Here is a 72,089-nt window from a genome sequence, read left to right on the forward strand (position 1 = left end):
TGTTTCTATCTGTGATAAAAAAAAAATTATTTCACTCACGTTGCAGTCAAATGCTGTTCCTGCTGATCCCAGTAAGCATAACAGCACTACAGTCAAAGTGCCTTAACCGGCGGTGTCCAGGCAGGTGAAACACGTCAATGCCCTCAGGACCCTGGCCCTCTTCATCGCTGATTTCAATGCACATGGAAAGTTTGCTGCACAGGAACCATAAAGAAGGATTTTCATGCAGCCAGCCATGACAGAGACCTCAGGGTTGTCCCCGGCAGCAGCCCCAGATAAACGCTCGGTGTGCTTCGCTGCTGCCGAGTCATTCACCCCAGGAACTGAGAAGGCTCTGCAGCCGAGGAAGAGAATGGCCAGTGAGAACTCCTCTACTGCCTGAGCTGCATGATTTATTACTATGGGGCCAAGGCAGGAGCAACGCTCATTTTGAACAAGTGAAGGAGAGAGAACTAAGCATAAAGAAATGCTGTCTTCACTCTCTCGTTGTCTCAGTCAGCATGTCTCTCCAGTGTTTTTGAGAAAGCATAGTTTACAGCTGGGAATAACTCAAAACTCACGACCTCCCTTTGTGCACAGTTGTAGTGGGAAGCTGAGACTTAAAGAGGTTAAGTCACTGCTCACAGGGCCCAGCTGCTGCTGAAACCCCTGCCTCTCAGTGACTTTTTCTTCCATCACCTAAGGTTTTCTCTCCATCATCCATCACCAACTCCATTAAAAAGGTTGCATTTTTAAATCCTTGGCCGAACATGAGTGTGGCTAAGGCTTCAAGTCAGTGCCCCATTTTGCTCATCAGAGAGTTTGACCAGTGAGAGTCACTATGCAAGACTGAAGAGAAGGACCCCTGCCCTTACCTAGGCTTGGGCAAAACCCAGTAGCCCACTCCCCTTTCAGACCATTGCCAGTGCCCCAAACCCCTTATCTCACTGCCATCAGCCTGAGATGTCCTTGTAGCTCAATTCATTTATCCAGTGCCCACACTGCCAGACACTGCTTGGCACTGGGAAACAAAGAAAGAGTTCAGTTTTCAAGACTATGAAGAACTTATGGTTACACAAGACCCACAGACAGCGGCACCGACTTACTGCAGATGCCCAAGGTAACTCTAGTGGGTGCTGAGTAAGGGATGGTCCATGTCTGGGTGTTTGCATGTGTCTCTGCACACGTGTGCATGCATATGTATATGCATGTTCAAGGGGGTTCTGAACCTTAGTTAGGAGCTTCTAATCCACATCCATGTCTCCAGAATGTAGTACAGACTTGGCTATGCATGTTCTCTCTGAGACAGATGTGGACCATCCAACTGTACAGACCCTGAAGATCTGCATCTCACCTAGCCCACCAGCCTGATAGACCCCCTAGAGCAGCACTGATCACATCTGACAAATCATTACTCTGGCTGGCCACTGGAGAGGTCTGTATCCAATGCTTTTATGTCTAAATATAATTTAGGCCAAAGTCTTTTATTTTTTCATTCAATAAGAGAGAAGTTGAAATATACAGCCATGTGGAAAAAACATAAGGTTAGGCTCTGAGAGTCACCATGTGCTGGAACGGGAAGGAGCTATTGATTTTACAGGCAGAACTGTGAGGACCCTGAGGTTCAGTCACTTGTCTGGGTCATATCACACCTGTATTTAGGACCAGAACTCAGTTCTCCTGCTGCTTTCCACACACTAGTCATGTGCTCACATCTGGTAAAACCCCGACTTTGGCCGGGACACTTCAGGGAGGACCTTGTTCTACCTCTCTCCCACTTTCAGAGGAGCCCTGGCCCATGGTGGGATCGAAGCACTCCCTTGAGCCTTGCCCGTACATCTCTATGATCTTCTTCAGCCTCCCAGTGGTGCCCCCTGTGCCCACCTTGGAATGTCAGCTGGCTGCCTGAGGAGGCCCAAGACAGTCAACATCTACTAGGCCAACAGGTCCAAGATGTTTTCTCCAGAAGCCCTCCTGCCAGGAAGTGTAAGCTCTGCGAAGCTGACCACTATGAAGAGAACAGGGTCACTCTCTTTAGCTGTCCTTCTTCTCTCCCTTACATTTTCCTCTTGCCCTCAGAACCAGGTCAACCAAACCCAGAAGTCTCTCTCATCTGCTATGCTAAGCCAGCTGGGGTCTCCCACATAGCACTTCATTCATGTTTAATAGAATGCTTTAACTCCAGATTTCAGCATAAGAAAGCATTGCAAGAATTTCCTCAGCCCCTACCTCTGCTTTTAGCAGAAATCAGGACTGAAGCTCCTCTTCAGTTGACTTTTTTCTTTTGGGGAAAGATAATTTATCCTTGGGTTAACATCAGGCAAAAGTTATGGCCTTTTACTGTGTTCAGCCTACATATGTTTATTATCTATATCTGGCTCATGTTTTACTGAATGTTGACTTTTTTGTTAACAGTGGGTGATGGAGCAGCTTCCTCTGTCCAAAATCCAGGCTGATTTCCATCTGTGTTCTCTGGTCTTCTCTTCCCTCCCCGCAACTTCCCTCCCACTCACCACCACAGTATAAACTGTCACATTCATGAAGTTTCGTGCTCTCACACCAAAGCGTCAGGGCAAAAAATAAATAAATAAAATCATATCATAGGAGCCAGATGAGATTTATCCTCTGCTTTTTATTACTGACCTCACTTCAGGTCTCTCCAAAACTTTCTACTCACAAGAAGCCTACTATCAGCATAGGACAACTGGGGTGACACAATTGCAAGCAGACATTGGGTTCAAATCTAGCTCCACCTCTTTCTAGATATGCAACTTTGGGAAAATTCCTCAGTCTCTTCATGACTCAGTTTCCACATCTGAAAAGTGGGCCTGATGATAGTAACTACCTGGGGTGGGGGAGTGGGCGGTGCTGTGAGGATCCATCACGTTGGTGCACATGCCATAACTGGGAGAGCACCTGGCTATGGGCAGCTCTCAGTAATCATCAGCCTTCCTAGGTATTTCTTTTTCTACCCTTCTCTGGGTGGCCTTATCTTCTCTGGATGATAAGACTAAGGAGGAGATCTTACTGCCCCCGCCTGGCCCCATACTGCCTGACGTTCCACTGGCTGCCTTTAGAGGGCAAAGGGTAAAAGGGGATGATGTAGGCCATTGACAACCCACTCTGAATTATTATCATTGCTTTTGTTGCTAGCTGTACGTAAGTTTCTACTGGCAGTCTTTTCATATCTAATTTGTATTTAAAATAATTCCGAGATAAATGGGAAAAACATTTTTATCCTAACTTTGTAGAAATGACTAAAACAGAGCAAGCTTTGCTGATACAGACTGACCTCTTTTGTGCCTTGACTCACACTTTGATAAGTTATGATAAGTTATGCTCAAACCAGATTCTTTTGGGAATAAAAGAAGCTCTATTAATAGTTATGTTGAGATACAGTGTAACCCCTGACTCTTCCAGCAAACTAGGACATCCTTTAAATAGGGGAGACTCTCCATTTTAATTTTATGCATTACCATCTTAAGTGTCAGGAAAAAATTAAGGCACTTGGTTAACTTCTAAGGGGCTGTCACTCTTCTCCCTAGAACATCATCCAGAAAAATTTTTGTAGTGGTAAAGTTGAGGCGTGCATTTCACTGACGATAGGAACTACTAGAGATTATACTGAAATGTCCTGTATGTCCAAGGCCCAGAGCAGAGAATTATACTATTTTCAAAAATACCCTCCCAAGACTTTTATGTTTAGGGAGGAATCAGAAAAGCATTTGGGATGCAGACCATTCAAGCAACAGTGGATTCTCCAGGGCGTGAGCAATCCAGCTGCATAACTCCCTCCTGAGATAGATGCAGAGGGGGACACTTGCCTCTGGGTGAGGCTTGCCTCATCCTGAGGACACTCTTCTGCTTGTCCCATCTCTCTACTTCATTCTCAAGTTCCATATGTCAAACTCCAAGCTGGGTCAGGAGTGGGGTATAGGGTTGGTAAAATATCTTAGCTTTTAAAACTTACTAAAATAAGAAAAACAAATTTGAGTGGATACCAAGTATCACTGCTCTCAACACAGTATCATCATAATGACAAAACCTTATGCAATGAAGAACAGAAAGTTGGGAAGTTCAAGGCTGATAGATTCTTCCCCAAAGTCAAGGAATAATCATGAGGCTGAGTCGCTAGGAGTTTTGATTAGCTGACAGTGTGGGACTTGATTTTTGAACACCAGGCCATTTTGGGAGGCAGCATAGCATAATGTGGCCGCCTTGGTCTGAAACCCAGTTCTACTTCTCACCATCTCTAGGACCGTGGGCAAGTTACTTAACCTCTCTGTGCCTTTACTTCCTCCCCTGTAAAGTGGCATCAATCCTAGCCCTGTTGCAGATGGACTGTTATGTGGGCTAAATAAGTTGACATGTGAAACAGAACAATGTTTGTCACTGATAAGCACTATATGTGTTTATTACTATTAACACTCCCAATCAGAGTCTCTGATGCTTGGCAGCTGAGAGCTCCTGGATGCATCTGTATTTGCTCCAAGCACACTGACATTAAGTAGCAGACCCCCTTTGTCAGAGCTGATGAGCTGGAAGAAGCAGGTGTCAGTCCTGGAATGTGTGTGTTGCTGGGATGTGAGAGGCTGGGCACAGATCCTGCTAAGGCTGCTATAGAAGAGGAGGTCCCAGCCCTCAATGGGGCCAGGACAGGGGGTCTAACACAGCTTTAGCTTCCAGGCACTTGAGGGCCAGGTGCCCTCTGCAGGTAGCGTGTTGTTCCCACTAAGGAAATTCATAAACACTGATTTCTGTCTCCATACACTCTGTTACTTGGTCTGGAGGGGGACCCAGGCATCAGAATATTTTGAAAGCTCTTCAGATAATTCTAAAGGGTACTGATGCGACATTTAATTAAATAGAATTATAGAGAGGCGGGCAACCTTGGGGCCACAGTGTGTAGAAATTGCTGTGCCACCAGGACACTGGAAAGAGAGGCCAGGAGAAACATGCAGGAAACAAAACAGAGACCCCTCTGTTCAGAGGAGCTAAAAGCTCTAGAACAGTGAAGGGCAGTCTGGGGTCCCCAGGCAGAGAAGTTAGAGTGGCTTGGCCCCCAGGGCGCTAAGTACGCACCTGAAGGGGGACCAGCCACCACGTTTCTCCACTGGGAGAGAAAACCTAGTGAAACATATGTGATAAGTAGAAGCGGTGGGAGATGAAGTTCATTTATAAGATCTTTTTAGTTCATCTGTATCTTTGCTGTGGGATATACACACTGGGCCCTATTTTGGGTCTATTGATTAAAATGTCTGGCATCAGGCTCAAATTGCTCCCCTTATCACACAATTACAAGCTTTGTAGAACTGGTGCTGGGGAGGGTCAGAGGGACCTTCTCCTCCAGGTGGTGAGAGGATCACTCATGGGTATAGCTGGTCCCAGCTGCCAGGGGGCTCACGGAGCTTCCTAGGCTGAATGATGGACAGAGGGTGGAGCAGGGGCCTCAGCCCCTCCTCAAGCCAGAAGGAGTAGTTCCTTTGTTGGAAATGTGAATACCTCCCCTCTTTCCACACTTCCAGTGTGCTCCCCAGACTAGGAGTCTCCTGGCCTGGAAGCATCTGGACCACAGGTCTTGGGGAGATAGCAGCTTCTGCAAATAGTATACGAGGGAGAAGCTAGGCTCTCAGTGAAGAGACCAGTTGAGAGCTGCGTCTGTCATCTGTCGCCTGCTGATTAGAAAATCATCTCAACTGCTCTCAGCACTCAGTTTGGCTTTGATGACTTCTGCTACCAAGCATATTAAAGGCATAATTTACCCAGCGATGAGTATCTAACCTTGTCAGAGTGAGTTACGTAATCATTTCTTCTTTAGATTCCCGCCTAAACTCTGATGATATAGGTGATGGTAGACAATGAGATGAGAAAGCAATCCTCTCTGCCCTAGAGACCCAGCTATCACATTCAATATAAGGGTGAGGGTTTCCTTGAAGAATGTATCACTTATTAAATAATTTACTCAAAAGAAACTAAACTTAAAATCATATGAGATAAACAAAAATTCAGCAGGAGAAAGGCACAGGTCTGGGAGAGGTACAATGGAGGTACAATGGCATCCAAAATATGTAGATTCTGCTGTCAGCCCTTCAGAGAGAGTACATTGAGTGCCATTCTACTCTTTGGGAGTTGTCTTCAGATTGCCTCAGCATACTGGCCTCATCATTCTGTGCATAGAAGAGAATGGACTGGAAGACAGGAAACAAGGGATTTATTCTGCTTACAAGGGGTGTGATGAAAGAGAAAGCAGTTGAATTCTGGAAAACAATGTCCATCTCAACAGAACCCACTGACCGAAAGCTGTCCTTCAAGGCCGTTCCCTGCCCTATTTTGCTGACTGTAAATGGAGAAGTCAGAATGGGTAAGTCGGGTCCTCTTCATGGCCTTTCTTCTCATCTGCATCAGTGGAATCCTTCTAGTTTTCTAATTGCTGGCTTCTCAGAAAACAAGAGGCTCTGAGCTTGTGAATGTGTCTTTCAGCATTGAGTGGCTTTTCATTCTGTATGATACTGCATTGATTTATCTACATTTTAATTATTCTTTCATAATGAAATGAAAGACAGTCAAAAGGGAAAACCTGACTAAAGTTTGTTCAAGACAAAGCAGATGGTAAGGAAGGGGCAGTTGTACACACTTGGTCAGCATTAATCTGTAGTTTAGAAAATGTCAAAAACTACATTCAATGGGGAAGTTTGGGGTGAGGAGAGTGGGGCCAATTTCTTCTGCCTTCGGAAGTACTTGAATCCACCTGGCTCCCTGCCCTGCATTTCATAACTGGAGAAGCCTGCTCACCAAATAACCATTTTCCAGGCTTTGGGACTAGTTGTCCTCAAGATGTCCTGCCTCACACACTGAGCACCAAGTCGCCTTTCTCAAACACACACAGAATGGACTGTTACTTTGCACTTGTACTCCAGACCCCACCACACTGCCTGTGGCTTTCCTCTCTTCCCTGCCTTCTTGCCTTGGGCCCTACAACTTGGCTGCTCAGACAGCGGCTTTCTACTTGTATTATTACCATTATCTTTCTAGGGCTAGTGTCCTTGGATAAGTTGTTCGTTCATTCATTCATCTAGGTTTTTGCCAGCTCCAGACATTTGACTAAGCATTTTAAGAGATACAGGGATGAAAACAAAACCTGGTATTCTCTGGAGAGCTCACAATCCACTGTGGGTGGGAGATAGGCAGGTAAACAAAAAGGTCTTTCAATGCATGAGAGCAAGACAAGAGGCTGGATAAGGGTTCAAGGAGCATGGAGGAGACACCTGGGCAGACAACTTGAAGACTTACTCAGACTTCTTTACAACAGAGGAGTGGCAGAGTTGGAGCCAGGAGGGTGGTGGGTGGGTGGGCAATTCAAGGACCTCAAGGCTAGAGCAGAGGGCTCCGCTCTCATGTCTGTTTCAGTCCTCAATGCACTTTGGTGAATTTTATCTCATAGAGAACATTTCTCTTCATCACTTTGACAGTTAGAATTAGATTCGGGCGGTGCCTGCGTTGGAGGACGTCTGAATGTTGACACTATCTGAATAGTATAATATGACTAGAAAAGCTTGCCTGGGGAGGTGTATTTAAGGTTCACATGTGTGCTCTTCTCTTCTCTGCTGGCCCTCTAGAAGCTGGGTGGAGGTCTCTTCAAAGGAAGCATCTGGAACAGCCCTGGGAAATGTGTTTTCAAAGCATTAGGAACAATTACATTAGCAAGTTACAATTCTTCTGTTTTACTAACACGATTCATGCTGAAAATAAATATTTGTTGAGTGATGACTCGACCCTCATCTTTAGAGCCCTAAGACTGGAGCTATCACATTCCTCTAGAACAGTGCTTCTCAGAATCACTTAGCGCATGTGGTCAACTGCAGGCCCCAGGGCCACCGCTGACTTAAGACCTCTCGGGTGGGAGGGAAAGTTGTGGTCTGGGGTCTGCATTTTTAACATACTACTCAGAAGATTCTAATGAACACTGAAATTAGAGCCTTGTTCTGTAAAATGGATAAAAGGCTCTAAAGGAGACTAGGAATTGTCACAGTTAATCTTTGTGCAGGCTGCTGGGAGTGTTTATAACAGATTTCTCAAAGTCTAAAGTGCCTTTTTCTGGTTAAACTGTAGATTCTTGGAAACCCTAGCTCCAAGAGCCATGACAAGGGAAAAATTCTGAGAGAAAGAGACAGGAATATTAATCAGTTAGTAGCTCTGGGCCAGCTGACAAAAGACTGCTCACATTCCTGTTTGCATGTTAGAGCGTTGACTCAACCTCCAGGTGTCTATTAACTGACCATGAGATGGCAACTGCATCCTTCATACACACATACTTTCAGGACTGTTGCCTGTAACTTTTCAAAAACAGTAAATATTTCTTCCTCACAGACTGTGCTCCTATCACAGAACTGTCCCTGCTTTACTTTTCTGGCTCCAATTATCTGAAGCCAACGTAAATTCTCTTAAAACAACTTACATCTTTCTTCCCCTAGTCAACTCCAGGACAAAGGATATGTGACCTTTTGCACCTGGTGCTGCTGATGGTAGTTTGGACTTCATGCCCCAGGATCTGGTCCTTTTTCTGGCTAGCAGTAGCTCAATAAACACTTCCTTTTAAGAAGACTTTCAGCCTTGGAATTTTGTTTTTTTGTTTTGTTGTTGTTTGTTTGTTTAATAGCCAGAACTCTGGAGCTGGAGCTCTAGGGTCTGCATATTTTATAAACTCTTTGGTTATTTATGAACGTGGAAGAAATAATTTTGGAGCAAGCAGCTGGAACGGATTTTCAATTTTCTTAACATCATAATTTTTTTCAGTCTGAGCTCCATGTTTTAAGTTAGGTAATTTTTATAGCTAATAACAAACAGAAGAGATGTGAGGAGCTGAAGTTTGATGAACTTTGAGATGGTGGCCAGAGACTTTCAGGTGAGCCTGAGGGACAGAGTAACAGCCAGAGAAATGGGTACCCTGTCAGGACAAGACACTGCCAGCTGTCATTATTCTAAAGAAGTCTAGACCAGTGGTCCTGAAAGTGGCACTCCTGGAACAGCAGCATAAGCATCACCTTGGACCTGGCTAGAAATGCAAACTCTGGGCCCCACTGCACTTGCTCTGAATGATAAACTTAGTGCCTAGGAATCTATGTTTTCATGAGCCCTCTGGAGGTTTCCAGTTGTGTTCAAGTTTGAGAACCAGTGCTCTCAACTTTGGTGGATAGTTGGAGACTGCCTGGTGAGCATACTGTCTTCAGGTATGTTCCCTCTTCACAGTTGCGTGATCTGATAGAAGCTGGAGAATCAAGACCTCTCCTCCCGCTGCTCTATGGAGACACTGCAGCAAGCCTCTCAGTCTCAGTGTCTACACTCTCTTGACTGCTACCTTTCATTATTGGAGGATTTAAGCAAAGTTCTTTGTCTTTTGTGGAATAAAGATGCTTTCTAAAATCTAAGTAACATTGTTGATTGACGTAAGATAAAAAAGACTAAGACTTTTGCTTTTCAAAAGTGGTATATAAAAGGGGAAAATAGTAACTGTACAGTGGAGAGACCTGGAGAACACCACCTTAAACCAAGGGTTGGAAACTCAAATCAAACCAACATCACAGAACACCTGAGATGATGCCCTGATAAGAACACCGAGCACATCTGTGGCCTTACTGGCCAGAATGCATAACCTGAATTAATTCACTACGAACATCAGGCAAACCCACACCTAAGAACGTTCTACAAATAACTGAAATACATTTTCTGAAACATCAAGATCAAGGACCCAATGAGGGGCTGAGGGGCCATTTTCAATCAAGGAGACTAAAGAGAACTGACAACTGAATGCACGTGTGATTATGGAGCGGATGCTGGGCAAAGCGGAAAGAGCTATCAAGGGCATGATTGAGACAATTAACGACATTTAACTGTGGCCTGCAGGTTTGATAATAGTATTATTTAATGTTAAATGTTCTGATTTTGATTATTGTATTGCGATTATGTAAGAGAATGTCCTTGTTCTTAAGAAAACCCAACTGGAATGTTTTTAGTAAGTATGCAGGATGTCTCTAACTTACTCTCAAGTGGTTTCGAAAGAGAAACAGAGTCTTAGAAAATAATGGGACAAAATGTAAACAATTGATGAATCTATGTAAAGGATGTATAAAAGTTCTTTAAACTATTCTTACAACGTTTCTGTGGAAATTTAATTTTTAAAAGTGTGTATAGGTATACAGAGAGAATGTTCAAGTTACTGTCATGGTTATTTTCAGTAGTGAGATTATGGGTGGTATTTCTTTTTCTTTTTTAAAACCTGTTTTTTTCCAAATATTCTGTAATAGACACACTAGAAATCAGAACAGAACAAATGAAATGATAAAAATGATTCTTTTAATACATTCTCCAACTGTCTTTTTTTTTTTTTTTTTTTGCTGGCTAATGGTATCCATGTCTATGTCTCTAAAGGATTTGAGATAGCTTAGAGACAGAAACACACAAAACTGAACAAATAAAACCTAAACCATATACACAAGTAGGTGGGGGGAAAGAATTTAACTTTTTCCACTGTTAATGAAACTGTTTCTTCTTTTGCCCTCCCCTTATTCTTGGAAGCTGGCATTTTTCCAGACTCTATTCTGCTGGTTGTGTCTATTCTACATGCATATTAGTATGTTTCCAGTAGACTTACTATCAGAAGGACACTCTTTCTTCTTTTCCTGTTATGGCTGTGGTAACCAGGTCTTTAGAGGGGTACTAAAATATCTTCCTTTTGCTTTTTCTGATTTGCTCAGCATCTCAACAGCATTATGAAGATAATCTTCTTTTCTGGTAATTTTAGCATTGTTACCATGTAAAGATTTAGACAATACTTGGCAGATGCCAAATATCTGAGATAATGACTGTTAATTTAAGAATCTTCCTTCTCTTCAAACACGGTTACTAAGATAACATGTACAGATCAGAGACGGCTGCACTACAATGAGCTTGGTTTCTGAACATGTAAACAGTACAGTAGATGAGTCTCTGGATTGGCCTGCAAGGATGTGGAATAAAGTCAGAACTGCAGATCTTTGCCAGCAGTGGCAAATATGCTTGGGTTTCCCTTCCAGACAATGGGTGGTGACCCTGAAGGGAATGCCTCAAGCAAAGCCACTGCTGAGCCAGAACACCCTGTCGTTGTCTTAAAGGGCAGCAGTGAGGTTGTCCCAGTCCACATATGTCTTTGTTTATATATATTTCTTTGTTTATTTTTTTGAGATAGATTTATTCCTACTTTACACTTTTGTTAGAAATAACACAGTTTCTTAGAAATACCTGTTTGTGGTAGCTTTCCAGAACTCTGTGGTCATGTTCAAGAGAAGATTTTAAGTAGTGATTGCTGCAAAACACACTCTACTTAATAGGCTGATCATAAAATGAGATCTTTTATTATAAAAGAGCTGGTTTTACATATGCTTGGCCCATTGCAATCTGTTCAATATACCTGTTGAAAAAATAATTAATTGTTAGTCTAACCAACTACTAGGAGCTTGTAGGCCTCATTTTCATTTGCAGAGCTGGTATTCATAGATTACACAGAGCAGTAGGGCCTTCAGCCTTCCCAGATAGATAGATGGGGTCCACAGAGCAGCAGCCAGGCCTTCAGCTGGTAGCATGTCAGAAATGCAGAACTGCAGGCCCCACTCTGGAACCTCTGAATCAGAACCTGCCTTTTGACAGGATCCCCAGGGGAGTTGAGCTGGTTCATGAAAGGATGCAGCCTGGGGTGCAGGTCTACCTGCAAACCCTACCTTCAGTGGTGAGGAAGAGGAGGCAGCACTTACTGAAAGGCTGGGTGAAGAGCAGCCTGCTCATAGGGGAGGCAGATGCTCCCCCAAAAGACATTTAAAAATGATGTTTGTTTTAAATATGTTTGAGATGGATGTTATTTGAGAGACTTGTGGTAATTTTTTTCCAGAGTAAGAAGGAGGATACACATTTATTGCAGCTCAAATCATGCTAAACACTATGCTAGACATAATATATGCATTATGTCTGTGTACACACACAGCTAGCTATGCATATATTTAGATGTGAATATGTGTACCTACATGCCTGTGTGTGAGTCTATGTGTGTATCTATCTCCTTTCCTCTCATCACCCCAGGCACTGGGCTACCAATCCCACCTTCAGGTTTGGAAGGCGATAGGTGGATGGGGAAGGTCAGTTTGACATGTGAAGAATGAGGAGCCGAGCCATAGGGAAATCTGGCTGCCTATAAACCCAGGCCTGCTGTGTTTACCTTACATCCTCCATTTTGCATAAAATGAAGACTTCTTTTCTGCCCATAAGCACTTTCTGATCTGTTCTGATCGTTGGATTATGTATATGAGTGTGTGGGTGAGAGGCTGAGGGGTTCCAGTTACTACTGCTATGAAAAGAATCACCTGGCCTGGCAAACTTTACAATTACTAGAAAAGCCAAAGCTCACCCACTGTGGGTTCCTGGTAAAGCCTTCAAGTGGGGCCAAGCTGAGGCATTACAGGGCCTGGTCAGTGGTCCTTGCTCATTGTCTTTCCTGTGCTCTGCAAGCTTGCCATTCATCCTTGATATCTCAGTTTTCTGGTTTGAAAAGTGAGCTCTTAGTAGCAATGTCTCCTGTGACTACTATCAAATAGCATTCATAGCAAATGTGGTGACTGTCAGAGGAGATAACACATACACTGCTTCTAATATTATGCCTGGGACAGAACAGCTTCATAAATAGTTGCCGTGACTACAGACAGTAAATGGTGCTTATGTGAAGATGCTGCACTCATAAAGGACAGTGAGCAATTTGTCTGAGAAAGAGGTGCTGAGAAAGTATTGGGGGAAGGATATGTTGGTGCCAGGCCTGGAAAAACTGTGGGGCAGTGGCCCACGGTGGGAAATCAGGAGCTTTCCTCAGACCAGTCCTGGCATCAAAGCATTTACCAAGCGTCCAATGTGCAGGCTGGGACTGGACGGATGTGGCTGTGGGTCTTTGGGAGCCAGTCTCCAGGCACCAGATTATTTGATTGCCAAATGGGGTAGAAATCTTTAAAGTCTAGTGTTTCTTTCTTTTCTTTCTTTCTTTTTTTAATGTAAGCCTTTAAATATCACGATTTTCATTTTTAAAAAAGATGTATTCAACTGAAATCAGTCTCTTTCAAAAAGTGAATGTGAAGTGCCAGGTGCTTTTTCATCTGTCACAAGTTTCTAGTTGTTGCAATGTTCAGGTTGTGGGTAGTGCTGCCTTTTGCATTTTAAAATAAACCCTGGTTTTGTGTTTTATCTTTTAAATCTGACAATCAAGATATCCAGATAATTATGTCAAAATAAACAATTTATACTTATGAATTGCTAAAATAAAAAAATAATGCAGACAATTTTTCAAGAGCTCTTGAACAAAAGTAAATTCTTTAACCCCTAAGTCTGTATAACGGTTCACCTGAACTCCTATTTGGAAGGAATGTTTGCAGCCAGCTTAGGGGGCCAGCTGTGGTTGGCTGGCACTTAGGCAGCACCCTGCAGAGCACAGCCCTTTGGGCAGTTATTTCCTTCACACAGCAGGCTGCTGCTCTGCTCATGTGAGGGAGCAGCACAGGGGAAGCAAGTACTTTGTCTAGGACAAGTCCTGAATGAGCTTGTTTGAGCGTTTGCACTGATAGCCACCAAGTAGACACCCTGATCCAGAGCTGAAATTCTGTGTCTGAATGTGAATATGATAGGTAGGGGGAAGCCAGTTTACAGGTCTCAGGACCCTACAGACCATGGGTGACTTGCCTCTTTACACAGTGGGGGACAAAAGGCTGGCCTCCTCTCCCTCCAGGAGAGGCCACTCTGAGTGCCATGTGTGCTCCAGGGTCCCCTGGGATTAGGCTAAAGCTGGTCTCCTGCTGATACTGCACCCTTTCTTAGCTTTCTACAGAGGGTAGTTGGGGGATGGGAGCCCTGCCCACCAAGCTGTGAGCTACACATCCATGGAAGGCAGGAGAGGATGCCATGCTTTGTGAAAGTGCTGGGACACCCCTTGGCAGAAATCATTCCTGAATGTCAGGGTCCTGTCACATGGATGTCACATGGACCTCCTTGGTCTGACTCATTTCTCCTGCTGCACACACTGTACTGGCATTTGAGATTCTGTTCCTCTGTGTCAATTTTCATTTTAATTCATACTCTTCCCTTAAACACAGCTTTGACTTGCTTTTTCTCTCCTCACTAAGCTGGATCACCGCTTTCATACTTGATCTTTATCCCCCTCTCGGGACAGGGAGAACAGGAAAGTAGTCTGAGCTGTAGTAGCCTAGAACTGAACTGAATTCTATTCTATCCCTTTGCATGGAGAGCCAGGAGCTTGTGTCCTGATCCCTGTCTCAGCTTCTTCCTCTTGCCACTTCTCACATTGTCTGTGGTGTCCTCATCCCTCAGTGTTTCACATCATTTGTCACTGCGCATTTCCCACCAGCAGAAATGGCTTTCCCCATCTGATAAATCCTGCTTATCTGTCAAGACCTAAATGAAAAATCAGGGGCTTCTGCTTCAGTTACTCTGTCCCAAACCCTGTTTCCTCCCAGCAGACAATTTCCTTCTGGTGTTAACTCCCTGTACCTGACACACATCTGTGTGGAACACTTGATTGCAATTAGCCATCTATGTCAGCATGTATCTAACCGGCATATGAACTGCCGTGGGTCTTGTTAAAATGCAGTTTCTTGTTCAGCAACTTTGAGTTGGGGACTGAGGTTCTGCATTTCTCACAAGCTCTAGAGGAGCTGATGCTGGTGGTCCACAGGCTGCATTTGGATTAGCCAGGCTTTTTGTGACCGTCTTGTCTCCCATACCGGGTTACTAAAAGAAGTGTCTCTATTTGATTTACCTTTGTAGCTTCCCTCCTGCCTGGACCACTACCAGATACACCTCATGGGCTCACACATTTGTGAATTTAAATAGACAAGTAAATATGCCTAATGGGCATTTATTAAAAGACTTTTGTACTTTAGTAAAATGTGACAGCACAGATTGAACAAGCCCCATGTTCCTTTGAGGCCCTCTCTCTCACGATGTAATTGGCTCACAAGTAGAGGGAGGGTATCCACATTTTGGGATCTAGCATGTGCTGAGGTCCATGCAAAGTGCTTCACATATACTGTCTCCTTTCTCCTCAGAGCCACCTGATAAGGACATACTATTGGCCCTGCTTTGCAGATGATGAAACTTGGAGGAATTAAGCAATATGGGAACAAGTTGGTTGGTGAATGGTGGACTTCCAACATGCTCTTGCAGCTCAGATGACAGTTTACACTTTGGTGCTATAAGGAAGAGACTTGCTCTTGCCCAAGGCCCAGTAGGAATCCATGGTAACCTCCTTAACAGTTCACCAGTTAAGGAGGTTTTGCATTCTTCCTTCAAGTACTCTGAAGAATGTTCTCTGTGAATCTTGAAAAAGTCATAGGTTGTCTTTCCCTGCTGTCAGTTCAGCTTATTTCAGCCCCAGTTTTGCTTCCAGTTGTAACTAAAGGGGAAGAACCACAACTCCTTCTGACTCCTGCTCCGCAGGCTCCATGCCTAAGCACTGCTCTTCAATTTGTGGCCCTCTGCAATGTAGACCATGGCTTATACTAATGGCTGTGTCATAACCACTGCTGAGCAAAGATGATTATGCTGACGAGAGATGGTGTCACAGCCTGAAGAGTAAGAACTGGAGATTCAGAGCCCAGCTGATCAAGGCTTTATTCCTGTCTGTGACATTAATTACCTTGATATTGAAGCTGTGACTTACCCTTTTTGGGCCTCCATTACCTGTTCTGTAAAATGGGAGTGATTATTAAGGCACCACCCTTCCCACAGAGTGGCTATAAGGTTGAAAAGAGGAGTGTATTTAAAGTGCTCAATGGGATTGCACAGAAGGTTCTGGAAAGGCATCAACGCTAGAGAGAAGGGACTAGCACAGTGCGTTCAGGCTTCTAGCTGAGAGCAGGCCCTACTCTCTGCCATTCCGGGAGGCTAAAACTTCAATCTGTGACTTGCCTCTTGCTAGCTTGAAGAGCCAGAGGTCAAAGTTCAGGGTGACTGCAATTACTGGAAAATGAAAATCCTGAGACAAGTTGTGGGGAGGGCCCATATTCTATGTAGAGCTCTGCCTGCCTCTAGGCTGACCCCTGGACCTCAAGCTCCTAGAAACCAAGCTAAGGATCTGGAGCTGAGCTGAAATTTGCCCTCCTGTGAGGAAAAGAGGGGTTTTAGAACCCAGCCAAGTTATTTTCCTGCTAAAACAAACAAACATTAGCATTCTCCTTAGAAAGTAATTGACTCCACAGCATTATGGTCTTCATGCTAGAATACAATTCAAAATTGCTCAATATATTAAGAACAGGAAATTGACAACAGAAAACAATCTGGAGATGACCAGATATTGGAATCAGCAGACAAGGATTTTAAAGCAACTGTTGTAACCATATTCAATGAGGTAAAGGAAAACATACTCATAATAAATAAAAAGATAGAAATTTTTGGTAGAGAAATGGAAACAACAAAAAAAGGAAATTGGAGAACTAAAAAAATACAACATATGAATAAGGTACTTAGCATAATGGCAAGCACTCAAAAAATAGGTAGATCTTAAAGCAACATAGAATGAAAGAGATTTTCAGTTTTATCAGAACTGAACTACAGCAGAATATAGAGTACTTTTAGACAAAAATAAGCTATTCAGTCATCATTAATTATGGAGACTGCCTTCTTTGACAAAGTTTGCATTCTTCCTACATTATTTTTTAAAGAATAATCTTTCAGCAATTGAACCATATTAAGCTGTTCTTGAAATCTGTTGCCTCACTAAGTAGTAGGCTTTGGTGTGGGTGGGTGGCTGGGGGTTGTGATTTAGCTAAAAGTCCTTTCTTTTTGTGTGTGTGTGTGTGTGTGGCAGCATGGTAGAGGGAATGCAGACTTTGGAAGGAGATGTTCATTCAAATCCTAGTGGTGTCTTTTACTAGTTCTGTGACCGTGGCCAGGACATTTTGTATTTTTGTGCCTATTTTTTGTTTTTGTGTTTTTTGTTTTAATCTATAAAGTAGATATTTTAAAAGTTGGACTTGTAGACTTGCTACAAGATATGAGCCAAGCACATAAGATCACTCTTTGAGTTGAAAACAAAAGACTTACTTTCCTTTGGAGAAGTAAAGTGCCGGGGCTGGGTACCACCAGTACTCAGAAGTACTACTCTGGGACAATGGGGAGGACGACCTTTAGGCCTCTATTTGCAAGAGCTGCCTTCCAGGATCCTAGAGCAGAGGGCCTTTCATGGGCAGTCTTAGATCAATGGCCACACATCTCAGGCCTGGGAAAAGAGAACCAAAGGGAAGATTCTGGAGGGGCCATTTTGGAGATGCATTTTGCCAGATACAGGAGTGGGGACAAGAACACATCCTAGAGGTCTGGGTAATAAGGCATGCCCCAAAATGGCTGTGACCTCCTCTATATTTTGAGAACAGCTGGGAAGGCCTCCTAGAAGACCATGTCTTCCCGGCCCTTCCAGGGTATGTAGCTTTAGCAGCATCTTCTGTGCTTAGGACGTACCTGCAGTGATGGCCATAGTAAAGTGCTGCCCCCAAGTGACTGGTGGAGGCAAGGACCAGCAAAGTGAACATTGTTCATTTCTCTCTCTCCACTGTTCTTCAGGTCCCTGGTGAGAGCTCTGGAAAGTACGGTTAATGATGAATGCAAACCTAATAATATTTAAAAAATGTTTTTACTGTAACTTAAGAAGAATCATAATTGAAGATCAAAAACAAAACACTCAGGTGGAGATTGATCTATCTATCTATATATCTATCTATTATCTATCTATCTATCTATCTATCTATCTATCTATCTATCTATCATCTATCATCTATCTAATCTAATTAGCTCCATCCTCATTTGAAACAAATTGGAAAATGTCACTCCTGAGCTCAGAACCTTCTTCAGGGCTCTCCCTGGCTTTAAGAATATCATCTTAACTCCCTACCTTGACCTATAAGATTTGCCTACCTTCTAAGCCTTATCTTTTGCCTTTTGATCTATTGCTAGCTCTGTCTCAGGCTAACAGGTAGTTTGATTTTGTTCTACCAAGGCAGCACTTTCCTACCACAGGCCTTTTGTACATATGGTTTCCTACACTTGACATTTTCTTGACCTCACATCCAGATGCTCCTCCCAATGCAACCTTTCACCTACCAATTCCTCCTGATTTGACAAGCATCAGTATAAGGATTTCTCAGCCTGAGAAGCTTTCTCTACATCTCAGGCTAGGCTAGACACACCTTTTATCTTATTTTATTAGGATGACTCAGCACTAGATAATTAGCTGTGTAATTTTGTGTTTCCTGGCCTTGTGACAGCAGAAACTTCATCCACTTATTCACTGCTCTCTTACTGAAGCTGAGCATAGAATCTACTCTAATCTCTGCTAAACAGGTCAACAACTGCTATCCCTTTAATATTCTAGTTATTTTCTTAATTTCTCCCATCTTTTCCAAATCACTTCTAGGAAGAAGTTAATGCTATTAGATAATGAGAACCAGATGAATCTTGTTCTAAATCATTTTACAATTGGAACAAAATTGTATACATATGCTAAATTCTGATTTTATTTATATAGTTTTCTTATAAGGGACCAATTTTTGCCCTGTGACCTGAAATGCTCAATTAATTATATGCTACTATAAACATTCATGTGCAGGTTTTTATGTGGACATAAGTTTTCAACTCCTTTGGATAAATACCATGATTGCTGGATTTTATGTTATGAGTATGTTTAATTTTGTAAAAACAAAAAACAAAAACAAAAAACAAAAAACAAAACCCTGCTGTACTGTCTTCCAAAGTGTCTGTACCATTTTGCATTTCCAGCAGCAATGAATGAGTGTTCCTATTGCTCCACTTCCTTGTCAGCATTTGATGATGTCAGTGTTTTGGATTTGGGCCATTTTAACAGATATATAATGATATCTCATTGTTGTTTTAATTTGCATTTTCCTGATGCCATATGATGTGGAGCATCTTTTCATATCTTTTTTTGCTATCTGTATATTGTCTTTGGTGACACGTCTGTTCAGATGTTTTGCCCATTTTTAATTGGGTTGTTTGTTTTCTTATTGTTGAGTTTTAAGGATTCTTTGTATATTTTGGAAACCAATTCCTTATGAGATAGTTTTGCAAATATTTTCTCCTAGTCTGTGATTTGTCTTTCATTCTCTTAACAGTATCTTTTGCAGAGCAGAAGTTCTTAATTTTAATGAAGTCTGGCTTATCAATTTTTTTCTTTCATGAATCATACTTTTGATGTTGTATCTAAAAAGGTATCAGCAAAAGTTACATAGATTTTCTCCTGTGTTACTTTCTAAGAATTTCTCCTATATAATCTTCTAAGAGATTTTTGTTTTACATTTAAATCTATGATCCGTATTGAGTTAATCTTTATGAAAGATGTAAGATCTGTGTCTAAATTAGCTTTTTTGCATGTAGGTAGCCAGCTATTCTAGCATCGCTTGTTGAAAGATTTTCTCAGCTAAATTGCATTTACTTCTTTATCAAAGATCAATTGACTATTTTTTGTGGGTCTGCTTCCATACTCTATTCTGCTCCATTGATCTATTTGTTTATTCTTTTGCCCATATCACACTGTCCTGGTTAATGTAGCTTTACAGTAAGTCTTGAAGTCTGGTTATGTCAGTCCTCTGACTTTGTTCTTCTCAAGCTCTCTAATTTTGCCTCATGTGAAAAGAAATAGTTCCTGGAGGATGGCCTTGCCTCCTCTTTTTCCCCTGGAATGCTTACCTCTCCTAGTACCCAGAAGGCTGCTGACTGAGCAGCTCACTAACCATGATCTTAATCTTGGAGAGCATGATTATAGCTGTCATTGAGCCACCAATGGTCTTGGTCCTCAGGCTGTTTGGTTTTCTCACAGATACCCAGTGCAACAGCATTGGTGCCTAGAGGAATTTGTTTTGTTATTTCTACTCTTGATCCTGATTCAGTATTTCCAAACGAAGGCAGAAAGGCAAATCTACCACTAAATGTACATTGATGAACCAGCCTGGGTTCAGAGTAATGACAGACTTTGGGCCTGCAAATTCTGCTATGTTCCCATTTGTAGCATCATTGCACATGACTGCTGCCTGCTCCATAGTTAAAGCAAAATACTTCCCTGGGAGTGGCTTCAAAATTGCATGGTGGCTGAAAGATAGCTGAAGATTGTCCTGTCAAATCTTTTCTAACTTTTTTCAGCTACTTTTTTTTTTTTTAGATCTGTAACGATTCTATCTATCTAAATTATATACAAACAGATAGCAGCTGTGGAAAAAATAATTTTAGGAATTTATTTACTTAATAAACCATGCCAAAACTGTATGGCTCAAAATAGTAATGGTTTGTTACTTTTCATGGTGCTGCTGGTTGACTTAGCTTAGCTGAGCAGTTCTGTTCTTCATGGCATTGGTTGAGGTCACTTGCTTGGCTATGTTTTTCTGGCTGCTGGAAAGCCCAGGAAGACTGCAATGGTGTCTTGGTGCTGTCCCACATGGCTTCTCCCTGTGGCTAAGTTGAACTTTCTTGCAGCATGGCGGTTTCAGGTGGCTTACTTTCTTACATGGTGGCTTACTTCAAAAAATAAATTGGAAGGTGTCAGCCTCATTAGGCTCAGTCATCAGACTGGCACCATGTTTCCCTGCCACATTGTGTTGCTCAAAGCAGTCAAAGGCCAGTCCAGCTTAAGGTGGGTTAGATGTGGATGACATGTCTTGATTGGTGATGCAGCATGCACTTGTAATGAGAGAGTTGGTGGTGGCCATTGTTGAAGACTGTGTCTTACAATATCAGACCAGAATTAAACCTTGGCTCTGCCAGTGGTCAGTTGCTTAGCACCAGACATAGTACTTAACTTCTCTGAGAAATAGTATTCTAATTTCCCCAAAAGAGAGAACGCTAAATGCATAGAGGAAGCAGATAATATATACAGTGTACACAAAGGAAGCACTCTGCTAGTTACATTGGAAAAAAGCCACCTTAGTTCTAAGTAGCACATGGAGTTAGTGTCCAGTTCATATTCCCTTGGTCCACTGCAAAAGTCACCTGCCAATTCTGATCAGCCTGTGCAGGGAAGGCCAGGGATGCCTAGATGACCAGTGAAAATGGCAGTAAGTTGATCCATGCTGTCTCTTTTTGCCCCTCCTTAGCCAATTCTGAGGCATGTCTGCTTTCACAGCTTCTCATATCACCAGGGATTGAACTCCACTGGTTTCCAGCGGTAACCCTCTTGAGCCTACTTTCTGCCACTGTCACCTTTTCCCACCTCACTTTCCTAAGCCCTCAATATGATTCTTGGGACCACATCTCATATAAACCACCTGGACCCACATTTTTGTCTTAAGGTCTACTTTTAGGAGAACCAAATCTAAGATAGACTATTAAAATTCTCAAAACACATGATAACATTTTAATAGGACAAGTCGCCCTATGTTTGTAAAAGATTTATATTGTTTACTACTTGGTTTCCAGTTTCAGAGAGAAATCTGGTAGTGCCCAGAGGTATCATAGCAATAATACACTTTTATTTCTAGGGCAAAGCAGTCATTTCAGATCTTTCTCTGTTCTAAAAGCCAAAATTTATAACAGCTATCAGCACCTCCCAAACATTTCCAATTTAGCCCTCATCTGAGTTTGAGGGTGGGGCAGTAGGGATAAGGTTAAGAAGTAGGTGTGAGAAAAGGAATACTCCCACTAGGGGCTATGGGTGCTGTGGAGTGTTATTCTTAGAGTATGAACAATAATTCCTCATGGGCAGGGATATATTTTTATTCAGAAGAAAATTCCTTGATGGGTGCCTGAAACAACAGAGGAGGGAATGGGCTAGCTTGGGCCCCAGTGCCAGGGGTTGGCTTAATCTCCTCTGGCTTAAAGACAAAAAGGAATCTAGAGATAGTGAGATGATAACGGGAAAGAGAGAATGGAAGAGAAGGAAAAACACCAGCAGCTCCTCTGTGGTTTGTGCAAGTGATTGAAAGACTTTGAAGAGCTGAGCTATCTAATGTTGAATTTTAAGTTGTTTACATTTCTTCATGCAAATTCTTTTATCTCCCTGACTGTTTCCCTGACATAAATGTATGTGTGTGTTTGTATGTGTGCATGTATGTGTGTGCACATATTTGTGTGTCAATAAAATTAAAGTATAAGCTTTTTTTATTAAACTTTTTATTTGGAGACGATCATGGATTCACATGCAATTGTAAGAAATAATATAAAGAGCCAAATACTCTTTCCCAGTTCTCCTTAATAGTAATATCTTAAAAAATTACAATATAGTATTACGACCAGAAAATTGACATTGGTAGAGTCAGAATACAGAACATTTCCATCACCACATGGATTCCTCATGTTGCCTTTTCATAGCCACACTCCCTGCATTTCCACACCAACCCTCCTAACCCCTGGCAACCACTAATCTATTCTAGATTTCTATAATTTTATCATTTTGAGAATACTATATGAATGGAAACATACTAAATATAATCTTCTGAGATTGTCATTTTTGTTGCTCAATAATTCTCTGGAGATTCATCCAGGTCATCATACATATCAATAGTTCATACCTTTTTATTACTGAATAGTGTTCTATGGTATGGATGTGCCACGGATTGTTGAACCATTCATCCATTAAAAGATATCTGGGTTGTTTCTAGTTTGGGGCCATTCTGAATAAAGCTGCTATAAACAATTGCATACAGGTTTTTATACATACATGTTTTTATTTCTCTGGACTATTACATGAATGAAAAATGGTTCCTTCCTGAAATATTGAATACTTAGGTGTATATTCATTACACCATTATCTATATACTCTACTAGTAAAGTATAGGTTTGAGTTCTCTCCAAGGATAGATGAAATGAAGACCAAACATGAAAAGAGTAGGACCGGGAAATAATTCCCTCAAAGTTGAAGTGATTGAAAGAACTCTGATTCATATAAATTTGCAAAAGTCTTGAGGAAGACATGTATTTTACACAGATCAGAGATGGGAAGACTGAATGAACTCTTTCTGGGCATCTAGGGGCAGCAAGAGCTGAGGTCTGGACTAGGAATATATTCTAATGCCTGATCTGATACTTGAGTGTGTGTTGAGTAGGGTTACTTTGCTAGAAAGAGCCCATGGGGCAAGTTTAAAAGTAAGTAACCATGTTGCCATCCCAGGGAGCACAAAGTACATGTGACAAAGGGGACACCAACCTCTCTCTCACTAACTACTGGGTCCTAATACCTTCTCTAACAGTGTCAGCTAAACCAACATAAACAGCTCTTGTCTGGCTCCTACTTCTGTTGACCTTTTCTTTGGACAGGGGTGGGATTTGGGGAAAGAGCTGTTACAAATTTATTTCTCAAAAGTGTTTATCTTTCAGTGATCAAATGGTAGGGTTAAATAAAACTGTGTTTATGTGACATAAATGTGAGGCAGACTGCTGGTGTGGGTGGAGATGCTTGCCAGCTCCAATCACTGTTGGAGCATCATTGTCCTGGCTTGAGAAATTCAAAACCCTTTCAATGGGAGCTTTAACATTTGCCCCTGAGAAAAAAAATTTGGAAAACATTCTTCAGAATCCCAGTGTGTGCTAGGCCAGCCTTCATAGAGTTTGACATAATAGAGTCATAGTTTATGATCCCAAATAGCAGAGGAAATTATAGATTTGACACTCAGCAAGCTTCAAGTGTATGAAAGACATCAACCATGGTGTTTTCTTTTTTCTTTTGTCCTAACACCACCAGAAGACTGCAGGCTTGCCCACCTGGGTGTGTTCCAGGCTACTTAGTATATAGACACGAAGAATAAGACAGCATTCGTTGGAAGAAAAGACTCCAAGACAGACAGCACATACAGAAGAACATCTAATAGAGGTGGTAGAAAGTGCTTGGTCCTCTACTCTAGACTTCTATTTGTAATTTTCAAAACAATTTCAAGCAGCACCTCAGTTAGTCTCACCATTGCCTTATGAGGTACCAGTAGAAGAGATCATGATCTGTTTAGAGATCATGATCACAGTTCAGAGCAGTTAAATGTGTAGTAGAGGAGGCATCCAGCCAAGTCATTTGAAAGCCTGGTCTTGAAAGGTCTTCTGATTCCATTCTTCCAGAGGTCACAACTCCCAAACCTACAAGGACCAGTCAATAATGTGAGTGAAGTGGACTAAGCTAGTAGGGCACTAGGGACCAAGGGTGGGGACCAAGGCCAATGGGGGAGCTATTTCTTATCAAAAAAGGGAACCACTCTTTCATCACATCTGATTGTGAGCATGTGGTGACATGGGCTCTGTTTTACTAGATTTTCCAAATTTATCAAAATTCATGTTTCAAGAGAAATTATTTGGCAATGACGTGCAAAAGAACAGCAACCATGTGCAGACTAAACAAAACATATTTTAGGTGACATTCTCCCACAGGATGTGATTATTTGTCCATCCCATGCCTTGGTAGAAGCAGGTTGGATGGAAATGAGAGTTGGGCAGGGAAGGTAGAAGGCAAGTGGCAATAATCCCTGATCTTCATTCTTAGTAGCAGCCTGTCTCAGCTCGTTCTGCATGTGAACTCTGTACAGGGTGGGTTATGAGGCTGAGGAGTGTTTCCCCAGGCACAGTTCCTTTGAAAGAAAAGTAAGAAATGGTGACTGTTAACCCTACTAGCTTGGAAGGCAGAAGTACAGAATTATTTGTTCCCAAACACTCCTCCCCAACCCAGCTCCCACCAGAACCCTGAATATGTCATTCACTTCTGTAAAGTCATTTTTGGAGTTGTGGAAAAGTGTCTGTTTTCTTTACTGAAGGGTACAGTTAATATCTAATGTCTGTGTTCATCAGCCAGACTGTTTTTTGTCATGTTATTTCTGTGAAGATGGATGACAATGAGAAGTCTTCACTTTCTCTGCAGCTGTCATCTTGGAATAGTTTATTCAGTATCTATACTCATTTCTCTTGAGAACAGTCCATATTTATGGGTGGGATCTCCCCAGTCCCTGAGCATCACTCTCTGTGAGCTTATCCGGCTCCTTTTTTATGTGTAGTGAGATACATCTGTTTATCTACAGTTACTCATCACTGAGCAACTTTGGGTTTTCCTCTTCCTGTGTGTGCACTGCCCAAGCTCCCTTGCTATGTCTTCAGCTTTTTCAGCAGTTAGGTTTATCTGGAAGGCCTATAGTTTCTTCCATGACAATTGGTGCAGTCCTGGCAGATAAATACATTGGCAGGAAGCCAGAAGCACATCTCCTCTCTTTTCCAAACTAACCATGCCTGCTGTGCCTGCTCCATCCTGAGGCCACACCAAGAATGGGACACATAATTGGTGAGGCCAGGACCCTGTCCTTCTGGTGCTCAAAACCTCTCATGTAGCCTTTCCTCATTCAGCCACAGAGCCTCTCCTATTAAAAAAAGAAAAGAAAAGAGAAAAAAGCTACAGCAAGAAGGGAGGTACCCACTGACAACAGAAAGATGTCTTTGTAAAGAATGCGAACTTGACCTATTTATGCCTTTTTGTTGTGAAAACATGCCAAAAGGCAAAAGAGGACTCATTTTCAAAACATCTCTCTCTCTTTTTATCATAATTCTACTTAGAGTAAATGAACAAGAGGTTACCAGACTTGTTCTGGAACAGTTCTTGGGAAGTTATGAGTAAGTGGCAGGATTTGTAGTCTACGTAGTCAGATATGCAAGAAATAAATGTATCTCTACCTCCTTAAATCACTGTCATTATGACTCAGAACTGTCATACCCCAACTAAATGCACATGAACTGCCATCCTAGCATTACTAAAGGCTCCTCTCCTCAGGTCCTCACCAAGAGCTCCTGGAATGGGGTCAGCTGGGAGAAGGGCAGGGAGTCTGTCCTATGTCATCCTGGGGCTCAGCATTTGGCTCTCTGGACTTCTCACATGCTGTCCTCCGGACTTGTCACCTTCCTGGGTGTCTCACAGACAAGTGTTGCCAGTCTTCCACCTCTAGACCTGCACTTCTCATCACCCTCCAGGTTGACCTGGGACTTAGTCTTCATAGCTCTTCTGCCTGTCTCCTGGACACTGGGTGCAATCTCCAATGTGCTTAGGCTATGGGAAAGCAAAATCAGGCAACTGAAGGCTCTTATGGGCAAATTCTTCTTTTCCTCTGCCACAAACCTCATCCAATATATAAAAGCATGAGGCTCATCTATCAATGTAAATGGGGAAAGTAAAAGGGAGAAATTTCAGGGAGAATATAGAAGTAAATATCCCCCAAATTATTGTGACACATATGGGGTATGCCAAACAGACCAAAGGAGAGATGCAGGAGTTTGCTTATATGATATACTTCAAGGGGACAATGCTAGAAAATCCCATAGTTTAGAATCTTTCGAAGTGTTATACTGCTTAAAATTTCCAGCATGGAAATGCGAAGAGTATTTTGTTTCCAGGAAAAGGCTTTTACATCAAATCGTTATCTGTCATCGTTACTGCAACATGGGCTCATCACCAAAGATGAGTGAATCTTTTTATCACACAGCAAAACTTGAAAGAAAGTGGGACCACAGGATGGGGTTGTGTAGTAGCACCCTTGCTCTAAGAGTATGTGTCTGGGTGGACTGGGCAGTGTCAAGAGATGGCCAACACGAGGATTCAGGTTCTTGGTTTGAAGGAGAAAAAGTGTCCCAAGTAGAAGGTTACATTAGGGGCACTGGCTGATGTTTTAGAGGCTGGTTGCTGCCCACACAATTTGACAGTTTGCACTGTTGCCTGACCAACCTAAACCCAGCTGAGAAAGTTATTCCTGAATGTCCGGATGGCTTTTCATGAGCTAAACTGTTTCTTTCACATCCTGTCTTCATAGGTCAGGAGACAGTTTTGAAATATTGCCTTTAGGACTTTTTGGTTCTCAGTTACTTGGGTTTTTCCTTTTTTCTAGTTTTGAATTTCTACAAATTTAAAAATTATATATAGATACATTTATTTGAATACTAGATCTAGTGTTACTTTATTTTTTATTTGAGAAAAGGGAAACACATGGCACAGAAAATTTCTAGTGGAACAAAAGGTCTAGCATAAATGTTAACTGCCTCCAGTCCTTGCCCATCTTGGGACCCTCCCAAGAAGTGGCCACTACTTCTGGTTCTCTTCTCCCAGAGGTGGTAATAGGTTCTATGTTCTGGTCTAAACTTTCATTTATTTCGGCTTGTCTTGGAGATTATTCCATTTTATTACATAGAGTTACCTCATTTATTTAATAATTGAATAGTATCACTGTATATTTACATTTCATAATTTATTTAATTAAACCTCTTTCAATAAATATTTATCTATTATTTTCTTCAGTCTTAAGCATACACAATAATGCTTCATTATTTATTCAATATCTCTGTATATGCTTCTTTTTGTATTCTTAAAAATCTTTTTCCTGTTCCTGATTCTTTATCTCTATTTTCATTTCATCATGTTGTCTTTCCTAAAAATATTGTATGTAAATATGTGTTTGTCCTAGTTGTAAGCCATCCTAATTTTTTTGTAGACCGAGGAGAGGCAAAACAAACAAACAAACAAACAAACAAACAAACAAACAAACATTCTACTTCCCTGTACTGTCCTCAGTGGAGTGGGATAAAGTCAAATTTCTTTCACATGACTCATATTCTCTATGACTTTGTTGCCAAATACTTTATATGTGGTATAAATTTATCCTGGAAATTTATGGACCTTTTTGGCCAAGTGATAGTCAGCTAGTCTCATAAGAAGATGCAAAATAAAAAGATGAATTCCTTGGCATGCTTTATTATACACCTGTAGCAGAGCTATGAAATTTTGTAAAGAAGTAAAAATACCGATCTGGGTAATTCATTACAGTTCCTTCCTAGATGACTGGGTACTTACTCCCACTTTGTTGGGGTCTCTGAATCCTCTTGGCTTCACTTGCAGTCAGGGAAATGTAGAGTACCTCTGTGTTCTCAATCCTGCCTCAACACTAGAACCACCAGGAGAGCTTTACAAACAGCATGATGCCTGGTCCCAGACATTTTTCTCTGATATGAATCTAGGGCTGACAACCCTGGGACTGCTTGACCACTGAAACCCTTCCCACTTCTGAATTCCTCAGACCTAATGACAATTGTCAGAGCCTGCCATAGAACTAGAGGTCTTGTAAAACTTGGCCAACTTAAGAGGTAGTTTTCTTTACCACAGTTTTCATGTTTATGAGTCTGATTGTTGTGAAAATTTTCTCTCGAGACGCTCCTCTTTAAGCTTTCCATACTTGGAGTAGAAAAGACAACATTTGGGCTTCAAGCCCTTCTGAGGGGAATAAACTGGAATATAACTCTCTCAAAGTACAAAACTGTGGATGCACTCAAGTGAGAACCCAGGTGGATATAACTTTCCAGCAACTGGGAACAGAGGACAGGTTAGAGCATCAGCTCAGGCTGAATCCTAGTTCTACCATCCATCAGTATTCTCATCCATTTACTTGGCTAACCCGGGTGTGGTTCTAGATCTTGGAGGCTCCAATGATATTCCAAGGTTATAGCATCCTTTTCTTGGGACTTCAAAGGGGAACCCACTCAAGGAATTGGTTGGGAGTAATTCTTCAGCTTGAGGCATCATTCTCTTTTCCTTATGTATTGGCACTCTGTGATGTCCTTCCTTTAGGAAAGGGACACTTAACATGTTATAAATATCTTCTGCTCAATGGTAGTAATCCAGCTGACTGTTCCCAAGCTGTCATTGTTAGTTTGCCAGAATGTTAGGTACCTTTGCTGTACAGTCATGCTTCTTTGCATTGATGGGTATGTCAGAAACCTTAAGTCATAGTGAAACCCTTGGCTATATGTAGATGTGTATTTTCATGGTACATTTATAAAACACAATTTTTAAAGTACAAGCAAAACTTTAAACATCATTAAATATATAGGCAGATGGAAGTACGATGAATGAACATATAGATAGATGTTTGAATTGCCTCCTATGCACCATGTTGGTGAGAGAGGAATTCCCACTCCAGAATTATGAGGCTGACTAAACACAAATCTGGACAGATAAAATTGACATCAGTTTGTAATAACATATCTCACAGCCTGGGGGAGGAAGTCATCATACTCCATACAGGGCCACACTAGTGTTACACTTAGGCACAGAATGAATAAGCAGAGGCTGTAGGAGGCAGCCTGTGTAGTATCAAAAGGGTTCCCATGCAAGAATGTGATTGGATTATTTGAATAGTTCTGTGGGCTAACAAGGAATTGAAACCTTTGACTGAGGGATAAGCAGGAAATGCATCTGGTCTCCTTGACAAAGAGGGTCGTTTGGCTAGAGAACTTTATTATCAAGTACAGAGTAGGGAGGGGAACTTGTGGCTAGGTCATTTGAGGTCCTCTTAACTTCACCAGCTATTAAAGTAATACATAATATTGGACCTTCATTCAAGGCCTTGTACCACAATGGACAAATAGGAGCAAAAAAAGAAGGACGGAAGAATAAATAGATGGATGAACGCCTGGGTGGAAGAAAAGAAGGAAGGAAGGAAGGAAGGAAGGAAGGAGGAAGGAAAAGGAGAAGGAAGAGTGAGATAAAGGATGGATGGCTGGGTGCACAGGGGCCGAGGGCTTCTGTTTGACTCCTGACTCTGGCATTTGCTATTTATATGAGCTTGGTGAGTGGCTTAACCTCTCTGGTTCAGCCCTCTCCCCTGATCTGGTTAAATATGAATTTAGTAACGTTTACCATTTAGAGTCTCATGAGGATTAAATTAGCTAATGGTATGTAAAAGACTTCACACAGTGCCAAACACACATAATACATACTTGGTAAATGCCCCTTATTCTTCATTTCATTGTAAAGAGGTTTCTTTGAAAATACACATGTTATATTGCATATTTCTTATCCAAGTCTAGTATTGGATTTTCACTCTCTTGAGGATATATTTTGGTGAGACGTTCTTGTTTTTAAGATAGTCCACTTTATTCATCTTTTGTTTTGAGGTTGCTGCTTGTTGTACACAGTTTTGGAAAATTGCCCACCCCAAAGTAATAAAAATACTCTGTTTTCTTCTAAAAGCTTTGTCATTTTACCTTTCACAGTTCATTCTATGATTTATATGCATAATGTGAAGTAGGGGTCATTTTTTTTTTCAACATGAAGAATAAATTAACCCAGCATTTTATTGGGAAAAAACAGACAGCCATTCCTACTGCCTTTCAGTGGTCCCTTTCTCCTATGTCAGGTGGGTCTGGTTCTAATCTCTCTCATTGCTCTTCTTGCTTATCTTTGCACCACGTCCACACCATTTTAAGGACATGCATCCAGAATTTACAAATAATTATTATGGAAAAAGACAGACAGTCAAATCGAAATGGGCTAATGAATGGAACAGTCACTCAAGTCTATTCTAATTCTTTGCTTACAATCATTGATTTGAATTTACTGAGTGCCTGCAATGCACCAATCTAAGACAGAAAAATATTGCATTTATGTATATATGTATGTGTGTATATGTATGAATGTAATTAGTTACTACTTACTTATTGATCTTTACCTATGTTCACCTATTTTCTTTCCACTTTCCTTCTTAATAGTATATGACCAATCAAAGAGGCAAAGGTCCAAGGATTTGGAAGTTCAAGAGCTGAATAATTATGGAAATGCAAATAGAAGCTGTGGTGAAGGCAATGGTACCAAGTGCAACCTGGAAAGAGAAGGGCACATGGATTGCATGGTGCTGTTCCTGATGACAGGTCTTATTTTTGTTACAAACTGGAAAAAAGTCCAACTGGAATGCACTCTGAGTCTTATATATAGGAATCAAACCAAATGTTCAAGGCATTTCAAAAAAACTAGTGCTGTCCTGGGAAGAATAGAGACAACAAGTCAAAACAAAAACAAAAACAAAAACAAAAAACAAACAAACGAAAAAACCAAAAACCAAAAAACAAATAACTTGGAAAAACGATGAAAGTCAAGGGCAAATGGCTAAAAGACAACTCCTAATCTTAACAAAAATTTTGAGAATTATAACTCAAGTGCAATGTTCACTTTAAACATCCTGGGTGGGCAAGAAAAGTTGTATTTCCGATTTCAGTACTGTCATGGTAATCATTTACTAAAGACACCTGCAATGTTTAGTCAAAAGACTTAAATACTAAGGATAGCAAGTGATTTCATTTAAGTTTGGGATGACGATTGTTTGGTTGCACGTGTAGCATGCAATAGCCAGAAAACGAAAGTTGTAAATACAGAGTGGGTGGAAAGGAAAGAAGTGAGAGCACTTGGGTTTATTGGTCAGCTAGGGAATCAAAACTTTAAAAAGAGCTATTGAAATTATTTCTCAAGACATCCCAGTTCAGAGCTCAAATGTGCTCATTATTGTGATGTAACATACTTAGCAACTTTAACAGGAAAACTTGACTTTGATCACAAGACTCTTGGTTTATATAAACCAACTTTCTGGCAAGATCTTAAAACAGAATCTTATGCCCCTAAGAAACTTAATTATCTTTTTTTGTGGAAATTTTAAGATCATATGTAGATTAAAGAAATTAATATTTAAAATGACATTTTAGTATTTTGTAGGAAACAATAGAAATTCAACTTTTTAAAACATAGCCCAGTACTACCACTGGACTGCATCTATAATATTTTTCCCCTAACAGAATATGTTCCGATGTAAACATAAGTAAACCTTATTCTCTACAATAGATTGACCCTAAAAGATGTGTACAGAATGGCTATAAAGTAAATTGATAAATCATTGAAATAGAAAATTAGAACTGCAGACAAATCTGGAAAAAAAATCACCCTAATTGCACATCCTGATACTATTTTCTGATTAAAAAGTGTTTTAAATTCTTAGCCAATCAGGTCAAAACTGAACTTTTTTCTTTTCAGAAAAAGCTAAATTAGAACAATGTAACAAGAATAACTTCCTGATCCAACTCCAGTTCTGTTCAGGTATCTATTCCTTTCCTGTGGCCCAGAGGCAAAGACTCTACCCTACTCAGGGGACATGTGGCTGGTCTCCTGTTGATGGCTGTCTGGTGCCTTTGCCATGACTTAAATAGGATTGTGCACTGGCCTGGTCCTGACCAGCATGTTCTGAAGTGATGACTGCTGGGGCTCCTGGAAGTTTTCTTCATTCTTAAGGAGTCATGTAGATGGTCTGTTTTTGTCCCTGGACAATGGATGTTAGATGTCTGGATTTGACATCCAGAACTCTTAAGCCATCTTACAACCATGAACGGAGCCAATCTGGGGCAATTCCCACCCAGAAAGAACTACTTAACAGTGTGAGGGAAAGAACTTGAGTTCTTGGTGCTATCACTGGCTTTTGAATCAACCAGTTTGGAAATCTGCCAGACTCTCAACAGTCTCTTATTTGATGTAAAAATTACATCATAGAGGATGCTCGTGCCTGCAAGAAATTTTCTTTTGACTAGAGTGAAGGCATCCTGGAAAATACAAAGGAAATTTGAAAGTTAGAGATTTTTCCAGCAAACAGTCCAGCCATGTTGACAACCCTGCTGTGATCAAGTTGAGATTTCATGGAAGCAATATTTTGTTTGTTTCTATTCTTATTCATTTTGTTTGTTTCTGTTCTTATACATATTTTAAATAAGCTCTTTGTTGAATCATTTTAAAGAAGGTCTGCTGTATTATTAAACATTACCTCTAATCTATGAGATTTTACAGATCGAAAGATATTTGTATATTAGGTTTTCCACATATACATTGGCCTAATTGGCTATTCAACGTAGACCACATTTATTTTACAATCTTTTTCACTTTTAATGCTTTTAAAAGTATGAAGCGAAAAGGGCAATAAAAATTGTACATCTTGGTATTTATTCCTACCAATGACTGGCTAATTTGTGGTTATTGAGATCTAATGTGCTATGAGCTTTGTTAAAGTTTGTGACACAGTCATCCTATCACCCTGCTAGAAAATTCCCTGAATTTGAACCTGGGGACCTAATTGTTCTTAAATGTGTCTCATTTTGTTCCTTCTGCTCATGATGTCTCCTCTCTCCTTCTTTATATAGTGCATGAAGAATGGACTTTTTTCCCTTCCAAATGTTTTCCTGTTATTCTCATCTTATCAACCCTATTTCAAGGTAATCAGCCCTGTCAGAATGTGGGAAAGGCAATCCTAGGGTCTGAACTTTTTGTGACGGTCACCATTTACATGTCTTTTGTCTCATTGTTAAACTGCGTGCCCCAGATTTGCTTAGCTTTGTTTTTTGCTTAGAGACTATGGTCATGGCAGCATTGGGAAAGGCATTCACCTTGTCTCATATTTAAAACTGATTATGTCAGTGACGTTCAATATAAGATGGCAGCATGGACAACTTCTTGGGGTAGGCATGCTGGATGTGTTCAGGATTGCACTTTCTAAAGTAGACAAGATGGGGTGGGCGGGTTCTGATAACTATTTGTCTCCAATTATGTTCTCTCCTTTCAAAGAGTAAAGTGAAACACTCCCCATGCCCTACCACCAAAATTCCAGTCCTTACCAAATCATTTGGAGGAGGCCACAGTATTAATACCAATATTCATTTGACATTTATCAATGATGTTAAATGATAATTAGTGAATCAATATCGAGGCAAGAATGAGACAGAAGCTGCATGAGTGAGCATTAAGCAAAAATAACAATGACGAACTCCCAAGTGCTTAGTGCATTCCAGACCCTCTAGTCAATGGTGGTCTTAGACAACTGGGGTAACAGGCCTACTCTCTTTGTCCCAGTGACTGAGTCAGTATGTACATGTCAATCAGCCTTTCCCCTTTCATAAGGACCTTTCAAGGACTGGATAGCCTGACTTGGAGCCAATGGGATATGGAGGGGAGTTTGCTGGGGTCTCCTCTGAAATTGCCCTAAGCCACCAAACTGGTAAGCAGAAAAGCCAAGATCTGTTCAAAGCAATCTAACTACAGAACCCACATTATTTCCTGTGGAGGTGGGGATGTGGGTAGGGAGAGAAGTGGGGAGGAGCAGGGATATGAGATGGCTTGGTGGGAGCTGCCAAACACACAGTTTTTCCTAGGGTCATCCTTGGCCTTACCACACAGCAGAAGCTGTGATTTCAGTTGAGACTTCAAGTTATGTCATCTTGGGAAAATGAATGTATTTGTGGTTTATCTGTAGATTCTAGATTTTCCAGCAAGACCCAAATTCTTTCTTATTTCTCTAACACATTCGTTGTCTGCATTGTTGCTTGTGAGACTATAACAACTTTATGATCAAGTTTAGAGACTTTCTGTGTAAATGACAGATAATCCCATGCAAGCAGTTTTAAATAATAAAAGGCGTTTATTGGCCTTCACAAATAAAAAGCCCAGGGACTAGCAGGCCCTTCCATGCCGGTTAGATTTAACGACTGGCTTAGCTTAATGAGTGGCTTACCAATGCCATATGTCCTGCTTGTCCTCTACCTTCTATCCTGCTATCTCTTCTTTTATAGTATGGCTGCAACAATTTTGAGCATCACACTCACACACTCACTGACCAAAGGGAGAAGGTTTTGCCAGGGGTCTTGTCCTCATATCTCATTGACCCAGACTGAATTACATATCCATTCTTAAACTAGGACTTATAAGGTCACCATAGCAGAGGAGGGTGGATGGCTGTCCCCACTGACTGAGACAATCAGGCCCCACCTCACAGCTGTTCTCTAACAGAGAGGAATGGATGCTGCAGTCAAGGGGGAAAGTGACTTCTTCATTCAGATGTCTGTCATGTGGTGCCAGGCCCTACAGAAGAGTGTAATACAATGCAGTATTCTCTTTTTGATTTTTAAGATCAGTCACTTTTGAACTCATGCATTGAGAAGGGTCATTTGTAGATTGGCCAATTTGTAGATTGGCCATGCATAAAGCTTGCCCTATACTCATAGAGCCCTCTGCCTCTGCTCCATGACTTGAGTCTTCCCAGGCTTAGAGATTTTATGGGATTTCTCAGAGCAAATACACCATTTACAAATGCACTTTTTATGCATCAAGGCATGAGAATAATAAAGAAATGTGAGACACATAAGACAACAGCTAGAATCAAATTAAACCATGAAGCACAGAAGGGAACCTTGAGTACACAAGAACTTGAAGAAAACAGGTAGGGGAGTTTATGGGAAATAAACACTTTCCTCAAATGATTTTTGGGTGCTGGTCTGACTTCCAGGCCCTTCTCCAAGGTGTGTGGATTTGTATGTTTATTGTAGCTCCATAACTCAATGCCAGCCACATGCCCAGGTTACCAGCCACCATTTAACTGTCCTTGGCAGGAAGGCATCAGGTCTTCTCCTCACTGAAATCCTCTACTTAAACATGACTAAAACCCTGTTGCTCTGCAGTGTCCCCTGGCTAGTTGGTAGGCCCCAGGGCACCTGACTCAGCAGGACAAGTCCATTCACCATTCCTCTTCAGGTCAGCTGTGCATCATCCCGACTATCCTGGCACAGTCCCTTCACAAGAGCCCCCGGCGCTTTCCATGGGGCTCACAGCTATGTGTGGTCTCAGGAGGCAGTGTGACCCATCAGCATCACAACCATCAAAAGCATTTCTGTGTTTGCTTATTCTGTATCCAAATACATTTATTTCTAATTTTGAAAGTACCAGGTATTCATTTTGAAAAGCATGAAAAATACAAAAAAATACTTTTTAAAAAAATTATTACAAAAATAAAAGTTCTACCAATGATTTGGTGCATTTCTTCTCGTTTATATTTTTCTAATTTGGGAAAAATTCATGCATGTTTTTTCTTTTCCTACCAGTCTTTTCATACACTATATATTTTACATATTATGTTCATACACCAATTATTTTATGTCTCCTGTTCTTCAGATTGACTTCAGTCTGCATGATACAAAACTTTCATGAACATTGCTTTACTAGCTGCATATTATTTTATTATGTAAATGGACCATAACTGACTTAATAAATGTCATTTATTATGACATTTAAGTATTTGCAGGTGCTTTTTCTTTTATAAACATGCCAGTTCATTTTATAAAAATGCATTTACAGAATGCAGTTAATGCATTTCAGATTATTTTCTTAGGATTATATCCCCAAATGTGGAATGAATGAAGGCATATTTATAACAATTATTCATATGTGCAGTAAGAAAGAAAGTGATGTGCCAGGGATCCTGGGTCTCTGGGAAAAGTCCTACAGAATCAGTCCCTAAATTGGAAATTCAGCAGACCAGATGTTTTCTGTTGTCGATGTTTTTGATGAAAGTCACAAAATTTATATTTTCAATTTGTATAAAGCCTTTAGGAATAATTAAAACTTGCAATTTATGATTTATGGTTTGTTTTATGATATGATCTATGGTACTGTTTCTTTTTGAAAGTAGGATGAAGACTAACATTGGGTAATCAGTGGTGGCACCTTTACCCATGTTCCTCATATAGACCTCTGTCCTTCTCACCTGGCTCTAGCATGTTTATATGTGCCCATGTATGCATACACACTACAGATAATGACACAACTCTACATGCTCACATTTACTAGTATTGCCAGTAAAATACAGGAAGGTACAGGATGCCCAGGTTAAACTGAATTTCAGATAAACAATGACTAATTTTTAGTATAAGTATGTTTCATGAAATATTTGGGACATACTTAGGCTAAAAAAAGTATTTGATGTTTATTGGAAATTCAAATTTAACTAGTGTACAATATTTTTATTTGATAAACCTAACAACTCTTAACATTCACACAATCATACAAACATCCACTCACACATGCCCACATGCACCCACACATACTCATACACACACCACACACCCTTGCTTTTTATTTGAATTGTATGTTCAGTTTAATTGCTTATTATAATATAAATGTTACCAGAAACCCTCAAATAAAAAGAAAATAGCTTACTGTATACTTTAAAAATAATCGGTTTAATAAAATTACAAACCAATCTCATGTCTTACAGGTGACTATCTTGGAGTGTTAGAAATCAATCCCACTGTGTAGAGAATTCTAGCATCCAAGCTGAGTCCCAACTTCTGGCACATGGTCATTTTCACAAAAGAGGCCCTCTCAGATAGCTCCGGTCTAGGGCTATTGGCCCCTGCTGGGCAGCTCAGATTGCCCTGTAAACATTTCCCCTTGTACTTCCTAAATTCTGGGCGTGTTTACTTTACAGAAGGGAGTCTAGGTCCATCTGGGATTTGTTTGAAAGAGATTATTTCTTTTCTTCTTTATAAAAATAATCCCATGTCTTTATGTAGCTGGGCTGGACCATCAACTCAGTGGCCAGGCCTCACCTTTTCCTGGGTGTGTTCATGGAAACAGTGTGGAAGCAGTCAGGTTAACCATTGATATGCACTCACCCAGATTGGCCTCCCTTAAAACACTGCTCCACTGGTGCTGGCCACCCCTGTCTCCTTTTTTCTGGGCCCTCAGGAGTGCTGGACAAGTGGGCAGGCTTGCTTTATTTATCTTTGATGAATGAGCGAGAAAGCAAGCAAGTGAGTGAATAAGTAGGAGCTTGGATTTCAGCTTCTCTTGATCTCTTTGCAGCTTATAATTCTGACCACAGGGTAACAGCATTCCTGGAGTCAGAAACCATTTCATTCCAAATAACTGGGTCCATTATGTCCAGGATATTTTAAAATCTTAATTTTGTGTATAATTCCAAGAATAGCTTTAGGAAGACCGCACTTACCCTTTACAGTATAAATTGTAGGTATGTGGTATAGTAGTGAATTAGGCCAAGCAGCCAAAGGACCTCATCTCCAAATATTTACATACAATTGCTTACTTCAGTAATATTCAGGAAATGAAAAAGAAAGGAACCACAGCCTGTGAACACAAGAAATGGTCAGAGGACAGTGACTTTGGGGGTGCAAATGAGATGCGAAGGCACTCTTTGGGGTTGCTGAGTGGATTATGTACAGAGTTATGGCTTTTCTAAAGACTTTTTATTCACACTGCTTAGTGCTATGGGAAAATTAACTCCTTTACTCAGATCTCACCACTTCCCTCCCATTTATTTGAAATGGGAGCTCTGTAGATGTGTTTCACAGGAAAGTAATTACCATCAAGAGCCTGGTAAACTGGAGAAGTGCCAAGAAATGTGATTCTTGTCTCTGACACAATGGAAGACAGAGATCCGATCTATCTTTGTTCCCACCCAAATAAAAAGGAAACTGAGAAGTGAGAGAAGACCCTGGTGCCTTCACTCCCAGGCACATGACTCCAGGTTTCCAGTTTGCCCTTCTCAGGCTTTTCATGCAGAATATACAGCTTTGTTCAAATGAACACACCCAAACATCTAATAACTTTCTGAAATCCACAAGAAATCCACAGTTAAGTATAAGTTTGGTTCTTTTGGATCTCAAGAGACTTCCTAACATGTGTCTGCTTTCTTGTAGAAAAACCCATTGTCATAATGTCATGAACTTTGATATAAGAAAAGACAATTGTTTTATCTTAGGAAGAAGGCTATTGGGAGCAGCGGAGAACAATTTGGCTTTTATCTTTAATTGATCAGGTTTCCACATACATATAGAGCAACATCTACTCATTTATGGAGAGACTTTGGCAAATTTGACCCATCTAAATCATTCGTGATTTTGTAAAAATAAAGAAATAGGGGAGGGGAGGCCTCAAAGAGGTGTCACCCAACTCACCACCTATCTCCCTTCTTCCTGAATATGGACAGCACTTAGTGACTTGCTTCCAAAGAATAGAATATGAAAAGGGGAGAGAGTAGCTTTAGAACAGCCAGGTGACAAAGGTTACTGCCACTAGATGTGTTTCTGGCATGTCTCCTTGATTGATATATTGAGAAGGGCACTCTGCCTTTGTGGTCTTCCCTCCATCTTCCCCCCAACTCCTGCCATAAATCCAGTCTTTCTATGGGAAAGGAAGCAGACAAACCCAACTTGAGTGACCTTCTACAAAAATGTCTGCCCAGTACTCTTAAAGGTCATCAAAAACAAGGGAAATTGGAGAAATGGTCATACACCAAAGGAGACTAGAAAAACATGATGACTAAATATAACATGGTCTCCTGGGTGAGATCCTGGAACAGAAAAAGGACATCAGGATAAAACTAGTAAAATCTGTATCAAGTGTGACTTTAGTTAATAGTTATGTACTGACGTTGGTTTCTTAGTTGTCATGAGTAATGTAAGATAGTAACAATCAGAGAAACTAGATTAAGAGAGTAGAGGAACTTTCTTTACTATCTTTGCAACTTTTTCATAAACCTAATGTAGGAAGGAGGCAAGGGAATTAAAATGTTAATAAAGCCACAATCAGAGACTGCAATATGCTGATCAGCCCTGCAGCCAGGCCAGGAGGACACCTTCAGAACAAAGGAAGATTTCTGCTGGAACCCATTCCCCATGCCTGTGAAGGGGAAGCAGGAACCAAGAGTCATTCCCTACGGCTATAACCAAGGAGGAGCCTATGGATTAAAGGCTGGGAATTGCCAGCAGGCCTTTCACTCTACATACTCTTCCCTTCCTCACTGTTCATCCATATCAAAGGAAATGGGTTAACAAAAGTCTTTTAAACAATAACTCACAGGAACTAAAGAATGATATGTAAACTGAGTTTCCTGAACACTCGGTCACCTACTCACTGTCTCTCCATGTCTCTCTTGGTCCCTCTCACACTCTTCCTCTGAGAGGAGACTACGCTATGTCCGTGGAGACATAAACTTTCCTTTTCTAATAAACTTTTCAACTTTGGCGTGTATGTTGAATTCTTTCTACATTCTCGGTCAATGGACCCTCTTCTTCTCTCGGTGCAGGGCTTGGTTTCCTCACCAACTCGGGGAAATTTGCCTTGTCCTGCATCGAATCCAAAACTATTCTAAAATAAAAAGATTATTTAAATTAAAAAAATAATAGAAGAAGTGGTCCTGGCACAGACAGTGTAGAAGGCAAGTGTTTGCAAGTTGGTTTTTAAGAGTTTCATATAAAAATCAAAGCTCTTGAGTTATTTCTAGGTTATAGTAGATAAGAGGGTTTTGAAGGAAGCTGATGATAAAATCCCTCAGGACAAAAAGCAGTCACATTATGCTAATAAATGCAAACAGAAACACCTAATACTGAAAGGATGCGAAGTCCAGCCTCTTGTTTATAATATTACATAGGCTTGGGTACTAGTAGCTGTGGACACTGCTAATACTTGGCAGAAGGGACTACATAACTGTGCAGAACTAATTCCAAGGAGTCAGTGTGAATCTTTGATGTAACATGGTGGAGTTACCAAAATTTTTATCTCACTTCCTCCAAAAATTACCACAATGATGGTAAAGAAAAGAAAAAAGGTATAATAAACCTATAAAGACAAAGAAAACAAGGAAGCATCCATGGAATAATGTTTTCAATTACAGAAACGGCTCACATTGACTGAACATGTACCAGTCTAAATTCTTTTCGTGTGATAATTCATGGGTGAACTGGTGATAACATATCCAGAAAAGCAAAAAACATACAAACATCAGAACCAAGTGCCTATGGAAAGGAGTAGCAGTAAGAAGTAAGTCAGTTCTGTAGATACTGGAACAGCCAATGTGTCAGAGGCACCCAAAGGGCAGAGCTGAGGAACAGAGCTGAGCGAGGAGGACAATGGTGCCTCTGAACCCCAGGTTTCTTGGTGCTTTCCTCACCCACCCAAGGTAGATCAGTTCATTTTCTGGAGACATTAAACCAGGCTAGGTTAGGATTCTGGACATGCAGCGAAGGGAGAGGCTCAGTCCCAGGGCTTACTACCAGGAGTCATTGAAAATCTTCACCATGAACAGTGGACCATTTCTCAGGATCTGTTCCCAAAGGACTATAACATGACACGTGTCCCTCAAACCATAATTTAGGAAACTGACCCAATGTACTTAACTTACCCAATGTACTTAACTTACCCAGAGAGACATGACATATATGGATTGTTATGGCTTAAATTGTGCTTCCCCCTCCCCCCAATTTACATGTGAAGTCCTAACCCCCAGTTCCTCAGAATGTGAAGATATTTGGAACAGGTTCTTCAAGGAGGTGATTAAGTTAAAACCTGGCTGTTAGGGTGGATCCTAATCCAATCTAGTGTTCTTATAAGAAGATGGAATTTGTTGTTACGGAGACACCAGGGATGTGCATACACAGAAGAAAGGCCATGTGAGAACACAGGAAACTGTCTGCAAGCCAAGAATAGAGGCCTACAGAAGAAACCAACACTGCTGGAAACTTGATCCTGGACTTCTCATCTATAGAACTCTGAGAAAATAAATTTTTGTTGTTTAAAACACTCAGTCTGTGATACTTTGTTATGGCAGCCTTAATGATTGGATATCCTCTGAAGAAAAGGCCATTTATGGTACCATGAACTCCACCAGTCGACAGCCCTTGCCCGTATGTACAAAGCTTCTGTATTTATCAAGATCTTATCAAAAAATACTGATGGCATACTCAAAAGGTAGAGAAAAGAAAATTTAATAATGAAACTATTTACAGAGGTGAGGGCGTAATTAAGAGAAACCAACATGAAGTGGTGAAGTCCCTGGGGTGAGCAGCAGACAGATGAAGCTATTATTATCCCTGACTCTAAAGGTCAGGGTGGGAGGGGTTACTAGAAGCCAAGGAGGGCTGACTGTGGCTATGAGAGGGAGCCGACCAACAGATGTCTGTCACCTTTAGTAGAGGAATACGACTACTGCCAAACAACAGTTTAGGATGGAGGGGTGCAAGGATTCCAATTACTCATGTATTCAGTCTCTCCTCCTGATGTTGGAGTTCGGCCAGTGTCTCTCATTGACTGAATTCAGAGTATAAAGGATCCTAGGTGATGTAAATCCCATAGGTGATGTAAATCCTTCAGGGCACAGAGCAGGGTGGAAGAGGATGAAATCTAGAGATGGAGGTGCAAAATATACAGCTCACTTTCCAGCTTTTCAGTTACTCTCTGTTAAATATGAATAGATTCCAGGAATCACCAGGTAGGTGAAGTGTTTCAACATGAGAAACTCAAAACGAGACTAACAAACGTACAAACAAGCAAACAAAGGGAAACTAGAGGAAATGGACAATGCAGTGAACAGAATACATTTGTTTCAAGAAACTCAGAGGAAATAATGTAGCAAACAGAAATAGATAATGTAATGTAATATAATATGTATTTTTTAATTTTAATTAGTTTCAAGTATACAGTGCATTGGTTAGACATCTATATGGTTCGTGAAACAATCCCTCCAATTGCTTCCTTCCTTCACTGACCCTCCACCTAGCCAATGTATTAATGCTAACTGCATTCCCCATGCCATGCTCCCCATCCCTGTGACCATCCATCAGCTACTAATTTGTACTTTTTTAACCCTTCACCCTATTCTCCCAGCCCCGCAACCCCTCTTCCCCTCTGTCTGTCACCAAATTGTCCACTATATTTGTGAGTCTGTTTTTGATTAGTTTGTTCTTTTTTATTCCTTAGATTCTCCATATAAGTGAAATCATATAGTGTTTATCTTTCTCTGTCTGACTTAAATACCTTCTAGGTCCATCAAAGCAATATATTTTTCCATCTCCTTCATTTTAGTCTGTGTGTCTTTTTATCTGAAGTGGGTCTCTCGTAGGCAGCATATGTAGGGGTCTTGTTTTCTTATCCATTCAGCCACTCTACCTTTTCATTGGAGCATTTAATTCTTTTCCATTTCAGGTACTTATTGATAGAAATGTAGTTGTTACCATTCTTTATTCCTGTTTTTGATATATGTTTTTCTTCTTAAAGAAGTCCCTCCAACATTTCCTGTAATATTGGTGTGGTGGCGATAAATTCCTTTAGCTAATTTTTCTCTGGGAAGCTCTTTGTCTGTCCTTTAACTCTCAATGATAGCTTTGCTGGATGAATTATTCTTGGTTGTAGATCCTGGGTCTTCATCCTGTCGAATATTTTTTGCCAAGTTCTTCTGTCCTGCATAGTTTCTTTTGAGAAATCAGCTGCCAATCTTATGGGTGTTCCCTTATAAGTAACTGTTTTTCTCTTGCTGCTTTTAATATTCTTTCCTTGTATTTAACCTTTGGCATTTTAATTATGATGTGTCCTGATGTGGCCTCTTTGGATTCTTGGTTTTTTGGGATTCTCTGAGCTTCCTCGGGTTTTATGTCCATTTCCTTCACCAGCTTAGAGAAGTTTCCCATCATCATTTCTTCAAACAGCTATTCAACATCTTGATTTTCTTCAGGTACGCCAATCAGATGGACATTTGGACCCTTAATAGTGTCCATATGCTCCTTAAATTATTTTTATAGTCTTGGCATCTTATCTCTTGCCTTTCTGATTGAGTGTACTTGGCTTTCTTGTCCTATAGATAGGACATTTGATCCTTTTCTTTATTCACTTTGTTTATTCCATTTAATATACTTCTCATCTCAGATAATGTGTTCTCCATTTCAGACTGGTTCCCTTTTATAATTTCCATTTCCATTTTTATTTTATTTTTTTTTTATCTTTGTTGAAGTTCTCACTGAATTTATCTACACTTCCCAAAAGTTCATTGCACATCTTTATAACCCAAAAGTTCATTGAGCATCTTTATGTTTTGAACTCTGCATCTGTTAGATTACTTGACTCCATTATATCTGGATCTCTGTTTTGTTCTCTCATATGGTTTCTGCTTCTTTGTCTTCCCATTTTGGCTGCCTTTCCGTTCCTGTTTCTATGTACTAAGCAAAGCTCCTAAGTCTCCCGGTCTTATTAGTGTGGATTTGTGAAGTAGGTGTCCAGTGGCACAGGCCTGAGAGGGGCTCAGCTGCAGGCCAAGTTTGGGCCCAGATTGTGCCCCTTCAGGGCCACTTGTTAAGATTCACAGATTCTGTGTTTATAGTTGCCTCAAAAGGCCACACCAGAAACAGAGGCCAGATGCCTTCAGTGTGAGTCTAGGTGCTGCTCAGAAAGAAGCACTTGACTTGCTGAGGATATACCTGGATGTGGCTTGGGTGGGGTCGTGAGTTGGAGGAGGTGGGGTTTCAGGGAATCCTCTGGGTAGAGAGACCTCTGTTATCCAGTTGGATGACTTCCTGGCTATGGTGGCACTGTGTTCGTGCACTGGGACAGGGGAGGGCTCAAGAGGAAACAATGAATACCACTGACACTTCTGTACAGACTGAGTCTCTCTTTGGTCCTCACTCCAACGATGTCTCCCTGTAAGTCCCTGGTGCCCCCTGCATGCAGCCGAATTGGCACTGGTGCTCGGAGCAAGCAGGTCCATCACCGCGAAAATCTGCTCGAGGTTGAGGCCCCCTTAAGAGGATTCTGTGCTGCCACTGCCGCAGCCTTCATCTCACTCAGCCGCTTGAGATCAGGCAGCCTCGCATCCTCGACCCATCCTATCCTCTGCCATTGCAGGGTGATTTCTTGGATTTCTCCCTAGTTTTATGGTTTGTTCATCTAGATCCCAGGTGATTTTTCCTTGCTGCTGCTCCTTGTTTCCATCACAAATTTGATTGGGTTGCCATAGGGATGGACAGAGCGTCTATCATCTACACCATTTTTTCTCCCTAATGCAATGTATATTTATTCCAAGAATCCAAAGACAAGTCATTCTATTCTCAAAAACGTGATGTTATAAAAAATGAAAATATCAGATAATGTGAAAAAATTTTAGAAATTAAAAATATGATAACTATAGAGTAAATAATAAAGTTAAAAGCTTGAATAATTCCCTCAGAAAGTAAGACAAACAAAAAGATAAAAATTGGGCAAGAAAAGATGAAAAACCTAGAGAAGCTATCTAGAAGACACATCTGACTCTTCAGAAACTCAGAAAAAGTGAAGAGAAAAGGATACAGAAGACACACCCATTAAATTCTTTATGTGGTTTTAGGATGAGTGAGAGTGAGAGCAGGGTGTGGGAGGGAAAGAGAGAAGATTTCATTCAAAGGAAATAAAATTAGAAGGCAACACTGGAAGAGTCAAAGTTGGTGCAGCAAAGCCTTCAACTTCTGAGGTGCAGCCTAGAATTCTATATCCACACAAAAAAATAAAGTGCGAAGGAGAATAAAATATTTCAAAAATATCAGGACTTCTATCTGATATTCTAGGAATATGACATATATATATATATATATGTCTCTCTCTCTCTCTCTCTCTCTATATATATATATATATATATAGACATATATATATATATATATCTCTATCTATCTATCTATCTATCTATCTATCTATCTATCTATATATATATAGATAGATATATATATATATATGGACAACTAAAATCCAGAACGTTATATGTAAAGCAATAATAAGACTCTGGACAGTGGAGAGAAGGCTGATTGGCTAGGAAACTCAGGACCCAAAGAAAAACAAAGTGGTGAATTCTAGGGCTTCTTTCTAACCTCATATATCTCAGAATTGGAGCTGAAGAAGCCAACAACCCATAAATGCCAACAGGCACAGACAATAAAGGCCCCAACGAAAACCTTTTTTTCTGTAGCCAAAAGACTAAGAAAGCGGCAATGCAGAAAGACAGAAGACTTTTTGAGAAAAACCACTATACTCTAGTCAAATGTCACAGGAGAAAAAAAAATGTTTTCTCACTGTTACCCACACCAGCCAAGGTAAAGTGAGGAGCCTGGACTTCTACCATCACTGGGCTGCAGCAGGGATTCCCAATCCTCACATTGGGAAGGCTGGGAGAAGGTGCCCAGAGATGCCCAGGAGCCAGGCAGTAAAAAGTCCCTGTACCCATGCTGTCAAGAGAGACCATGTAGGAAAACTGAACTTTTGTAGCTGCTCTTTATCAAATAAAGTTCTCTGTTCTAATCTTTTCTAAGAGTTTTTATCATGAATGAGTGTTGATCTTTGTCAAAAGCTTTTTCTCCCTCATCAGTTTATATGATCATTTAATTTCTCTTCTCTAGCCTGTTACTATAATAGATTACATTGATTCATTTTCAAATATTGAACCAGGCTTGCATTTCTGGAGAAATACCTACTTGGTCACGGTGTATCATTATTTTCATATATTGCTGAATTCTATTTGCTAATATTTTGTTGAGAATCATTGCATCAATATTTATGAAGGCTATCGGTTTTTGGGTTTTTGTTTTGTTTTGTTTTGTTTTTATTTTTTTGTATTATCTTTGCCTAATTTTGGTATCAGGATAATACTACGTTTATAAAATGAAATTAGCACAGCATCTTTCCTGCCATGTTCTTTTGGCCAAGTAGTCATGGCCCAGATTCCTAGGGAGGAAAAACAGACTCATCTCTCAATGGAAGGAGAGCAAAAAATTTTGGAACCACACTTTAAAACCACCACACCATCATAGAAAATTATTTGGCATCTGAGTTTCAACTCAAAATGCATTATTTCAAGAATAATTTACTCATAAAATAATGCTGTAATTATTGAACATCATAATCTTCACCTTTTTTGCTGGGTGGTAAGGAAGGAGCCACCTATCTTTGCATCTTATCTCCTTTGTTTCTAGGGAAATGTGTTTTTGAGTTCTTGAAGCAATGTGCAAACAAACTTGTAACCCAACCCTTTGTTGTGTCTTGCATTTCTTAATTCTGCAGTTTAAAAAGTCAGTGAAGTCAAGATGTAAAAAGCAGCTGGCAGGACCCACTAGAGCCTGAAAAGGAGTTAGGTAAGAAAATAGCAATGATCAAGGCACAGGGTACCAAAAGTGTCTGAGATATGCCGTCCTATAAGCCAGGGGTGAGCTATGTCTGCTATGTGTCATTCCCAGAAAAGGAACAGACAGCCAAAAATGTGTGCTTCCTTCCAGGTCCTGGGCCCAGTATCTTAGGGCTAAAATGTGGCTTCCTGGTGAGCCTTGTTCTTTACACAGCTTTGGTCAACAAAAAAGTAGCCCCATGCTTTCCCCCAAATGAATTGAGCATTATAGAATTCTATACTTCTGTATGTATACAACTTTATTATGGTACTTCTCATTTATAATTGCTGGATTTTAGTTACAGATTAGTGAAAATAATCCTGTCCTGAATCTATCCAGGGACCCCAGGATCGATTCTAACAACAAAATTCTTCCCAAGGTGATAATTGTTCTTTGATTTTGTAAGTGAGCCTTATGTTTGCAGAGGCCCCTGGACTATGCAGGTGAACATTAGAGAGCCACTGATTAGCATAGTAAACTGAGCTGGCCTTCAAAAGTATCTGGTGACTTGGGACAGGGGAAGGAGAGTTAAGAGAGACTCTGTGTGAGAGGAGTTTGGACAAGGGGGCAGGATCTAGGACTCTTCCAGGACTGTGGGAGGGGTGACCAAGGTCTGTGGGGAACAAAGGCATTTGCTCAGGTTTAAGTTCTCTTCATTTTTTTCCTGTAGTCCCCTTTTTGTGCACTCAATACAAATGTCCCTTGTTAAGCAAGGAGGAATGATGAAGAGGGAACTGTGCTTAGAGAAATAAAAGCTGGAGAAGCCAACAGGCACAAAATAAGAAAAAAGACACAGAACATCCCCCTTGCCCAAAATACATGTACATACACACATGTATTTCTTGTAAAAGCTCATGTGGAAGTTCAAAGCAAGATATGGAGTTTAATAATGAAGAGTCTATAAACTCCAGTTCCCACTGCCTTGGGAGCGTTTGGCTCAGCAAGGGCTTCTCTCAGCCTTGTGGAGTGAGAAGAGATGATTCCAGAAGGATAAAAACTTCTTTTCAAAATGGTGAAACTTTTATTTCTCAAGGTAGCTCTTTATTTGGAGTCCTGAACAAATTAGACAACTTAGAATGGCTCCGAATGACATCAGAGGGGCTTCTGCAGCAGCATCCAGTTGCCAGCATCTTTGCAGAAACCTTTGCATCAGGATTGGCTGGCACAGGGAAAACATTATGATGAGGGACCTGATAATTCTTTGTATAACTTTAGAGAAGTAATCCTGTATTTACTTTTTTCTTCTATAGATATTGGTTTATTCAATTTTTAAATTTCTTCTTGGGTCACTCTAACACAGAAGCAGTAAAGCTTACAAAACAGCCTGATGACATTTCGCAAAGCAACACCCAGGTGAAGAAATACAAAATTGCCCAAGCTCCAGAAATCCAAAAAGTGATTACTCCCAATCACTACTAATTTCCTTTTCTTTCTTTATTCTTCCTTTTTGGGGGGTGAGGGGAGTGGGTATTTATTTATTTATTTACTTATTTTAATTTTATTGTATTAGTTTCAAGTATATAGTACATTGGTAACTTTTTTAACACTTATTTTTCTTAATCGGTTGTGAAAAAGAAGGCTGAAGCTAAAGAAAGTTCACTTTTATGCCTTGGCTGGTCTGCATTTAGGGCGTTTATAAAAAGGAAGTCTGTATGGTGGGTGCAGTGGGACAGGTGTTCACCTCAGTGCAGAAACTCACCTGGTGGATGGAGAAATGAACATATGACACCAACATTAAGGAGAATCTTCTAAATCTCCTGTTTACCATAGTGTCAACAATGAACAGTTATGACAGTTGTGACCCCCCTACTTAACTTGTTAAATTTAGCTGGATCTGAAAGCACAAAGATATCCATGCAGAAGAAATGAAGGTGAAGGAAGCAGTAATAGAAGTCATATTTGAGCTGCCTGAGCCAAGTGATTACTGACAGTATTCACATGAATAATGAAAAACAAAGATAGTGCTTTGGAGACCCCAAACTTACCTTCTTTCTTTAGGATTCCCTTGGAAGTAATGTTGTATTATAAGGTAAAACCAAGCAGTTTGTGGAAGGAAAACCCTTTCCTTTTTTCTTTCCTCTTTTTTTTCCCTTGTGTCTCCTTTACTACTCACATAGAACACTTGTCTTCTGACGTGTCTGGTCACCAAATGTATGTGAGTTTTCCCCACACCAACAAGCAATTAACCAACACCAGCTGAGTGTCCTACAATCTATTTTAATTCTGATACTATCTATCTGGAGACAGTGTCAGATCCCACAGGTTAAGTGCTCAGTCCTCAAGACTGCTCCTACTCATTTCAGATGCCAATCACTAATCCCCAGGTTATCCACAACTTCTGTTCAATTTGGCTACAAATCAGAGGATCCCTTGATTGCCTCAGGTTCAATTCATTTGCTAGAGTGGCTCACAGACTCAGAGAATCATTTACTTACATTTACTAGTTTATTAAATGATATAATAAAGGATACAGATCAACGGCCAGATGAAGAGATACATAGGATGAGGTCTGGGAAGGTCCTGAGCTAAAGAGTTGCTGACCTCCTGGAGTTGGGGTGTATCATTGTCCCCGTGAGGAGGTGTTCACTGACTTGAAATCTCTCCAAAATCTGTACTACTGGGATTTTATGGAGGCTTCCTCAAGTAGGCATGATTAAGCCTCTCCCCTTTCTGGAGAATGAGGATAGGGCTAAAAATTCTAAGCTTTTAATAATGGCTTGGCTTTTCTGGTGAACAGTCCCCCATTCCAGGTGCCCAAACGGAATCATTTTATTAGAACAAGAGATGCTCCTAGTGCTTTTACCACTTAGGAATTTATAAGAGTTTAGAAACTCTGTGCAGGAACTGTGGGCAGAGACATTATATATACATTTATTATTTCACAAGTGCCCAAACTGCCATAACTACCAATGTCCACCCTAGATCCAGGCATATTGGGAGAACTCTTTCATGCTTAATTTTGCTACAAGCACATGAAGACCAAGATGATGGTAAATGAAGACATTTGAGGTCACACGAGTCAGCCACAATTTTGAGTGATGAGACTCAAATAGCACCAGCCCAGGTTAAGGCAGAAACACCCAGAAAACTTGCTGATCAGAAATGAAGAGAAGGCTAACTAGATAAACTCTTCTTGAGAGGCAATTTACAACAGCCAAGATATGGAAACAACTTAAATGTCCATAGATAGACAAATGGATAAAAATGTGGTACGTAAATAAAATGAAATATTATTCAACCAGTAAAAACAATGAAATCTTACCATTTGCAACAGCATGGGTGGATCTAGAGGGTCTTATGCTAAATGAAATATGGCAGACAGAGAAAGACAAGTACTGTATGGTTACACTTATATGGAGAATCTAAAAACAAAATAAATGAACAAAGAAAACAGAAACAGACTCACAGATACAGAGAACAAACTGATAATTGCCAGATTTGGTGGGGAGAGTTGGGAGGCTGAGTGAAAAAGATGAAGGGATTAAGAAGTACAAATTGGTAGTTACAAAATAATCACAAGGATGTAAAGTACAGTAGAGGGAATATAGTCAATAATATTGTAGTAGCTACTACGTATAGTATCAGGGGGTACTAGACTTATCAGGAGAATTACTTCGTAAGTTATATGAAGTAATTCAGGTGTAATCACTATGCTGTAAACCTGAAACTAATATAATTTTAAATGTTAACTGTAATTGAAATTTAAAAAAAAATCCAAACAGGAAAAGAAGTCTCTAGTAGAAAGAATTACTGAAGTAGAAAGCCTTATTCTCAAAAAGAATGTCATCATCCAATATGAAAGTCCAAAAGGCTAAAGTAATGCACCCGGAGAAGCTATAGGAGGACTCCCAGGGCAGTGTTTCTGAGGGTGGGATTGGTTGCAGTCATAAGTAAAGGATGAAATTCAAATGCTGCAAGAATAGAAATGATCAGCAGGCCAAGTGGCAAATTGTGCCGTGGAAGTCATTCTCTTGGGGGAGAACAGAAGACTAATCATTAGAGCTTGGGTAAAGATCCCAAGAAACAAGTGCCCAGATCATAGCAAAACTAGAAAAAGCTTTTTCTGAAATATCTAGTACATGGGACAAAAAGAAAAAAGAAAAAGAAAAAGAAAAAAGAAAAATATGCCAGTAAGGATTCTCCCTTAAAGTTCCAAAAGAATCAGGTTTACTGGCAACACTGAGAAGTTAAAAGCACAAATAGTGCAAATTCAGACAGAGCTGAATGACTCAAAGCATACATGTGAAAGATTAAAAGGATAAACTAGGAAGAATTAGCTAGAATTGAAGTTAGAGTTTAAGTCTTTGCAAAATGCAAACCTTAATCTTGAAAACCCTTGGATGCAACCAAAGCCAACAAGCTGCAAGAAGTTTCTCAGCCAAATAAAATTTATGCAGAAGCACCACCAGAAGCTCATCGCTTCTGTCTGACAATGACCAAACCCTGAGAGGGGATGGCTCTCAGGGCATTCAGAACTCCAGTGCTTTAGGTCATGAGCCTGAGTGAGTCAGCTCCTCCTGGGCTGAGTGAATAGGACGGTGGACTCAAAATGGTGCAGCAACACCTGCACTATTTTAAGGTAAAGTGGGAGGAAGAGGATCATAAGCAACAAGGTCAGCAGCAGATTGACAGACTGAATCATGGCTCTTCAGAGATGCAGGCATTTTCCTTATCAGGAACAGTGGATTGGATCAAATCTCAGAAAGAGCCTCACTCGCAGTTGAATGCCCCTGGACTGCAGCTTCGAGTTTGGAATTCACAAACTCAGAATACCTTTGTGCCAAGAGAGGCACATGACCCGTACATAGCTGTTTGCTTGGAGACAAGAAAGTATCTTCCCTAAAGCTGGAGTGTAATTCTTCCAAAGAAAGGAGGAAGAACTCAATCCACTTTCTGAAAGACACCTTCATGTACAGCTTCAATTAGATGATATCAGATTAGAAAATTTAAAAGCCACCTGAGGAAAAAACGCCTTTTATTGGATTCCCCTAACAACTTATAAGAAATAATAAAGTGTGAAAAAGATCAAGCTTCAAAAAAAAAAAAAAAAGCCAAAAACTGCAAAGAGGAGAATAAAACACTGAAATCTGATCTGAATAATTTGATGAAACTGTTTGAGGCAGAAAAAGAATGCGATAACAAACTTATTACATGAAGATAAAAGAAACATTCCAAAGAAATCTTACAAGTTCATGAAGCTGTTTAGCAAAAGAAAAAAGAGAAACAGCAAAGTGTAAGCAACAGATGACAGGATAACAGACATGAGAAGAGAGACTTTTGCTTCTGAAGAAGTCATCAGCTCTTTGGACAAATCTAGAAACACTGGCAGGAGGTACTGTAGCTGATCTCACAGAGCCAGATCCAGGTTCTGAGAATGTCAGCCCGTGAGAACATAGCGATGGACAGACACCATAAAGCAAGACATAAGCCAGAGGACATAAGCCTCAAACATATGACACAGCTCTGGTTTTCAATAAAGTGAGTATTGATGAAGAGACAGGAAATGGAGATTCTGGATGTGAAAGGAATTTTCCACTGAGACAACTCTCTGGGGATACAGAGCTCTATAAAAACTTGGGTTATGTTATTGAGCACCCCAGTGTGCTCCTGATGCCTGGGAAGAGTACTTGAGCTGTGACAGCCTGCCCCGGAAGAGGGCAGTGACACTGCACCAGCTACACTAAGAAGGAGAAGACAGAGGATGGGCAGGAGGAGGATGAATGTGACTTTACGACTGTTCCTGGGGTCCTAAAATATCATCGTCTTTCAAACACATTTGACAAAACTCCTGGAATTGCAGGATCGAGGACACATAGGACAGAAGATGAAAGAGCCTCTGTGGTTTCTTTGCAACTCTTTGCAATAAAGCTTAATGAACAGTCCCAAATCCTAAATCCCTCAGGATGCAGAAGCAGTTGTATAAGACGAAGTGGGATCCTGCCAGGTCAGCAGGGTGGTATAAACAGACAAAAAGACAAAAAAATACATCCATGTTCAAAAATATCCCTTTACTATAGCACCTAGTCTTCTAGATCCCTGTATCCCAACTCTGAGGACAAGCAGAGAACAACCTGTCTTTGTGCGGTTCTGAGGGGCTGAGCTTTCAGGACAGGTGCCCAGTTCATTTTTGACACCTAAACAGGCCAAGCCTTCCTCTCAAATGAAGGCTAAGGAATTAACAAGTATAGCAACTCCTGGGGACTTTGTAGTTTAATAGATTATTGGAAGCACTGCATTCTTAAATCCAAAGGGAAGTTAAAACTACAAAAAAAAAAATAGTGGTGTTCGCATCTAATGTAAAGCCTACAAACCAACAACACAGCTGACTTTTCACAAAGTAACTGGCAAATGAGCATGAAGTGGGGCAGGAAGCAGGACCATTTACCTCACTGCCTGCCATGCCTTGAGTTGTCAGGGGAATAATGTGGAAAGTCTGCCTCTCCACAGTACCCAACTCTTGGAACTATCATTAACCCATGTCCTACAGGAGGGTAGATGTAGTGGCCCATGCTATACTTCCTGATTTCTACCCTGCTCCATGACCCTGCCCCCAGTGGATAATGCCAGTGTCCACCCAGATTCCCTGGGCTCCTTATACAGCTTCTGTATAAGTCCCTCCTTAACTTCAATGTGCTTTCAACAACTTGTCCTGTGACTTCTTCAATGGCCAGCCCTTGAGCTCCTAAAACCTCTTGACTGCCCATAAACCTGGGAGCTTGTTTATCCCCATTATATCTCTAACAATGACTGTTGGTGCAGTGGTGTGAAAGCCTCAGGTTGGGACTCACTCTGAGGCATCGCCTGCCTTCCAGGTGGGATCAGCTGTAGAGCCTGCTGTGGACGATGCCTGAAATGACACTTGCTTGGCTTCCTCCACTTCTCAGTCTCTGTTTTTCTTAGTCCTCCACTTCTTTATGGGGCACCCCATGCCCACAAATCTTCCTCTCCAGATTTGCTTTTGCTGCAGCTGACTAAGCATTCCCCACCATCCAATAAAATGGATTAACCCGTTAGCCCAATAGAGGTAATTTCCTCCCACTCTCCCACTTCCTAATGTCTGAACACCACTAACCTATTTTTCTTTAATTTTGTCATTTCAAAAATCTTATGTTATGTAAGTCGAACCATAAAATATGTGGCCTTTTGAGGCTCAGTTTTTTCACTTGGTGTCATTCTCTTGGATTCATCCAAATTGTTATGTGAATCAATAGTCTGTTTCTTTACATTGCTGAGTAGTATTCCATGGTATAGCTGTACCACAGTTTATTAAACCATTTATCTACTGAAGGGAATCTGGGTTGTTTCCAGTTTGGAGCTATTATGAATAAAGCTACCATAAACATTCATGTACAGGCTTTTGTGTGATCATGTCTTCATTTCTCTGAGATAAATGCCAGCAGTGTGATTCTTGGGTCTCACAGTATTTGCATGTTTAGACTTTTAAGAGACTGCTAAACAGTTTTCTGGAGAGATCCTACTATTTTACATTTCTACCAGCAATGTATAAATAACCCAGTTTCTCTACATCCTTACCAGCACATGGTATTGTCATTTTTTTTTTAATTTAGTCATTCTGATAAGTGTGTGGTAGTCTTTCACTGAGGTTTAAATTTGCATTCCCTTAATGGCTAGTGATGTTGGACATATTTTCATGTACTAATTTGCTATCTGTTTATCATTTTCTGATTGGATTGTTCACGTTTTATTCTTTTACTGTTGAATTTGAGTATATATTCTAGATACTGTCCTTTGTTAGGTATATTGTTTTCAAATATTTTGTCTCACTCTGTAACTTGTCTTTTCATCTTTTTAATAAGGTCTTTCATAGAGCAAAAGTTTTTAATTTTGATGGAGTCCAATTTCAAATTTTTCTGTTATGGATCAGTTTTAATGCCAAGTCTAAGTTCTCTTTGCCTCACATATTCAGAAGTTTGTTCTTGCAATTCTTTCCTCTTCTTCCTGAATCATTAAATTTCCCCATCATTCTCATTGGCACAGAATATATCATAATCTTTCTCCATAAATAACAACCACACACATTTCTGTAGAGAAAATTGTAAAATACTATAAAGACTTTTAGAAAAAAATTATAGAAAAAAATTTATTGAGTCTTTTCTGTAGAAAATAAGGCATTGTCTAAACATACCCTTCCCAGGTGTTTAGTTCTCAGGGGCTCTGTGCCTTTTATTGTCTTTGAGCTGTTTCATAACTCTGTAAGTTGTACATAACAGAGAGCAATAAAAATGATACTTATTCATAGACATGCAAAATTTTTCTTGTGTAAAGACAATTAATGTTCTTTCTCTCCTGTGGAAAAAGCCAGTTTTGCATTTATTTATAAATTCATTTCAGTATTCCTGATTCAGTTCTCTAAGTGTGATGTTTGAATTCTCCTTGGAACCATGATAACATTTTACTATTTTCTCATTAATTTATGAATTAAATAAAATCCTTGACACATATTCAATTTATAAACTTTTTAGTTATGATTTAACATTTTTTAAATTATTATCTTTTATTATTTGTTAAACTCATGTACCTCTATGGTTACAGTTCCATTTTTCTGCCTCCCCTTACCATAACACTTAGTCTTCTGGATTCCTGCCCTGTGGGCTGCATGTCCATTTGGACTGACATAAAGAGAGGAATCAAGTATGATTTCTTGCAAGCCTGAATGGTGGACTGAGGTTTGTACATGTATCTGTCTCGTGATGATATCATGACATGTAATTAATAACAATACAGAATACTCTGTATCAGATCTCTTAGGACCCCTTCAGATTGTAGGAAGGATACAGGATATGGTGAAGAATGTGAAGGGTCCTTTAAGCCACCCACATTCTTGGCAGAATAAGAATTCTTGTATTCCACATAGCAGAGAACACAATCATAAGAATTTAAATTTTATTCTCTTATATCACTCTGTAGCAGGGGTTCTCAACCTGGATATTATTGACATTGTGGGCTTTTTTGAGGAAGAGGACTGTCCTGTGCCTTATAGAATTTTTAGCAGTATTCCTGGCTTTTACCCACTAGATGCCAGTGGCATCATTCCTGCACCCAGTTGTGAAATTTAAAACTGTATCTTAACTTTGCAAAATGTCCCCTAGGGAGGGGATGGGCAAGATCATCTTAGTTGAGAACCAATAATCTAGAGATTCTAGATCAAACTGGCTATTATGATAGACTTGCCCTATTTTATTTCTGGAGAGATCCAAAGAGGTCCACAAAGAATAATTACTTCCCCTGGGTTCTTCTGCCAGGTAGTATCCAAGTAGTATTCATGTAGCAACTCTCGGCAGTGTGGGCAAGCCAGTGAGCAGCCTCAGTTGTCTGGGAGGTCTGGTGCCAGCACACCTGGGACATCTATGTTTAGACAGGCCTCCCCTTTTTCTAACTCCTCTCTTTGATTAACAATCTAAACCATCTTCATTCTCTCCCAAGGTGGTGAAAAACAACTGTGAACCATGTAAATTCAAAATGAGGATGTAAACTCTGTAGGCCAAACTCAATCTCTCACTGGCTAATTTGACTAACCAAAGAATTACTAAGAATTGTTTTAAATGGGAGGAATTGATAAAAAGAAGTTTGGGTTCTGTGCTCTAAAGCAGAAGTCCCCAACCCCTAGGCCATGGACTGGTACCAGTCTGTAGCCTATTAGGAACTGGGGCCGAGTGGCAGGAGAGTGAGTGAGGCTTCATCTGTATTTGCAGCCACTCCCCAGAACTAGCATCACCACCTCAGCTCCACCTCAAATCATCAGGCATTAGATTCTCATAGGAGCATGGGTTTCTGGTGCCAAAAATGTTGGGAACTCTTTCTCTAAAGTATAATTAGGACCACCTTCCATCTTCTTCTTTTGCCTCTGCATATTATATGAGCTCTAATTTCATCCATAAGCCCTTGTCTTCATGGCATTCACTACTTTCCTCACCATCCTGTCAAGACTTTTTAAAGTCTCAATTTTATGTCTGACTTCCCAGACTGCTGCCTTAATTTGCTAACTTGTGTGCTTTTCCTCATGGAAGAAGAGTTCTAGATTATTGTTCTGTCAATATATTATCTACTAGCCACATGTGACTATTTAAATTTATAAGTTTATAAATTTATAATTAAATAACATTTAAAATTAGTTTCTCAATGCACTGGTCTCGGTAGCTGCATAGAGCTGGTCTCTTAAACAACGATGACTACTAAGTATTTCAAACACGTTGTCCTGATAGATTTAGATATATGTATATATTTACCTGTTTTATTGAGCTGAGTATTTTAACTTCTCTTCCTCCCACCCATATATCAATCAATATTGGATTATTCTTGGATTTTTGACTTGTCTTTTTCAGCTTTATGGCAAAATTGACAAATGTAATCCACTAAATAGAGCAAAAAATAATGGGCTGAGCCCACACTTCCTGCACAACAAGAGGACATGAAGATTCTAGTGGTGCTAGTTTCTTCTGAACTCCACCCCTTTCAACAGAGCACCTCTGTGCTGTCCAATGTGGAGCCCTGTGAGATGACATTTTAAAGGCTTTATGGGTTTGTGTGTGGGGAAATGCTTTCTTAAGTACTTCTACCACTGCTATGTGCATCCCTGATTGAAAAAAATAAACAAAGAATGCTTTGTTTCCCAGATTCAAGACAATGCTAACAGGTTAATTCAGTATTTGAGTTTCTGATGTGAAAGCAAGTACACCCAGAATGCCAAATTGTCATCCGGAGTTCACATCCATGTCTCCCCATGCTCTCTGATGTAGAAAAAAAACTTAATTATTGTTTTGTTAAAGTAATCAAATTAGGCTCAAGATGCAGTTGCTCATGCTAAGTCCCACATCAGCAAACCGAAACTTAACTAAGTTTCTATGCTCTGCTCTCCCATAAAAAGATGGCCTAGGTCAAATAATCAGCACTTGCCTGCTCAGCACAAGTTACCTGACCCAGCTCCAAGGCTTTCCTTTGATTCATATTAAAAAAGTAACCCCACTTTAACCAATCTGCAAGTGCCCAGTATAACTTGCTTGTTCCTGATCCCTTGGTCTATCAAAATCTCTCAAATTGTACTACTCTTCAGTGCTGGACTAGATTCTGCCCAATTCATGAATCAATGAATAAAAGCCTACTAGATCAGTAAATTGTAGAGATTTTTTTTTTAACACTTTAGGTCCAAATTCAAGTCTCTTGTATTCACAGAACTTTAATTTTCTGTCTGTTAAGAGCAGATAGAAATAACACTCATTCATCAGGTAGTTGTGAAATAACACTCATTCATCAGGTAGTTGTGAAAATCTGTTAGATAGTAATAACACTCATTCATCAGGTAGTTGTGAAAATCTGTTAACTGGATACATTTGCAGTATTCCTAGTACGGAGATGAACTCTGAGTTAGTGCTTAGGAAAGAGCTTTTTCTTTTTGAGTCAAGGGCTCCCTCTGCCTCTAGGGGTATAGATATTCATGCCATGTGATGAAGTAGCTTTTAATGAGTTGATTTTTTTTCCTGCCTGAGTTATGAGCTCCTTAAGAAAGGGTATGTCTCATGTGCTTTGGTAGGATTCATACATTTAAGACATTGACTTTAGACAAATATTTACTGATAGGCATGTGATTCCATAGTTAATTTGTGACATCAAATGTGTCCTTATTGAGTAGGAAAGCTGGCTAATAGTCTCAGCACCACTGGGAGATAATTTATTTAACCACTATTTAATTTACATTTATTACACAACTACATGGACATTGAGTGAGAGAGAAATATAGCTTTATTTTTGCCCCTGGAAAGAATAAGCTTTCAGCCTGAAAAACAACAACAACAACAAAAAACCCCCCAAAAATCCATCGTTTAATCTTGTTATATCAAGAATAAAATATGGTTAGATTTTACAGAATCTTTTAGTGAGATGAAGAACTTGGAGAAGCCTGGGACTAGCAGTAAGTGTCTAGAGTCTGTTCCCACGCTGTGGTTTGGAAGAACATTGTCCGTGGGGTTTGTAATGATTGTACCATGGTTCACAATGACTCTCAGTTGCAGTTAATAAAAGAGCTGTTATAGCTACACATTTTTGTTTGTTTGTGTATAGCATAGAGTAGAGGGGAAAATATTGGGCCAGGGTCAGAACAACTGTGTTCCAACCTAGATCTACCATTTAGATGCCAGACTGTGGCCGGTTGTTTAGTTGCTTGGCTATCTTTTTTTTTTTCTTTTTTCATTTGGGAAGTAGAAACACCAACCCTCTCCATTCTAGTCTAGGAGAGAAATCACAAGGGAAAATGGATATGGTAGATGTTCAGGTACTATATAAATGTATACATATAGTTTTTCCTTTGGATAAATAACATAATTTCTTTCCCTTTTTATGTGCAGAATGAGAACATTATTTACTTATTCTTAAATACCAATTTTTAAGAAAGTTTAAGTAATATTTTTAGAAGAAAAAGAAAGGGAACCAACTTGATGCCAGTTAGTGTGGTGTGGAGTCAGATTTCTAATGCTGATACAGCCAACACTAAAATCCCAATCTCTACAAACAGAAGCACCAACACTTCTCATAATCTGTCTTTTTCAGGCAAAATAACTGAGATTGGAAAATGGACCAAGAGCACCAGTCATGTAAAAAGGAAAGACAATGTTGAGCATGTAGGTGTCCTAAATAATACTATTCCAGACTTGAAATCATTTGACACCTTGGGAAAATTTTAAATTTGTTTTAGTGCAGAGGTTATTTTTCAAGATCCTTTTAGTTGTGCCTGTGAAGCTTCTTATTCACAAAGATAATTTGTGTGCCTTTTTTGTTTGTTAATTAAGTCTGGCTAGCCAATAAATCTACATATTCAACGTATTTGCATCAAATAGGTGTAAACCAAAACAATAAGAAGTTTCAATAAGCATATCAGTAAAGGTCACAAAGATGAACAAATCTGTAGCTGACATGGGTGTGGGGAAATGCGTACCCTCTCATGAAGTTTGTGGGAAGGAAATGGCCCGAAACTTCTCTGGAATGATAAATGTGAAATGTGCTCATATCCTTTTCCAATTCCAGACATTTCTCGAGAGCATCAGACAAAACAAGAGGTGCCTGTGCAGGCTGCCCATCACAACAGAAAACAACATAAATATATGCCAATGAAGAGCCAGGTGTTGGAACAAATTATCTTATTGGTATATTGTGGGTTACTATGACACCCATGGTGATGGGTATCTATATTTGGTGATGAAGAAAGCTCTTGAGTTAAAAACATAAAACAGGATAAAGGTCATGTTTTATGCATATCTTTTATGTAAAATCTTATTTGTAGTCACAAAAGGGCACAGACACATGAGTAGAGTGATGTCTAGAAAGATATCTATCCACCAAATTTTAATGATGGTTATTTCTTCACCAAAGACTTTCAGATGACTTTCATTTTCTTTAGTGTGTTTATTTTTATTAATTTATATTATCTAATAAAAAGAATTAATCTTTGTTCATTTTTTTAAAAAATGTAAACATATCTGGTAGTTTATAGCACGAAGTAGACCAAAGAACAGCTTTCTCACAAAATTGTTTCACAGTAAATGTGTATTAATGAAGGACATGGACTTAGTAGATCTTCTTTGAGGATTTTCAAAAATATGAGTTGCTATGGACTGAATGTTTGCATTCCCCAAATCCATATACTGAAGCCTGAATTCCCAAGGTGATGGTACTTGGAAGTGAGGCCTCTGGGAGGTAATTTGGTTTTGATGAAACTATGTGTGGTGACTCCAATGTGGATTAGTTCCCTTGTAATAAAAGGAAGAGACCAAAGTTCTCTTTCTCTCCACCATGTGAGGACATGGCAAGAAGGTAGCCATCTGTAAACCAGGAAGAGAGCACTCATCAATAATCTGATCATGCTGGCACCCTGATCTTGGACTTCTAGCCTCCAGAACTGTGAAGAATAGATGTTGTTGTTTAAGCCACCCAGTCTATGGTATTTTGTTAGAGTAGCTCAAGCTGACTAAGATAGTGGCCCAGGCTTCCTTTTCCATGCCCAAGCTTCTGGGTGATTGAGGTGCCCTTTGGCTTGGAGATCTGGGTTAAACTAGTGTAGCAGCAAGTCCTTTGAATTCTTCAACTAGGATCTCTGCAGTTACAGCATTGCTTTTCCTCTTAGCAGGAGGTAAGGGCTCAGAAATATTCTAAAAGGTAAAGACATATACCTGGCCCTGACTCATAAATTGCACCGCTCCAGCCTGCACTCATCATTGCTGAGAGGACCTGAAAAAATACTAAAATACTGTAACATAATAACTGGAAGTCTTGTTTCAGATCAGAAAATGTCACCAAGACCCATTCAGGTTGAACAGTTCCAGTTTTACAACAAAGTTTAAATGTTTCTCTTACTTAAAAAAGTAGAAGACACCAGAAATGCTCTTTTTATCTTGAAATTCAGTGCATTAGACAAATGCAGGCTGGAATTAAGAAAATGCCTTCTTTGAAAATTACTCTTTGCTTTTGTCACATGTATGCATATGAATACAAGATTCTCAAATAATCTTTCTTGGTCATTTTTTTAGTATGGTCTGAATGCGAGCAAACTATTAGTTTTCTATCCCCTGATTAAACCAACAAAATATTCTTTTCCTCTAAGGGATTCCATGTGGATAGTCATTCTCTAGGGTTAACTGAAAGAAATACAAACAAGCGTGTTGTGATCTGTCTTCTCTCTTGAGGAGGAGGCGGGTATGATATCCTTCGAAATGAAAACTATGGAGAAATGTACTACTAAATGACATGGGCTCTTCCTTGATGTGCTGTATCTCTTTTTATAAACTTTACATAGAAAAGTTTCCTTATAAATCTAGTTTATACCACTTCTTCACAAAGAATATTGTTGCTGTGGAGACCCTATTTAGGGCAGACTTCTTAATTGGGAGATCCATGAACTTGGTGAGGAGCAAAATCTACACCTTTTCTTTACTTACCCTAGAAACTTAGTATATGCTTCCATATAAATAGGCAGCAAACCACCACAGTATAAGCAAAATTAGTACTTTTTGTCACCCATAAAGATCACAGGTACTTTGATCACATTGCAGTTGTTACAGATATCTGGACTCATCCTTTACACTCACCAATGCTTTGAAATCGTGGTCAGTATGAGATACATGGCTAGATCTTTATTTTTAAGTTTGTTAAAGAACATTATATCACTATTTTAAAATATTTTGACAAGTGAATTTTAATATAATTGGTTTTCTTTGTAATCTGTGAGCCTTGCACATTGAAAAGTATCATTCTAAGAAGGAATCTGTAGGTTTATCTATACTGACCCTGGATCCGTGGCACAAAGGAGACCCATGGGCTGAGCTAGAGGCCAGCAAGGGATTCAGCATGTCTAAGAGTGCTAACAAGTCCCAATTTCAAAAGAAAGATTCATTTTATGGAGAGAGATGTGAGTGAAGAATGGGTCCATGTGAGATATTTACTGCTGAGGGAACAGGCCCACATCCACTGCTTTTCTTAACCTTTCTTCTCAGTCAACTCCCCTCAGGCTCCAATTTCCCCAGTTTTCCAAAGGCAATGCAGTACTGGCAGGAGTTCATGAAGAACAGAGTGATTAAGAGCGCATGATTTGTCATTAGGCAAACCTGGTATTTAATCAGGACACTGCCACCTATCACCTGTGTAGCCAGGGACAATCATGTTATCTGTCAGAACTCCTGTGTCCCTTCTCTAAGGTCAACGCCATCATCCACCTCATGGTATGAGTGGGTGGGTTTGTAGAACTATATATATATATGTATATATAGTCACTCTCAGCATAGCATCTGGCACAATATGGAGCCAACCTAGATGGCTCTTCCTTCTGGAGTTCTCTCTAAAGATTGTGTTTTTCATGGAGCCATGTTCTTTCATCTTTTCTCTGCTACTTTCCACCTTTGCCAATGGTCCCTCTACTTAGTTAAGTCAAGAGGATTTAGGGTTGGAGTGTGCAGTAGACATCATTTTGGGATTCTTTCCCAATACCCATTCTTTCTGTCTTGCAAGAGTAGGGTCCCTATTTCCCTCTGCCAAGCTCAGAAATAAATTATGTGTGAGGTTGGCCATCTTGGGATTGAACTGGCTTAGCTAGTGTTTGATTCAGAAATGGTATGTGATCTCACCTGGATCAGTAAGAGTGATTCCATGACTCTTCTAGAGCTGCTAGAAGAAAGTTTTTCTCCTTCTCTGGACAGGGCGGTATGAAGAGATTAGGGCTGGGGCACCTTCAGCCATTTGAGTAAGGTAAGAGCCTTACTCAAATCATGGAGAACAGAGTCAAGAGCCAAAGAAAATCAGTCTTTTCTTGACAAGGTAAGAGTTGCTAAGTCAAGCCCCAACTAGAGCTACCTACACTGGACTTGTAGTTAGTTGCATTCACATATTTCCTCTATTGCTCAAGTGAATAAGAAAACACAGTTTAGTTACAAAATAGTCACGGAGATATGAAGTACAGCATAGGGAGTATAGTCAATAACTGTTAGTAACCATGTATAGTGCCAGGTTGGTACTAGACTAATTGGGAGGATCACTTCACAAATTACATATATGTCTAACCACTATGCTGTACACCTAAAATTAATGTAAAATAATATTAAATATTAACTCTAATTGAAAAATAAAAATTAGAAAAATGCAATATATTCTACAATGAGACACAGACACAATGCATAGCTTAATGACACATTTGTAATTACCCAGGCCAGGAGATAGAATCTGAATGCGCCTTTTCTCCAAAATATAACCATTATCCCAAATTTTATAGTAATCACTTCTTTGTTTCTTCATAGCTTTGTTATAAAATGTGTACTCTAACACTATAGTTTACTATTGTCTATGGTTTTAAATGTGCTGTTATTTTAGTCTCTTTTAGTGTATTGATTGCCCCTCCATTCCTTTCTTTTCCTTATAATTTATCATTAAACAAAAAAAGCGTAGGCTGTTGGATCTGCAGTTGTCTTTGGTATTTATGCACATTATCAACTGGATCCAGAAGTTGATTAGACTCAGGCACAGTCTCTCTAGCAAGGGTCTAGTTAATATGGCAATTTTCCATTAGGAGGCACATAATGTCTGGTTGTCTTTCTTTTCTGTGTGTGATGTTAGTGATCCTTGGTGTAAGGGTGGTGCAGGGCATACATTGTCTATAAGAAAAATGAAAATAATAATATCAGTGACTAAAAGTTGGTCTGTTGTTAATTATCAGCATGCACGACAATCTTAACCATTGTCAGTGACACTCTTTTCAGCTGGGATGGGATCCCTCCACCAGCACCTGCTTCGTTTGCATTTCTGGGGTTCCTCTATCAGACACAGCCTTGCTTCTCTGTTGTATTTTCTCCCACACACATGCTGATAGCATCTAGGACCTGTGCTTGTTGTTTGTTTGTCTTCATTTGCTTATATTTTGGGGTTTATAGGGGTTTTCTCTGTTTGGTTTAATATGAGGATGTGAAGGGACTCAAGCCAGTTCGGTTGGTTCCCCTATATGTGGAAATGAAAGAGGTCTTCAGTGAAATAAAAGTGTCTGATCTAATCATCATGCTGTGAAGCTGAGAAAAATGATGTCCAAGGACACTGATTTGAACAGGAGCCCACGGAGCTGGGATGTCAGAATCCTGGATAGCTGTTTATCCCGGCTATGATCTCCCAAAGTCAAGAGGCAATAAACTAGTGAGCTCTTAGGCAAGTGAGCTGCCAGGCTCCCAGGCACCAACACCCATCTCCAGGCTCAGATAAGCCACCTCTTTCCTTTTATATTTCATAATTTGATGATGTCTTCCTAGAGCTATTGACAGAGTTTTTATTGTTTCCACATGATATGAAGGATAACAGTTTCTTTTTTTTCTATGCGAATCTTTTAGAAAAATTCCTCTTAAACAATGTGTTGGGCAATAAAAATGAAGAATAATTTAGAGATTTCTGCACAAGTGAGAATCTTGGTTCACAATAATTCTCTACTCGAAAGGGGAATGTGGTAAAAAGCTTGATTTAAGCAAAATTGCTATATGAAATGCATATTGCCTTAAAATGTTATGGAGGACAGGGCAGTCCCTTTCAAGAATCATTTTCCTCCTGAGTTCTGTGGTGGAGAACTTTTCAAACTTGGTTCTCGGGATCATAGAGAATCTGGCAAGATGTCAGAGGCTCTCTTAGGTATAAGAGGAAAGGAACTAGAAACTGTTGGGCTTCAGGCTTGGGTTAGTTTTACTTGAGGACAAGCTGCATAAATTGTAATTTGCAAGCAAAGTTCCTTTGACAAATGACATAGCAAGAAAAAAAGAACTCACTGGCTAATGAATTGAATATGAGTGAAAAGATGTATAAATTCTCAGGAAAACGTTTATTGAGTAATGGACCTCTACCTCTGGTAATTTTATTTGAGGAATTTAAATACATTTTTTATAGAATATCTGTTGGCATTGAGTCATAAGCTGTAATTGATTAGAGAACTGAAGCACTCTGGAAACTCCCAAAATTTCCAAAATGAGTTTTTTATGAATAAAAAAGTGCCTTTTTAATTTTTAAAGTAATCTTAGAGTTACAGAAAAGTTGCCATGAGGATTTCCTGTATACTTTTCACCTAGATTCCCCAAAAGTTAATATTTCTCCACATTTGGATTATCATTCTCTCTCTGTATATACATATTTTAGTATTTATTCTGAATCATTTGGGAGTAAGTTACAGACATAGCATCTAATTTTCTTTCCTTTTAGTCTTAAATAAATCTAAGCATATTTTCTAAAAACAAGAATTTTCTCTTAATTTGGTACAATTATCAATATTCGGAAATTAACACTGGTACAATATTATTTAAAATCTAAAGACCTAATTTAGCTTTTGTCAACTGACCCAGTAATGTCTTATGGTATAAGAAGAAAGAATGGTTCATGACCTTGTCAAGTTACTTTAGTCTCCTTTAATCAGAAACAGTGCTTCATTTTTTTCTTTCCTTTTTGAATACAGGCCAGATATTTCGTAGAATGCCCTTGAATTTGGTTTTGTCTACGTTTTCTCATGTTTAGATTCAAGTTAAACATTATGGACAAGGGTGTGACTGAAATACATATTGTGTTCTTAGTGCTTTATATCACTGAGGCACAAGATATTGATTTGTTCTATTACTGATGATTTTAACTCTGACTGCTTGGTGAATGTAGTGTCTACCAGGTTTCCCCTACTTTTGTAATTAATAAATATCTTGTTGGAAGATTCCTGAAGACTTTGTAAATATCCTGTTTCTCATCAAATTTCATCCACTGGTTTTAGAATCCATTGATGATCCTCATCTGAATCAGTGACTACTAATATAGAAAACAGTTTGGCTTTTTTCCCTGTTGGCTTTATCTTCAAAATATGCATGGGATCCCATCATTTCTCACCATCTCACTGTTGCAATATTGGTCACAATGACCATTATCAGATTCTGTGTAATCTTCCTGCTTTTACCCTCAGTCTGTCCATACTCTTCCTACCAGGGGCAAAATGATACTGTAAAAATACAAGTCAGCTTAAGTTGCACCTTTGTTCAAACTATTAGTGGTTCCCAAGGCCTCACAATGGCTGCCCCCGTCTTACAGTGGCAACCCCTTCGCACAATGGCTCCCTCTCCTCATAATGGCTTCTAATGACTAACTAACCTATCTCCTATATAATGTGCCTAACACCCTCTCTCCTTCTTCTGTTCACCTTACTCTCTATTCTTCAGCCTCATTATCCTTGCCACTCCAGACTTGCTTTGGTCTTTATATTACTCCAGACTTGGCCACTCCAGACTTGCTTTGGTCTTTATATTACTCTTTTAAAGCCTTTGCTTTCCCTCTGCCTGAAACAGTCTCCCCAGTTATCATAATGGAGAACCTCCTCACTTCCTTCAAGACTTTATCAAATGCTAACTTCTCTATGAGACCTATCCCACTCATACTTTTCTTCTTTTTATCATTATCACCTTCTAAACTATTCTGACATTTACTTATTAGGATTAATTTTTATTTTTTACCTCCCACTGCTCCATGAGGCAAAAAGCTGGTGCCTTTTTTTGACCACTGAGGACCAAGAACAATGCTTGTTAGGTAGTAGTTGCTCAAAATAAGGTTTGTGGAATAAATAAAAAAGGGGGGAATTTTGTGTTTTGAAAAAGATTTTAAATTGATAAAATATTAAAGCATTCTTATGGATCTATTAGGTCTTCATTTCCCCTAAATTATTTCTAAAATTTCTTGTTTCTCTTACTCCAAACTTTTTCTTTAGACAACCTCTTCTTCTCCCATAATTTTAAACAGAAACTTTATACCAATGCCTCCTGCTTCTAGTTCAGAACACACTCTAGGCTCAAATCTCCTGCATCCCATGCCTCAAAGACATTTCTCTCTGCCCCACATGCCCTCAGGTTCTGCTTGTCTGGTCCCAATCTCCATTATTATATTTTAAACCTACTCTTTATCTAAACTTTCCACTGGGGTTATTGTCACAACCATTTTCTGTTGACTAAGTACAAACCAGGAAGTCATCTGAATTCCTTTTTCTCATCAAACCCTAGGTCCTTGAGATAATACTCTATACACACTTGTCCTCCACTATCTCCTCTCTGCCTTAATTATGGGCTTCAGCATTCCTCATTAAGACTGTAGAAATGTTCTTCCAAATCTAATATAAAGCCTAATCCTAGCAGAAAACAGAGATTACACCCAAACTGTGTAATTTAAAGACAATTTAATAAAGAAACCATTTGCCAAAATGTAGGCAATGAGTGATAAAACCACAAAAGATGTTCCCTGGATCTAGAAACAAAGAAAGTTATCATCAACTCCCCCTACCAGGTCTAACGAGGCCAGGGGAAGATGGTCATGGAATCTGGTGACCCAGCTGTGTAGAGAGGGTCTTATTCCTGGTTCAAGGATTCCACCAGGTCAAGGCAAACCCACAGGAATTGTCTAAGAGCATACACATTTCAGCCTATCTCTCCTTCCCTCTTATCTCCTGGGTTGTTCACCATCATTTGAATTTAGCTGGAGCCAGGGGAAAATGGAGTCTGATGGTGCAGCCTCTCCAGGTGACCCTCTCAAGGCACAGAACAGGGTAGGGGAACAGGGGTGGGGAGCAGATCAAGAGGAGAAGGTAGAAGGTATTTTTGTGAAATATTAAGCCCTTGCTTGTTATCCATACTACCAGTTTTCCACTGCCTGCCTTTGTACAGGATACTCCTCTACCTGGAATATACTTTGGTCTTTATATTACTCAAAAATTCTTACATTTCCAGTCTCAGTTAATCAGCCATTCCTCAACAAAGCTTTCCTTTATATCCTTACTAATTAATCTCACCTCCTCTGAGCAGACTTTAGACAGGCATCTGTTGTTAAATTAACACTTTGTTATGTTTAAAACATGCTTATGGCAGCATACTGTAAGATAGCCTCCAATTATCTCCATCTCCTGGTGTTTATTCCCTTGAATAATCTTCTTTTGAGTTTGGGTGAAACCAATGACCTGCTCCTAGGGAATTAAATATGAGAGCAGTGTAGAGAAGTCAGTTCTATGAGTAGATTACAAATGACTGTGACCTCTTGCTAGCAGATTCTTCTTATAACACACTTTGACAAGTCAAGTTCCCATGTTGAAGAGACCCACACGACAATAGAACAAAGGTGGCTTCCAGTCAATAGCCAGCAAGAAACTGAGGCCTCAGTTCAACACTCAAGAAAAAAACCCCACAAGTTTGGATTTGTTTCCTCAGTTGAGATAGAAACCCAGCCCTAGCTGACACCTTGATTGAAGCCTATGAGAGACTCTGAAGCACAGGATGCAATTTAGCCGTGCCTGGATTTTGATTCACAGAAACTGAAAGATAATGAGCCTGTCTTGCTTTAAGTTGCTAAATTAGTGGTAATTTTTTCTGTAGCAATTGATAATTAATCTGATTCTTTTTTTTTCCATTAGTAACAACTAACATGTATTATGCACTGAGCAACTGGCATTATGCTCAATTCATTTAGTCTTCATGATGCTACATACAAGGTAAATAGTATTATTACCACATTATAGATGAAAACAATTGAATATTAGAGAGGTTAAGTAATTTTCCAAGGCCAAATTATTAGCAAGTAGCAGGGTTTGAGCAGACATTCTCGTTTCAGGGTTCACATTCATGACCACTGCACTCTATGATGTCTTTCTCTGCTAACCTGTCTCCCCTCCATGCCTTGTTCTTTCTTTCTAGGCTGTTGGATCCTTGGTAGTAAGGCTTACAAGCAGTCATAATTTATCTCTTGTACCAGGAACACTGTCTGACACACATTAGGCCCTCAATAAATATTTCCTGAGTAGTTTTTTTTTTTTTTTTTTTTTAGGTAAAAATCTTTTTCTCAATGCCCTTGTACTAAAGGTAGTCAACTGAGTTAATCTCAAGGGCAAGCAAGGTGTATTTTTGTTTCTGGAAGATAGAATCATTTTAACTGGCATGAAAATCAGTATTTCTGGTTCTGCACTTTTACTTGTTGATCAAGAACATGGAAAGCCAGCTAGGTCTCATTTTGAAGATCTGCAGCACTCTGTGAGGAGAATTCTGAGCCAACACCAAGTCTTGTTGAGAACAAGAGACAAGATCAATTAGCGATGTTTGTTGTAAGACTGGGAAAGGGAGCAGTGGCAGGGAAACACACATCTCTGCCATTTCTTCTGCCAGATGATAGATGAATAGATAAAGAAGATGTGGTACATATGCACAATAGAGTATTACTCAGCCATAAAAAAGGAGATTTCTCTTGTCATTTATGACAACATGGATGGACCTAGACGGTATTAGTCTAAGTAAAATAAGTCAGACAGAAAAGGACAATAAGTCAGGCAGAGGAAAGAATCAGTGAATTTGAATATAAATCATCTGAAAGTATTGAGTTTGAGACAAAAGAAAAAAATTAAGAAAAGTAAATAGAGCCTAAGGAACTTATGAGGCACAATCAAGTAGACCAGTGTATGCATTGATGTAGTGTATGCAGTGTATGAGTCCCAGAAGAAGAAAGAGAAAATGGGGCAGAAAACTTGTTAGCAGTAATAATGGCTGAAAACTTTCCAAAATTGAAGAAAGAAATGGATATATGAATATAAGAAGCTTAATAAACTCGAATAGGAAAAATCCAAAATACTCTTACTAAAATACATTACACATTATAGTTCCTCCTTGATATCCATGGGGGATTATTACCAGGACCCTGTGGATACTAAAACCTGAGGATGTGCAAGTTCTTTATATAAAATGATATAGTATTTTCATATAACCGATGTACAGTCTCCCGTATACTTTAAATCATCTCTAGATTATTTATGTATAATGTAATGTATATGCTATGCAAATAGTTATTATGCTATATTGTTTAGGGGTCAACTTTATAGAATTTTCTTTTTTTCAAATATTTTTGATCTTCAGTTGGTTAAATCCATTGGTGCAGAACCCATGGATCAGAGAGCCAATCGTATAATCAGTATGTAAAAGTCAAAGACAAACAGAATCTTGACAGCAGCAAGAGAAAAATAACTTCTTATATATAAGGGAGCCTGTATAAGAGTATAAGCAGACTTCTCAATAGAAATGTTGCAATCTAGAAGGCAGTGAGATGATATATTTAAATTGCCAAAAGAAAAATAACTGCCAACTGAAAATATTTTATCTGGCAAAATTTTCCTTCAAAAATAAGGGAGAAATTAAGACATTCCCAGATAAACAAAAGCTGAAGGAGTTCATTACCATTAGACTTGTCCTACAAGAAGTGTTGAAAGGAGTCCTTCAAATTGAAATAAAATGATATTAAACAATAATTGAAAACCATATAAAAATATAAAGTTATCTTGTAAATGTAAGTATAGAAAACATTTTTTCATGCTTATTTTTGGATTATTGTAATTTTGGTTCATAAGTCCACTTTAAATTATTTTATAATATTTAAAAGACAAAACACCAATAATTATAAATCTATGTAAATAGGTACCCAGTATATAAAGGCATAATTTATGACATCAATAACATAAAGTGGGGAAGGCAGAACTGTAAAGGAGTAGAGTTTTTTTTAATGTTATTATAGTTGTTATAAATTTAAAATTAACTGTTATAGCTTTAAAATGTTTATGTAATCCTCATGGTAACCACAAAAAAAAAATACTTATAGAATATACACAAAAGAAAATTAGAAGAGAATCAGAATGTGTTGCTATAAAAAATAAACACAAATTAAGCCAGTAAAGGAGGAAATGAAGGACAAAAAACTATACGACATACTGAAAACGATAAACAAAATACCAGTATTATGTCTATTAGTAATGACTTTGAAGGTAATAGATTAAATGTCCCAGTCAAAAAACTGATTGGCAGAATTTTTTTTCTTTTAAAGAATACAATTGTATTCTGTCTACAAGTACAAAAGACACACTTTATATCTAAGGACACACGTAAGTTGAAAGTGAAAAGATGGAATAATATATTTTATACAAATGGTAACCAAAAGAGAGCTGACGTGGTCATGCTAATATTAGACAATAGACTTCATGTCAAAAACTATTATAAGAGACAAAGAGAGTTTGGAGAAACATGGCGGAGTAAGAGATGTCCCTAGATCTCTCTCCTAGAAACAACAATAAGCCGAACATCTAAAACTCAACAAAAAACACCCAACCTGCACACCAGCACCTCTGAGCATGGGATCTGCGCATAAGAGCTACCACAGGTCAGAACCCTGGGTGTTGGGCAGTGAACTGGGAGAAACAAAGAAACTGCCTCTCGCAGCCAGAGCTCCCTGTAGGGGGAGGGGAGAAGGTGCAGCAAGTTCCCTGAACAGCCTGTCTGTGAGTGCTGTGAGCTCCACGTGGCCGGCAACAGGGCTCAGTCATTAGGGCAGAAAACGGAGAAGTAGGACGGCAGAGAAACAAGTTGATTTTTACCAGCCCCAGTTGCAAAACTGAGGCTGTGATTAAACATCTATAAGGGGAAAAAAGGCGTTATTAAGGCTTTATATAAAGCAGGGATCCAAGAGGCGTAGATGTGACCTACTGGAAACCAAAAGAAAAGCACCTTCTTTGCAGCAGGCTAAAGAGAGAACTTTATATAATAAATCTTCTTTCTGGGAAAAACAAAACAAAACAAAACAAAACAGAATACACTTCCATTAATGCCCAGGCAGAGTAATAGTCCACTAAACACCATGAACAACTAAGGTGACAAGTCAGCTTAGAAATAAAGAGAAAAATCTCCAGAAAATAAGTTTACAGACATAGAAATAAGCAACTTAAATGACAGAGAATTCAAGATGGTGCTTCTGAAAAAACTCAGTGAGTTCCAAAATGAGTCATATCAACAATTTCAGAAATTGAAAAAACACTTAGATGAGCAGAATGAGTTCTTTAGTAAGGAGATTGAAACCCTCAAAAAGAACAGAATAGATCTGGAGATAAAAAACACACTGTGAGAGCTGAAAAATGAAATAGCAAGCTTGGGAAATAGAGTCAG

Source organism: Pteropus medius, unplaced genomic scaffold, assembly GCF_902729225.1.
Source record: "Pteropus medius unplaced genomic scaffold, Ma_sr-lr_union100, whole genome shotgun sequence".
In the NCBI taxonomy this organism is placed as follows: Eukaryota; Metazoa; Chordata; class Mammalia; order Chiroptera; family Pteropodidae; genus Pteropus; species Pteropus medius.